This window comes from Schistocerca americana, chromosome 2 (assembly GCF_021461395.2).
Source record: "Schistocerca americana isolate TAMUIC-IGC-003095 chromosome 2, iqSchAmer2.1, whole genome shotgun sequence".
Classification (NCBI taxonomy): Eukaryota; Metazoa; Arthropoda; class Insecta; order Orthoptera; family Acrididae; genus Schistocerca; species Schistocerca americana.
In genome coordinates this window covers 425,154,069-425,226,157 of record NC_060120.1, presented here as the reverse complement: position 1 = coordinate 425,226,157, position 72,089 = coordinate 425,154,069, and positions in this window count along the sequence as shown.

The window sequence follows — 72,089 nt, the reverse complement described above, 5'->3', positions numbered from 1 at the left end:
TCCACCTGGCACTGCGTACCCACTGTCCCAGTCCATTTCCTCCAGGCTCGCTACTTTGAGGTAACTGCAGGACGTTGGACATCATTGTGCACCCGCAATGAAGGTGCTGGAGCTTTCTCCATCGAAACAAATCAATTATATAAATGTGTGGAGTCCATTCCTTACGACATGTCCGAATGAACAGACATCACGCGGAACGCTCAGTTGCCCTTTGATGGGCAATGAATGCTCCACCTTCACTTCGGATGCACAGTTACGTCCGACCTCATGGGGAATCTCAAATTAGCTAGCGTAGAGGACACGGACGGGGACTGCAGACAGGTAGCGATGGATGGAAATGTTGGTCGCCATGGAAGTGTACCGAGATAGTCCGTGCAGTTTTAATGAACACTGTGTTTGGGTGGCATGGTGGCGGTGAAGGTGACCTAGAGGAAATAGAAGCAGCAACAGTACACATACGTGTTGTGTTTGTAGAGGTTTTGCAGCGACATGACCAGTCCTTGATTAACATGGCTGTTAGTCATGTGATGTGTGTATTGTGAGACATCCATACCAATATCGATTTACGAACAAATCCATGAAGAAACAAGTCCCTCCTCTATGGATTTCATTTTTCTTCAATGTTAATCTTATCTAGTATGAGTCAAGAGTTACAAGTAGACCAAGGAAGGAGCAGAAGAGACACACATGACGGAAGTGACTTAACCCTCAAAACATTCCAGTAAACAAACAAGATTTCGGAAGTGATGAAAGAAATATCACTGGTATTCTGAATATCTCTTAATAATATTACTCTTACTATTACTTCTTTACTTTCTCAGACGTTAAGTCTGGTTAAAAATGGAAAGTGACGCGGACCTTGATCAAGCGTGACTTCCTTTTAACTGTACGGTATGTGTTATATTGCATTTAGGAACTTTCGGGTAATTTAACATGTATCAATAATTACAGATTTCTGTAGTTGTATATGTAAGTTTGGATGTAGCTGTATTGCATAGATGCACTGGTGGATATTGTGTGGTATGACTCCTGTAGTTGATAGTATAATTGGTATAATGTCAACCTTATCCTGATGCCACATGTCCTTGACTTCCTCAGCCAGTTGGATGTATTTTTCAATTTTTTCTCCTGTTTTCTTTTGTATATTTGTTGTATTGGGTATGGATATTTCGATTAGTTGTGTTAATTTCTTCTTTTTATTGGTGAGTATGATGTCAGGTTTGTTATGTCCGCCAGTTGGATGTATTTTTCAATTTTTTCTCCTGTTTTCTTTTGTATATTTGTTGTATTGGGTATAGATATTTCGATTAGTTGTGTTAATTTCTTCTTTTTATTGGTGAGTATGATGTCAGGTTTGTTATGTGGTGTTGTTTTATCTGTTATAATGGTTCTGTTCCAGTATAATTTGTATTCATCATTCTCCAGTACATTTTGTGGTGCATACTTGTATGTGGGAACGTGTTGTTTTATAAGTTTATGTTGTAAGGCAAGCTGTTGATGTATTATTTTTGCTACATTGTCATGTCTTCTGGGGTATTCTGTATTTGCTAGTATTGTACATCCACTTGTGATGTGATCTACTGTTTCTATTTGTTGTTCGCAAAGTCTGCATTTATCTGTTGTGGTATTGGGATCTTTAATAATATGCTTGCTGTAATATCTGGTGTTTATTGTTTGATCCTGTATTGCAATCACGAATCCTTCCGTCTCACTGTATATATTGCCTTTTCGTAGCCATGTGTTGGATGCATCTTGATCAATGTGTGGCTGTGTTAGATGATACGGGTGCTTGCCATGTACTTCCTTCCCCTTCCAATTTACTTTCTTCGTAACTGTTGATGTTATGTGATCTAAAGGGTTGTAGAAGTGGTTATGAAATTGCAGTGGTGTAGCCGATGTATTTATATGAGTGATTGCTTTGTGTATTTTGCTAGTTTATGCTCGTTCTAGAAAGAATTTTCTTAAATTGTCTACCTGTCCATAATGTAGGTTTTTTGTGTCGATGAATCCCCTTCCTCCTTCCTTTCTGCTTAATGTGAATCTTTCTATTGCTGAATGTATGTGATGTATTCTATATTTGTGGCATTGTGAACGTGTAAGTATATTTAGTGCTTCTAGGTCTGTGTTACTCTATTTCACTACTCCAAATGAGTAGGTCAATATTGGTATAGCATAAGTATTTATAGCTTTTGTCTTGTTTCTTGCTGTCAATTCTGTTTTCAGTATTTTTGTTAGTCTTTGTCTATATTTTTCTTTTAGTTCTTCTTCAGTATTTGTATTATCTATTCCTATTTTTTGTCTGTATCCTAGGTATTTATAGGCATCTGTATTTTCCATCACTTCTATGGAGTCACTGTGGTTATTCAATATGTAAACTTCTTGTTTAGTGTGTTTTCCCTTGACTATGCTATTTTTCTTACATTTGTCTGTTCCAAAAGCCATATTTATGTCATTCCTGAATACTTCTGTTATCTTTAGTAATTGGTTGAGTTGTTGATTGGTTGCTGCCAGTAGTTTTAGATCATCCATGTATAGCAAATGTGTGATTTTGTGTGGGCATGTTCCAGTAATATTATATCCATAATTTGTATTATTTAGCATGTTGGATAGTGGGTTCAGAGCAAGACAGAACCAGAAAGGACTTAATGAGTCTCCTTGGTATATTCCACACTTAATCTGTATTGGCTGTGATGTGATATTATCTGAATTTGTTTGGATATTAAGTGTGGTTTTCCAGTTTATCATTACTATGTTTAGAAACTGTATCAATTTAGGATCTACTTTGTATATTTCCAATATCTGTAGTAACCATGAGTGGGGTACACAATCAAAAGCTTTTTGGTAATCAATGTACGCGTAGTGTAGCGACCTTTGTTTAGTTTTAGCTTGATATGTCACCTCTGCATCTATTATCAGTTGCTCTTTACATCCTCGTGCTCCTTTGCAGCAGCCTTTTTGTTCTTCATTTATAATTTTGTTCTGTGTTGTATGTGTCTTTAATTTCTGTGTAATGACTGAAGTTAATATTTTGTAGATTGTTGGTAGGCATGTTATGGGGCGATATTTAGCTGGGTTTGCTGTGTCTGCTTGATCTTTAGGTTTCAGATAAGTTATTCCATGTGTAAGTGTATCAGGGAATACGTATGGGTCTGCAATGTAACTGTTAAATAATTTAGTTAGATGTGAATGTGTTGAGGTGAGCTTCTTTAGCCAGAAATTTGCTATTTTATCATTTCCAGGGGATTTCCAATTGCGCATAGAATTCATTGCTCGGGTGACTTCATGTTGCAAAATTGTCACTTCAGGCATTTGTGGTATCATCTTCTAAGAGTCTGTTTCTGCTCGTATCCACCGTGCATGCCTGTTATGTTGTACCAGGTTTGACCATATGTTGCTCCAGAAGTGTTCCACGTCTGTTATGTTTGGTGGATTGTCTATTTTTATGTGTGTGTTATCTATTGTTTGATAAAATATCTTTTCGTTTGTGTTGAATGTTTGGTTTTGTTTCCTTCTATTTTCACTTTTTTTGTATCTTCTAAGTCGTTTGGCCAATGCTTGTAATTTCTGTTTCCTCTTACTATTATTATTATTATTATACTGTACTTTTCATCACTTTCAGAAATATTTTAAATGTTATTCTAATTTACGTTGCTAACTGTAGCTATCCTCATAGTAGTATCCAAAACATATGCATAAATGGGTCACAATGAGACACAGAAATTGAAAGCTTGATAAATAAAGTTTGGTGACTGTTTTTAATATTCATAGTGTGACATATGATGTAAGATAAGTTCGAAAGGCTCTAATAAAATATGAATTGGAAAATAATGATAAAAAAATATGCAGTAGCCGCAAAAGCCTTTAAATCGGTTCAAACAGTAGTTTCAGCTGAGCTTGTAAATGTGTACTAAAATATAGCGGTAGACTGAAAGGTTGTAGGCAATGAATCATTTACTGACTAGTAGTTCATAATATGATAAACGCAAACTCGAATCTATAAAAAACTGTTTTTATTGATTACCAATGTTCATTAAGGGCTGGTATAATTTGAGAATCAGAGTCTGGGCATAAACTAACTTATGTAATCGAAGTGACTTTGCTGTTGTCACCGTTATAGCGTGCTTGTTGTGCATTGATTTGAAAAATGCTGTTGTTGTTGTTGTTGTCTTCAGTCCTGAGACTGGTTTCATGCAGCTCTCCATGCTAATCTATCCTGCGCAAGCTTCTTCATCTCCCAGTACTTCTGCAACCTACATCCTTCTGAATCTGCTTAGTGTATTCATCTCTCGGTCTCCCTCTACGATTTTTACCTTCCACGCTGCCCTCCAATACTAAATTGGTGATCCCTCGATGCCTCAGGACATATCCTACCAACCGATCCCTTCTTCGAGTCAAGTTGTGCCACAAACTTCTCTTCTCCCCAATCCTATTCAATACCTCCTCATTAGCTACGTGATCTATCCATCTATCTTCAACATTCTTCTGTAGCAAAACATTTCGAAAGCTTATATTCTCTACTAGTCCAAACTATTTATTGTCCGTGTTTCACTTGCATACATGGCTACACTCCATACAAATATTTTCAAAAACGACTTCCAGACACTTAAATCTATACTCGATGTTAATAAATTTCTCTTCTTCAGAAACACTTTTCTTGCCATTGCCAGTCTACATTTTATATCCTCTCTACTTCGACCATCGTCAGTTATTTTGCTCCCCAAATAGCAAAACTCCTTTACTACTTTAAGTGTCTCATCTCCTAATCGAATTGCCTCAGCATCACCCGACTTAATTCGACTACATTCCATTATCCTCGTTTTGCTTTTGTTGATGTTCATCTTATACCCTCCTTTCAAGACACTGTCCGTTCCGTTCAGCTACTCTTCCAATTCCTTTGCTGTCTATGACAGAATTACAATGTCATCGGCGAACCTCAAAGTTTTTATTTTTTCTCCCTGGGTTTTAATACCTACTCCTATTTTTTCTTTTGTTTCCTTTACTACTTGCTCAAGATACAGATTGAATAACATCTGGGACAGGCTACAACCCTGTCTCACTCCCTTCCCAACCACTGCTTCCCTTTCATGCCCCTCGACTCTTATAACGGCCACCTGGTTTCTGTACAAATTGTAAATACCCTCGCTCCCTGTATTTTACCCCTGCCACCTTCAGAATTTGAAAGAGAGTATTCCAGTCAACATTGTCAAAAACTTTCTCTAAGTTTACTAATGCTAGAAACGTAGGTTTGCCTTTCCTTAATCTATCTTCTAAGATAAGTCGTAGGGTCAGTGTTGCCTCACGTGTTCCAACATTTCTACGGAACCCAAACTGATCTTCCCTGAGGTCGGCTTCTATCAGTTTTTCCATTCGTCTGTAAAGAATTCGCATTGTAGTTTGCAGCCCCGACTTATTGAACTGATAGTTCGGTAATTTTCACATCTGTCAGTGCCTAATTTTGTTGGGATTGTAATTATTATTTTCTTCTTGAAGTTTTAGGGTATTTCGCCTGTCTCGCACATCTTGCTCACCAGATGGTAGAGTTTTGTCAGGACTGGCTCTCCCAAGGCCGTCAGTAGTTCTAATGGAATGTTGTCTACTCCCGGGGCCTTGTGTCGACTCAGGTCTCTCAGTGCTCTGTCAAACTCTTCACGCAGTATCGTATCTCCCATTTCATCTTCATCTACATCCTCTTCCATTTCCATAATATTGTCCTCAAGTACATCGCCCTTGTATAGACCCTGTATATACTCCTTCCATCTTTCTGCTTCCCCTTCTTTGCTTAGAACTGGGTTGCCATCTGAGCTCTTGATATTCATACAAGTGGTTCTCTTTTCTCCAAAGGTCTCTTTAATTTTCCAGTAGGCTGTATCTATCTTACCCCTAGTGAGACAAGCCTCTACATCCTTACTTTTATCCTCTAGCCATGCCTGCTTAGGCATTTTGCACTTCCTGTCGATCTCATTTTTGAGACGTTTGTATTCGTTTTTGCCTGCTTCATTTACTGCATTTTTATATTTTCTCATTTCATCAATTAAATTCTATATATCTTCTGTTACCCAAGGATTTCTAATAGCCCTCGTCTTTTTACCTACTTGATCCTCTGCTGCCTTCACTACTTCATCCCTCAGAGCTACCCATTCGTCTTCAACTGTATTTCTTTCCCCCATTCCTATCAATTGTTCCCTTACAATGTCCCTGAAACTCTGTACAACTTCTGGTTTAGTCAGTTTATCCAGGTCCCATCTCCTTAAATTCCCACTTTTTACAATTTATTCAGTTTTAATGTACAGTTCATAACCAATAGATTGTGGTCGGAGTCCACATCTGCCCCTGGAAATGTCCTACAATTTAAAACCTGGCTCCTAAATCACTGTATTACCATTATATAATCTATATGATACCTTTTAGTATCTCCAGGATTCTTCCATGTATACAACCTTCTTTTGTGATTCTTGGACCAAGTGTTAGCTATGATTAAGTTATGCTCTGTGCAAAATTCTAACAGACGGCTTCCTCTTTCATTTCTTGGCCCCAATCCATATTCACTGTTTCCTTCTCTCCCTTTTCCTACTGTCGAATTCCAGTCAGCCATTACTATTAAAATTTCATCTCCCTTTACTACCTGAATAATTTCATTTATCTCATCATACATTTGTTCAATTTCTTCGTCATCTGCAGAGCTAGTTGGCATATAAACTTGTACTACTATAGTAGGCATGGTCTTCGTGTCTATCGTGATCACAATAATACGTTCACTATGCTGTTTGTAGTAGCTTACCAGCACTCCTATTTTTTTATTCATTATTAAACCCACTCCTGCATTACCCATAATTGATTATTTATAACCCTGTATTCACCCGACCAGAAGTCTTGTTCCTCCTGCCACCGAACTTCACTAATTCCCACTATATCTTACTGTAACCTATCCATTTCCCTTTTTAAATTTTCTAACCTACCTGCCAGTTTAAGGGATCTGACATTCCACGCTCCGATCCGTAGAATGCCAGTTTTCTTTCTCCTGATAACGACGTCCTCTTGAGTGGTCCCCGCCCGGAGATCCGAATGGGGGACTATTTTACCTCCGGAATATTTTATCCAAGAGGACGCCATCATCATTTAACCATACAGGAAAGCTGCATGCCCTCGGGAAAATGCTGTATAGACCCCATATCTGGATCTTTCTTCGTGAACACATGCCCCATACAGTGTATTTTCTTCTGTTTGTTACCGACAAACAACAATGTTTCCAGAAAGAGAATAACACTAGTAATGCGTTCTGTGACTAAGCAGAAGTACATCAATTAATAAATATGTTTATATGAGAGTAATAAACACCTACACAGCCACTAGCTTATCTGTTTGGATTATATTATGAGCTGAAAGATGCAACGTTCTACATATTTCTCCATGAAACGCGTTTTCAGTGCTATTGTGTTTTCGCTTCTCTGTTGCATGTAGCTAGAATTTTTGCCAGAATATAACCTGGAGGCAATTTTTCACACATTTATTACTAGATGGCGCATTGTCTCTGTGTCAAGCTGTGTTTCCCTATGGAGTTCCAAATGACAGGAGTCGAGATGTACCCCATTCAGCACTGGATGGTTTGAAGAGAAAACATACAAGGTTTTGATGAGTGGGCACAGGTTTTTGAGTTGCAACTGAGAAACGAAGAAAGGTAAGTATGGCCTTTGTTTCAGAAGATTTACAATAGAATGTCAAGCCAGCTGACGCTATGAACTCGTTACATGTAATCCTAGTGCATACAACTGACTTCCATGATTTTAAAGATACTTCTGAAACATTATTGTCAATGTAGATGTGTAACATCTCTAAAAGCATTATGACCAAAGTGTCTCATAATTATTCATCTTGAAGAACTAGAAAATGATTCTTAAGCTGACACAGAAGAATGGAAAATTTTCAGTGTATTCAAAAGAGAAAAGACATATGCCATGCCGCAGTTCATCTGAAAGAACATCCACGTTTATCATTTACAAATACCAGCCATGTCTATCAGCTACAAAACAAAAATACATGTTGATATGTTTACGATATTTGATATTTCAATAGCAATGGAAGTGTTTAAATATAGTGTGCAACATCTGAGTCCAAGAACTGAGTTTTGTCGTATACAGAAGTCAATACTAAACCATCTGTTGTGTCAAATTTAACTTCTTGTTCTCTTGTTCATCTAGTTAAATTTTACTATGGTACTGTAATGGTATTATCACAAACAAGGTGTAGTACATCTGTGTTAGTGGCTCCTGATACAAAAACTTTCGATTGTCTCTTTAACCAATCGATTTCCTGTTATTGTATTTAGAACATTCTTAATAAATTATTTATTTTCTGATTTGTTTCATTACTTACAGGGACGAAATGGGCGTCGTGATTCTGTGGTATCAGAATATCTTTTCAATTATCATAATGCAAATAAGATTCACGCAGAAACAAGTATAATATTTTTCGAATCTCCTGAGCAATATAAGATTTGGCTGATACAACCTCTTTCATTTGTTTGAGAAACGCCAGAGACGAAGTTGTATCAATGTATCACAACCTATTTCGGTTACTGTGTAATGGATTAGTGCTTATTCTGAGTCAAAACAACTGTTGAGCTAAAGGCACACTATGATGATGAAGGTATAGTTCACATGGATTTTCCTGTCAATATGTGTAATAAAATGTGAGTAATGTTTCTCTTTTCTTTCATGCTATGATGATGGTATTTTACTGAAACCGGTTATGATGATAAAGAAAGATTAATACAGCTTTGTGGAGTGCCTTTTCTCTAATATATAACGGCTGTTGGAAGTCGCCTGGAGAAAATGTACTTTTTCATTTCCACTCTTCATACTATGAAATGAAAACGCAAACACATGCTGGATTAACAGAATAAAGCGCGTAACAGTAAGATCTATAGAACTGTAATACCGCCGGAAGCATAGAAGACTGAGGTAAAACCCAATTTCATTTTAAGAACCTTTGGCTAAGAGGTTCATGAAATAAGTAGATCTGACAATGTGATACAAAGCAGGGAAAGCACCATAAAGAGGATAGAAAAGAGAGAGATTCTGTAAAATTTAATTCCATTGGCGCTTTTAAGCATTAGAGTACACACAGCGCCTTCTATTGGCTTCGCATTACTGCCAGATGGCTGAGTTGTTGCGAACAGCGGCGCCCGAGTTTGCGCCAAATACAAGCCTGCACATATTAAGTTACAGCAGCAGGAGGAGGTGGGCCAAGTGTTGGCTGCCCTGAGAGGCGGGCGTTGCGTCTAATTGCTGCCGGTGCTAGCGTCGCGATATTGCAGCCCAGAGCCTGCCAACCACTTCTCAAAGTCGCCCCCTCCAACTTCTTGGCATCACGTTGTCGGCTTGTTACAAGGTGACCTACCCTGAGTTTGGCTAACTACGTTCCTGCAGATTCCTGAAGCACAGTCCATAAATTTCATTTGCCGGAGTCTTGCTTACAGTTAAACACGGTGTTAGTTTTCTGAGCTAACAGTTCTTTGATTTATCAGCGAGTTTATATTCCTTATTTGTATCTGCACGATTTCCTCTCTGTGCGAGTCACAAAACAGCACTTGCACTCAATGTCCTGAGTTGATGTTGGGATGTTTTCCTATCTCCGTCTTCCTCTATAGCTTTTTCTTTGTAATGCTCCACGTAGTATATATGGAAGCTATTCCCTAAAAATACTTTTTGAAGTACCTGCGCCAGCAGAATAGGAAAGCGGAAAACATAAGTCCGGAAACAATTTATTGGACTAACCAAAACGAAACAATAATAAAATCTCCAAAAGGACGACAGATTCGATCCCAACTTCGGATCGACACAAATGTAAAATAACAAATAATAATAGAAAAGATCCGACTCTTCACGTGGAACGATCACAATAAACAATTCTACAAGGTCAAAACGTTCGTAGACTACATCATCTGGAAAAGAGCGGGCAGCTGGAAGGGACGTCTAGCCGGGGTGGCAGCTCTGTATACTTCCAAGCGGTGCGTCGAACTACCCTTTGCCGGAAGTGCGCCACCCTACAAAGCCCATTTGGTGGATCTATGTGCTGGAACTATTTGTGATCACGTGCCTGGCGTATCAAAGTAGTTCCTGGGCTAGCTACGACCACTGGTAAAGCTATTCTGCAGGCTCCGCGAACAGGTAGCAGTCCCTGGCGGCCGTTGATAGAGACTTGGGGTTGCGTGATGTTGTGGCCGCCGTTAAATATTTGCATTGAGAACACAGACGACGTCGGTCTTCGTGATGAATATACTCCCTCTGATTCAAGCATCCCGTGTTGCTTGGGCGTGAAGTGGGTTGCCGAAGCAGTAGGCGCTACGATGTATTAGGTGGGCGGCACCAGCATTTGTGGTGTCCGTTCTTTCGGACATGAGACACCATTTCGATCTTGCAACCACCGTGAATCAAGACAGGAAGGAAGTAAAGACATTAAATTTTCGACTTTCCCTACTGATGTAAATCAATTCCCATTGGGGGCTAATGTATTATCTTTGTGTCTTGATTCATAGTGGCTGCAAAATTGTGTACGTTCTTTCAGACGTGTCCGAGACAACAGACACCATATACCGTATATAATTATGGTGATGAGAGTCAATGATTCCTTCAGTGCAGATGCAGACAAAGCAGGACTGTTATGGCAATCGGCGTGATGCTGCCAGTAATGAGGCTTACGAGTAGAGGGACTACATCAGCATTATGTGGTGTTAGTTAAGAATTTGGTCCTGACGGAAAGCGTGCAAGGTAGTCCGGATGGCCTAGTGGTCAGCGTATCTCCCTAGCGAACAAGAGACCTGGATTCGATCTTGTGTAGCACAAATTATCAACTAGCCCCATCGACATAAATCAATGCCCACTTGCAGTTAATGTCGCTAATTCCTTATTATCTTTATTCACTAAATACTTAAAATACGACTTATCATCCTGTCTTTTCTTGAATGGTAGGGAAGACGAGGGGTCTCGGGTCACATCTACCCAACGACTTTTGAAATCTTGTAGTAGGACACGTTGTTTTATATGAAATGTGTATGTAAATGTCAACCTGAAGACCATTTACTTCGTATTGCGGTGTTAACAATAGCACTACGCTACTCCATTAGTGACTTACATTTACTTTATTTGGAATGCACTTGTAAATCGCAACAAAAATTGTTCAAAGGAAAGAGATCTCTAGGACCAGTACCAGGTTAGGAACCATGCACTTTGACATAGGCGCATAGTGCTATCGCCTGCTGGTTCACCTAAATTATGAAGACGATCCTGTTACAAACTCGGCTGTACGATATTTCGTGCTTGAGCATTAGGTGACGGTACTGGGCGGAGCAGGTGAGGCCCGACGTGCGAAAAAGCTTAACGCTGTACATTCCAAAAGTCAGAATTGCGTACTCTCAGAATTACGTTACAAATATTTACGCAGGATCGATTACTGGGAATAATATTCTGCAAGTGTGTGGAGAATGCTCCTTCAAATACAAGGTCAATTTGCTGACGTGTTCTTGTTGGTACCGTACTCATGACGACACAAAAGAGTGTGGCCTACCTACAGGGGCAGGAGAGCGAGGTGCTTTCTCTGCGGCATCCTGACACAGCTTCATACAGATACGAAACGTGCCTACCAGCTACCTAGTTTCTGCTACTTCTCTAAGTCTCTCAGCTAAATTCTTTTGACTACATTTCACTATCACCATCCAGAAGTCATATATAGATCACTGTAACTGAGAGAGGTCTTTAGGATTTTTGGTAGGGTAGCGAATAAGAAAAGAAATAATACTGCACGAAATTTCAAAAATCTGTGTATGTCCAGTTACACAAGGAAAACAACCTTTCCTTTATTTTTGTTTGGTGTATTTTTAAATATTGCAGTCTAGGTAGTGTTATATAACTATAAATAAGAGTTGAACGTTCTACGAAGCATGTTGACACTAATAATGATAGTCCCAAATCGGTGGATACAGCTTTGAAAGGTAAATATGCTGATGTAACGGCCAATCATGACAAGCTAGCGTGACACAATATACAATTGTTGTAACATCACAACCGAACGTGCATTGAATGTTTAACTCTTTAACAGAAACCTGTTTCACTTCCATTGCTCTGGACATTAAGTATTTTCATGTAATCTAAAGTGCATATATGTTAGTTTATGAACCTACAGTTTCAGTTAGTTGGTTGGTTTAAAAGGGGAGGGGGGGGGGGGGGGGGGGGGAGAAAGGACCAAACTGCGACAGTTTTAGTAATAGCTTCATTATTCAACTTGTCTTTCGCTATTACAGTCTCAGCTTTACTTTCAAGCGGATTGTTTCATCTGTTATTAACAGGAAAACTTGAAGTGTCAAACCAGCTGACAACCTTGTAACATAGTTTTACATACTTTCTTGAAAAATTGTTTAGCATATATCCAAAATTAGTCAATAACATGGGTCTTTGAGATATCTAGAAGAGTCATTACTAGTGCTATTGGTTTATTGGGAACTACATTACGTCCTTTTAGTTCAGTGCCAAGTAAAATAACTACTCTTTTAAAATTACGTCTTGCAGCTGATGAATCTGCTGCGTATCTAGCTTCCCAGGATGCCGTAAGTTTTACGTTGACATCTTGCGTACATTTTGCATAGTTTTACCAATAACACCGTAAAATCCATGGTTTCCCTATCTCTCACTCTTAATATTGTGAACTTTTATCTTATTTTATTAGAAGCGGCTGGGCACACCTGTTAAGCTGTATGTGATCTTCAGTTGTTGCTGTTATGTCGAACGATGATTTCGCAAAAATTAGTGACAATTACACATTGATAAGTACTTCGACTTAAATTGCACTTATTATTGAAGGAAAATCACGCATCAATCTATTTGACCGTTGTTAAGACGCTCGTACTTTTCGCGGCGTATTTAATGATATTTCCCGGATATCATTCTCTCTAGAAACAACACTCATCATTGCACTTCATTCTTATCTTAGATATCCTTTTGTTAAGTCAAATTTTTTCACTAAAAAACAGTGTCTGTTCACACAAGTGGGCCACAAACAGCGAAAACAAATCTTGAATATTTTGCTGCTCATATCGATAAATACTGTTACGAAATGTTGATCTCGAGTCCTGAAGAGAAAAAATTTGAAAATAATATTTTAAATTCAACTTTAATTACTTAAAGAGACTATCTCTGAATGAAATCAACTTTAATTATTATTAACAGAACGAGACTGACAAGACATGTAGCGGAAGCAAATTTTAGGATTTTTTTTCAATTAAAATGACATTTCCTTTTACTTTCCAACAGGATATACATTTGGCCAGCGGCCTTGCCGCAGCGGTAAGTCCGGTTCCCGTCACGTCACCGAAGGTAACCATTGTCAGGCTCGGCTAACACTTGGACGGGTGACCATCCGATCTGTCGAGCGCTGTTGGCAAGCGGGGTGCACTCAGCCCTTGTGAGGCAAACTGAGGTGCTGCTTGATGGAGAAGTAGCAGCTGCGGTCTCGTAAACTGACAAACGACCGTGTGAGCCGTGTGCTGACCACGTGCCCCTCCATACCCGCATCCAGTGACGCCTGTGGGCTAACGGTGACACGACGGCTCGTCGGTGCCATTGGGCCTTTAGAGACCTCTTCGGACGGAGTTGACTATTTTTAGTTTAGTATATACTTTTGGCTTGAGAAATTAAGCAACTTAAATTAATGAAATATTATTCAAATACTACCCATAAAATCTGTAATTCAGCCAATTCTTAGAAAAATTACCACGCCAGTTACTGTGTTGACTGCAATCTGTTACTTACTTAACAATGGGTCATTTGATTGGATCCAAGCAAAAACCGTAAGAAGTTCATGTAAAATATTAACACAATTTCCAATAAATTACTAAAACATTGTTTAAATGTTCACAACATACGGAACTCGGCTGATTTTGTCAACGGACTGGGGGCTCTCCACTTAAGTATTTCGGATCTTCTAGTGAGTTTTGATGTAGTTTCCCTTTTCACAAAAGTACCTTTTGCGGGTTCCTTGACGCGAATTGGTCAAAACTTATAATCGGACATCACTGCTTTGTTTCAACATGCTCTTTCCTCGACCTGTTTTATGTTCAATCAGGAATATTTTAAACAGTCTGGCGGTGTCGCCATGGGCAGCCCTCTGTCTCCTCCGGTGGCTAACTTTTTATGGAGGACATTGAGGAAAGAGCAGTTGAATCAGTGGTATGTAAACCAACTGTTTTTAGGAGATACGTCGATGATACTTTCATAGTGTGGCCCCACGGAGAAGAAAATTTAATGGGATTTTTGTTAAGGTTCACCGATGACATTGTAATTCTGTCAGAGACAGAATAGGACTTGGAAGAGCAGTTGAACGGAATGGACAGTGTCTTGAAAGGATGATATAAGATGAACATCAACAAAAGCAAAACTAGGATAATGGAATGTAGTCGAATTAAGTCGGGTGATGCTGAGGCAGTTAGATTAGGAAATGAGACACTTAAAGTAGTAAAGGAGTTTTGCTATTTGGGGAGGAAAATAAGTGATGATGGTCGAAGTAGAGAGGATATAAAATGTAGACTGGCAATGGCAAGGAAAGCGTTTCTGAAGAAGAGAAACTTGTTAACATCAAGTATAGATTTAAGTGTCAGGAAGTCGTTTCTGAAAGTATTTGTATGGAGTGTAGCCATGTATGGAAGTGAAACATGGACGATAAATAGTTTGGACAAGAAGAGAATAGAAGCTTTCGAAATGTGGTGCTACATAAGAATGCTGAAGATTGGATGGATAGACCACATAACTAATTAGGAGGTACTGAACAGAATTGGGGAGAAGAGGAGTTTGTGGCACAACTTGACTAGAAGAAGGGATCGGTTGGTAGGACATGTTCTGAGGCATCAAGGGATCACCAATTTAGTATTGGAGGGCAGCGTGGAGGGTAAAAATCGTAGAGGGAGACCAAGAGATGAATACACTAAGCAGATTCAGAAGAATGTAGGCTGCAGTTCGTACTGGGAGATGAAGAAGCTTGCACAGGATAGAGCAGCATGGAGAGCTGCATCAAACCAGTCTCAGGACTAAAGACCACAACGACAACAACTCCATCCATGAGAATATTCGACTTTCTATGGAACTAGAGAAAGATGGTTGCCTTCCATTCATGGATGTTTTGGTTAAACGGAAGAGTGGCGGCTCAGTGGGACATTCTGTTTAACGTAAGGCCACTCTCAGTTATTTGTACTTGCATTCTTCAAGTTGCCATCACCCATACCAGATCATGAGTATGCTTAAAACCCTTGTGCACAGGGCATATACGGTGTCGGATGTATAGAATTTGCCTAAGGAACTTGCACACTTAAGGACGGTGTTCAGTGACAATTGATACTCGACCCAGCAAATTAACAGGGCTTTCTCAACTAAAGCCAGGAACGGGGAAGTAGATAAAGAGAACGCGCCAATAAAGCCCATAGCTTTTATTCCCTTCGTTGGAAATATCTGCTTCAAAAAAGCGAGCATTCTTAATAATTTTCATGTGAAAGTGGTTTTTGGTCCACCTTCCAAGATTTCGCATCTGCTGGGAACAGTGAAGGATGATTTGTTACTGCGGAAGGTGGGAATTTATAAAACACCGTGTCAATGTGGTATGGCCGATATAGGACAGACAAAGCGTACAGTCGAAGAGCGTTGTACAGGACATGAACGTTGCACTCTCCTTCGTCAATCTAGTAAGTCTGCAGTTGCGGAACATTGCATTTTCAACGGACATTCAATAGAGTGTGACAAAACTCCGATTTTAGCCACAGCAGCAACCTTTTGGGAATCCATTATCAAAGAATCCGTTGAAATACCTACTGCTGAAAATCCAGTGAATAGTGACAGTGGTTATCAACTGAATAACGCGTCGAATCTCGTCATTTCCGAAATTTGCTCGAGACGAAGACTTCGATAGCTGCAATACCAACGGAAGCTGAGTCTTGCAGTGCTGATTGTCTATTTTAATGGGTGCTAGATCTTTTATTTACCACCTGAACCATTTTCGCTTCGTAGTAACGTCTCGTAAAAATACTACGTTGTGAAGGATTATTTAATTTTCACAAATGCTGAAGATATGTTTATTTAAATTTTCCCACCCCTGGCGATTTTGTATCTTAAGTGCTATTATCGGCTGTTTCGTTTTTAATTGAAGTTAAAAAAATTCCCACCAGCAGCATCTTTCACTTCCTAAATTTACCAACTTCGACCATAGCGCATGTAAGTTCCATGCCACCGCTATCTTGATAACGTCATGTGTTCAGGTTAACTGATTACGCCACTGCATCTGTAATTTAGGAAATCCCCTGTTACTGCATGTAGGCAAACCGACAGGCAAATTGAGAGTGGTCCAGAACGCCCAGAAATTTTTGTGTGTGGAGTTCATTTCAGCGTAGCGGAACGCAGACATAATACGGAATATTTTCATCTCTTGTTTCTGGAAACCGCAAGTGAAATAAATGCGTATAGTACTAAGCCTCATTTAGCTTCTGTAGAACTACAGGCCACGACGTAATATGCAACTATGCATTATAAAATAGGTAGGAGCAACTGTCAGACTTTTCCTTGAAAATCCATCTTAAAAGATGAACGTTTTTCACATACTTAGCTTGATAACTCATTTAGTAACATTTCAGTAGGAAACCAATTGCGACTACGTCATCTACAAAGACTACCTAAAAGCTCTGAATTGTGAATTAGCTGCAGATTAATTTACCAGCTTGGAACAAAATACATATCATGCTTTCAATAGTAATAGACAAGCATTTGTGTCACTGCAGATACCACCTGCGTTGTAAGCTCGATGGATTGATCAGGTATCAGTATCAAATAGTTTGAGAGAATGTTTGTGGTTAGTTCCTCGTTTCAACAGTTTTGATACTAACGAGCGTTGCTAGCGAAATTAGGAGTAATAGAGAAACCAGTTAGCGCTTGATGCACGTACATTTATCTCGAAAATCACCATGGTTGGTTTGTGGGATGAAAGGGACCAGACTGCTACGGTCAGCGTTCAAAAACACCATGTATTTAATATTTATAAACTCTGAAAAAAATCTACACCGAAACAGATGCGAACGTGTCAGAGGGCTTCACTTTTAAAACAGCAGCTTAAGGGAATCGGCAACTGTCTTAGAAGTGTGACTTCTATAGCCCAAAGCATTAATAAATTAAGTCCTTAGAATGTCTAGTTTCGAACTCTGTATTCAGCCTTTGAAAGACAGAATTTCTTGAAATACTGATTTGTCATATGCGTCTAAGATGATGGAAGTGCAAATTTTGTTTTCGGCAGTCCTTCCACCTTGCATTATATGAATATCTTTTTTAAGTCCTTTGTAGCAGACAAAGTGTGGAAATTCGGCTCTTTATACAGTAACTGAATACATTTTGCAAGTGAAATAACTAAATAGGAATGGAATATTCATTCTGAATTCAGTTCTCAGATACGACTGTGAGTCTGTTGCCTCTTTAGCAATATCCAACGATCGCACTTTTGTATTACCGTCACCTGAGCGTGCAAGAAAGGAGAATCAGATAATTATATATTTTTATAACAGTGCTCTATGGAAGAAATCTGTCCAGACATGCAGAAACAATACACAGAATTGAAATTCATCTTGGTCACAAAATAATCGTGTAGTTTGTCTGAACTTCCACATATTTTATAATTTTTTGGTGTGTTAAGTATTTGAGAAGTTCCATCTTTTATTTTCATTGCTTCGCAAAAGACTGAATCCGACGATCTGTCCAACTAGCTTCTAGAACATATAGCGATACGAATGTTGACCGTTGTTGGTTACAAAAGCATCTTCAGGTATTCACACATTCTAAAACGAGCATCAATCAAACGTCAGGTATGACGGAAGGACATTTACGCTGATAACTGGAGGGTTGCCAGGATTCATCTCCGCGTTTTCATTAAGCGATTTAAAGAAATCAAGGAAAAACCGGAGTATGAATCGCTGAAAGTGCTCTAGAAATGCTTCCTTACGAAAGTGAATGCGGTGACGCGTCGTCTTAATTGGTGAACACAGTTATTATGTTTCGAGCAGTGTAGTTCTCTAGAAACTATCGTCAGCTATAGACAGATTAGTAGCATTCTTACTAGTCGCTACGTGTCTCGTATTTCGCAGTGCGGTCTAAAGCTGCAGTGTTGTATTTCCAGAGCAAATCGTAATATTGATACGATTAGTAGTAATAATAATAGTAATAATAATAATAATAATAATAATAATAGTAATAATAATTACTTTCTCAGGTTCGCCCTATGGTGAAAAGCCGATTGCGCAGTGTTTGTATGCTCTGCTCGGACGCAATCTCGCCGTCGACGGACAGGCGTGTTTTGCTTGGTGAAGTGCTGAGATTCAAATCTTCGTCTTACTATAGAACTAGCGTCCAGATTCAGTCTCGTAATTTGCTGTGTACAAATTTGTTGCCTGGGATTCACTCAAAACAAATTTACATAAATACTTGTTCTCTCACACAGCTGATGTGTTCAGATGAAACTCCAGTTCCTTGATAATAAATATTCTCAACAACGCCACTTCTCATGAATTATCAAGACTGTGTTGAAGCATAGGACAGAGTGTCAGGAAAAAATTATATCTAGTCCATTACATTAAGACAATACAATACTTGAAAGGGGATGAGGAATCAAAGTTTAGGGATATATTGCCATCACAGCTTCCTAGCCGGTCAGTATACTGGTAAAATATGCAAGTTTCATGGAAACGGTCTTGATACTTATATTTTCTGACTTAAAATTCTTCCCTATGAAATCCACTATATGTTATAAGAACAGTAAGGGAAATTCGAAATCAGAATATTGCAGCACTATAATGCAGTCAAGATAATTTCGCATAAAGCTCATTTAGCCTGAATGCTTTATAAGGTAGGAGTAAGATCTGGAAACGTAGATTACACGTCGTTCATATTAATAATGTGGCAATTAACGGTCCATACAGCAAAGCTGTGGCAACAAAACAGTAGTTCACCATCTATCATTGGTGATAAAAATTTAGGAAAAATGAATTCGACAAATACACTAAATCGTGTGTATGTATTTGTGTTTGTCGGTTAGAGGCGATCAACGACAGGTTATCAGAGACCGTACAAAATTATTAGAAACGAATGTGGCCAAGTTGTTAGTCAAGATAGGGTCATGAACCAAATAGTTTTATCTTGTGACTTAGATTTTGCATATCTTATGGAAAAGAATGACCATGAGAGCAGTTGTTTTTTATTTTTTGTGACCTTATATCAGCCTGTCTGCCTCATGTATCGTTATATGCAAATGGTTTATAAATGTTAATCTACGTTCAGATCCGATGATGGCACATTTGGTGTGTTGAAACCGGTTATCCAGTAAACAGTATTTAAGCGATCTTGGCATCTGAATTATTTCTACAATAGAGGGATCGCCCCACTACGCACTATGAGCCAGGCACCCTTATAACACATCGAAAACTTCGCCCATAAGTTTTAGGGAACGGGTCGGACAATTCACAAAATTTTAGATTGTGTACCGATTTCATTTGACTAATAAAACGGAGGGAAAATCTGTCGGTAAAGGATCTGTCATTCTCTGGTGCGAAAATAAAACACAGTCTAGTAAAATGTGGAGCACTGTGATGTGCCACGGAGGTGCGGTTTCTACAGAATTATATTCACCCTTTTATTCTTATGTCACAGAACTTTTGTTTCATGACAACATTAAGGTCAGGACGACCTCAGATGGTTTAGTTATTTTACTTTTTACAAAAGGTAATGGAACTTAAAGTGTTCCGAAACCGACCGTGTATGCAATAAGAGATATCATTCAGCAACTGCCACTGAACGGTTTCATTTTACGAAAAGCACCACGCATTGGATTGTCCTCTAGTCTAAGCAAGGAGCCTTGCGTAATACGGCTGCGGCCTATGCAAAGACGACTAAGGAGGGTGTCATCCCACGTGCTTGGCTGGAGGGAGATACGCCTCGTCCGCAATGTCAACTGTACTAGATACAGCTTATTATGTCACTTCCAGCCACACTTCTGCCAATCGACACTTGATCTTTCACATCAACTACGAGGCGATAGTGTGTAGTGGGATGGCGCACTGAAGTACCTCAAGGTCACGATATGCCTCCTTGCCTGCTACATCCTTCCTTTCGTTCCCCGTAATACCCATGTGCACTGATACGCAGCAGAAAGACACATCATTGTCCAACCTTGGTAGGTGTCCTAGATATTCTTGCCTACTTTATCTGTTGGGTACAAGCGTTGAAGTGAGTGTCGGGCATTCAGGAATTCGGAATTGACAAGGAATATAGAATTGGAAAGACGTCTCCTCTGGTCCAATGCCTGCGAAATCACTGGTAATTCTACGACATGAGATTTATAGGCAGTCGGATCGGAACAGAGCAGCCAAAGTAGTCTCACTGTTTAAGGACATCCGTAAATACAGCTACAGAATTGTGGTGCTCACTTAAAGCGTCATAAAATAAGGTAGTAAGAACATATGCAGGAGCGCTGTTGCTGTTGTAATGCACTAAATCTCGAATTACATTGGGCTTCTGCAGCAATCAGCGTGGCAGGTGGCTAGAACCGTGGATTTGAGGCTCTACTCACTCCACATCGAGTGACACGAACAGTTGCTGCATGTGGATCCCAAACTGCCACGTTGCCAGTGGATGATTGGACAAAGAACGATCCAGAGGCGGACGAGCAACAGTATGGTATGCAACCGAGTTAGGGGCAGCAAGGAACTCATATGCATCACCCATCCTGAGCAGCTGCCGCTAGATGATGAGTAGTGGCTCCCCAGCCTCAGCACAGAGACTGGTTATGAGGCAGGGCCTATAAGACCTGTGACCCGCCTAATTCCCTCTTGGTAGGTAACAATGATACTCAGATAAGAAGGCCCAGCTGATCCATACACACGGCACCCATAGTCTAGACGATATCGCACGAGTTCCATACAAAACTGGAGCAGACGAGCCCCGTCCGCTCCCTAAGACCTGTGGCTAGCACAGTAAGATATTCACTTCCTTCGGGGTTCTGGCTTTCGGTCTCTCAGGAGTGGGAACCAAAACAGTCAGAAGTTCAAAATGAAGGCTAGAAACCTCATTGAGTCTTTCCAATGTCGAAGGGTGCCCCTGATACGCAATGCCAGGTAAATGAAATAAGGTGTGAACGCTTGAAAAGCAAGCACACACTCAAGCTCGCACACGCACACACACACACACACACACACACACACATATATATATATATATATATATATATATATATATATATATATATATATATATATATATACGCACTAAGGCGCACCTTTGTCACCTACCCCTCCATCATCTACGCTGTTAGATGCAACAGATATGTCACTGTTGCAACACTGCAGGAGAAATAGAAAGCTCCAAAATAGTCCACAAATGAACAGCAATTTACAAGAGTCCTTACCGTTGACGTATTATTGTTTAAGGCAATGACAAACAGGGTAACCCTTAAAACATTGCCCCGAGGATCCGACAGTACGACACGAAATATGGATCTAACTAGTGCTTAGATAGGACGGACCGTATTGAATTGGGGAGGTAGCCATCTGAGCCCCACAGGTGAAGCTGTCCTAGAATATTGTGTCTCCAAGTAGTGTTGTGCGCCTTACCGATAACAGAGAAGATAACGATACAGCGATGGTTATGTATTAGAGCCTACTGAGTATCCGCCTCTAGCAGGATTGCGTTGTCGGCAGTGGGTGAATCTACACTGAGAGTTGCCAGAGCTCTAACATCCAGACTAGGCGACGGTTAACCATTCGCTACTGGGTCTTGCCTAGACAACTAGTTAAGGCGACTCTCTGGTAACTACTGGACACGTTCGGTCGTTCTTCATTTTAGGAAAGGTATGAAAATTGCCTCCTACAATGTCTGCCACATTGAAACTTCGAGGTGGGTTCTCTTTGCCGCTGCTTACAAATGTCGATGCATGATGTACTGTTCTTGACTGGGTTCAGAATCACAACACGCAGACAGTGCCAAATCCAGCCTCGACATGGAGAAAGGGATTGTTGGATCCAAAATTCTGCTGTCCCTCTCTAAATTCGCACTGTAGCTTGGAATGCCGGATCCTGGCTGGCATTGACAGTTGCCATTACAAAGCGCTCTGTCATAGTATGGGCGATGTCACTGGACGTTGTTTGGAGACCCTCAAGTTTCAGCACTTTTGCCATTGGTAAATGACTGCATACTTATGTAGAAGAAGTGGAACGGTAGATAGTGTCCAGAAATCCTTGCCGTTAAATTTCCTTGCTCTCCTTAATGACGCGTTGATCTTAGGCTCTCGCAGCTCGGAGGCTATTGGGCAGAATTTAAACCACTGTGGTTTAAGACTAGCGTCATTCATAAACAAAAAAACGTGCTTCTTTCCGGGTTCAAACATCACGACGCTTAAACTTTAACCAACATCATCAGGAGTGGTAGCCTAAGACTTTTGGCCTAGGAAATCACTCTCTCTCAGCCAACAGTCTTATCAAAGAGGGCGTAGGAGCGGATAGAGGTTCAGGGCGTTCTCCTGCCCTTCGGGTGGAAAGTTATTTCTAAAGGCGGAAAAATCAGAAATGATCAACGGCAAGAGGATGCAGAAGGCAATGGAAACCAGATCGTTAACGACAAATAATGTGTATCAAAAAATGGCTCTGAGCACTATGAGACTCAACATCTTTGGTCATCAGTCCCCTAGAACTTAGAGCTTCTTAAACCTAACTAACCTAAGAACATCACACACAACCATGCCCGAGGCAGGATTCGAATCTGCGACCGTAGCAGCAGCGCAGTTCCAGCCTGAAGCGCCTAGATCCGCTCGGCCACTCCGGCCGGCAATGTGTATCCATAGGATATGTGGCCTGTAATGGAAAAAGCAGCGTTGTGGTATCTCCATTGGCAAAACATTCAGGACTTCCGGACTAGTCCCTCATTCCGATCTCCGAGAGCGTACTGCCTATGAAAATGTGAACGTGAGACAAAGACTGAATAACCGACGATTGGATAACGTTTTACGAGACGTGACGTGGAATATCAGAAGTTTTAACGTGGGAGAAAAGCTATAAAATTTGAAACCAGAAATTCTAAGGCTCTGCCTAGATATAGTGGGCATCAGCGAAGTGAAATGGAAAGAAGGCAAGGATTTCTTATCATATGATTGTAGGATAATATCAACAGCAGCATAAAATATTACAACGGGAGTAGATATCGTTATAAACCGGATGGTACGTTAGAGAGTGATTTTCTGTGAACAGTATAGTGATAGGGTAGTTCCCATCAGAACCGACAGCAAACCAACAAACACAACGATAGTTCAGGTATACATCCTATTTCGGAAGCAGAAGATGAAGATACAGAGAAAGTATATTAGAATGTTGACTGGGTAATTCAGTACATAAAGCGAGATGAAAATCTTGTAGTCATGGGGGACTGGCTTGTTGACGAGAAAAGAGTAGAAAATAGGGTTACGAGAGAATATGGGCTTCGTACAATGAAAGAGAGAGAAGAAAGATGGGTTATGTAATAAATTTGAGCTAGTAATTGGGAATATTCTGTTCAAGAATCACAAGAGAAGGAGGTAAACCAGGCGAAGGCCGGAAAATGTTGGAAGATTCCACTTAAATTACATCATTACCGAGCCAAAATTCCAAAATCAGACTCTGGATTGAAAGCCATACCCAGGATCAGACATATACATAGATGACAATTTAGTAGTGATGAAGAGTGGCAGAAGTTTAAGAGATTAGCCAGGAAAAATCAGTGCACAAAGAAGGAGATAGCGAAGTACTAACAAATGGACAGTCGCGCTGGAAGTTCTTTGAGGCTGTAGATACTGCGATAAGGAATAGCTCAGTACGCAGTTTAGTTGAAGGAGAATGGACATATCCAAAAAGAACAAATTCAGGAACCGAAATGAAAAACATAGGTAAAACGAAGGTAACCGCTAAGAAACCATGGGTAGTGGAAGAAATATTTCAGTTGATCGATGAAAGAAGAAAGCACGCCAATGTTCAGAAATTTCAGGAATACAGAAATGCAGGTCATTTGGGAATGAAATAAATATGAAGGTAAGGAACGGTAAGACAAAATGGCTGTATGGAAAATGAGAAGAAATCGAAGAAGATCTAACGGTCAGAAGGACAGACTCAGCATACAAAAAAGTCAAAACAATCTTCTGAAAATAAAAACAAGGGTGTTTAAAGTGCAATGGGAATTCCACTGTTAAATGCAGAGGAGAGAACGGATAGGTAGGAAGAGCACGTTGAAGGTCTCTACGAGGGGGAAAGCTTATGAGATGAAGTGATAGAAGAAGAAGCAGGCGTCGACAAGGATGAAAATGGGGAACTAGTACTAGAACCAGGATTTAACAAATCATTGTAAGACCTGAAATAAGGCAGAATTGATGGGATGAATAACATTCTACTAGAATATCTGAAGTCACTGTGGGAAGTGGCAGCAAACCGACTATTGACGATGGTATGTGGAATATATGAGTCTGTCGATATACCACAATTTAGAGAAACGTCATCCACACATTTCCGAAGACTGCAAGAACCAAGAAGTGGGAGAAGTATTGCACCATGAGATTAACAGCTCATGTACCCTCGCTGCTGACAAGAAGAATGCACAGATGAATAGAAAGAAAATTTATGATGTGTTCGGTGACGACCACTTTGGCTTTAGGAAAGGTAAAGGCACCAGAGAGGCGGTTCAGACTGTGCAGTTTATAATGGCAGCAAGACTAAAGAAAAATCAAGTCATATTCACAGGATTTGTCAACCTGGAAAAATCTTTCAGCAATGTCAAAAGGTTCAAGATGTTCGAAATTGTGAGACTAATGGAGATAATATATAGAGAAAGACAGGTAATATCCAATACGTAGAAGAGCTAATAGGGAACAATAAGAATGGAGGACCAAGAACGAGGTGCTCTGATTAAGAAGTATGTAAGACAGGAACATACATATCTTCCGCCCCAACTGCTCAACCTATACACCGATATAGCAATGACGTAAATAAAAGAAAAATTCAAGATTGGAGTTAAAATAGAAGACAAAAGGGCATCAAAGATAAGATCTGCTGACGTTGCTATCATTATTGAAAGTTAAGACTAATTACAGGCTTTGCTGAATGGAATAATCTCGGTAAAGAATACAGATTGTGGAGTGAGAGAAAATCGAAGAAAGACGAAAGCAATGAGGACGACATAAGAAGCTGACTAGCATTGGCAAAAAAGGCATTCCTGGACAAGACAGAGTCCTTGATTTGAGGAAGAAATGTCTGAGAATGCACCCTTCGAATTTCGTAAATTTTTGGTAAGGTCTTACGGGACCAAACTGCTCAGGTCATCGGTCCCTAAGCTTACACACTACGTAATCTAACTTAAACTAACTTACGCTATGGACAACACTCACACCCGTGCCCGAGGGAGGACTCGAACCTCCGACGGGGGGAGCCGCGCTGACCGTGACAAGACGCTCTAGAACGCGCGGCTACCCCGCGCGGCCGCACAGTTGGAGTACAGCATAATATGGTAGTGAAACATGGACTTTGGGAAAGCCGGAACAGAATCGAATGATTTGAGATGTGGTGCTACAGACGAATGTTTAAAATTAAGAGGACTGGTACGGTAACGAATGAGGAAGTTCTCCGCAGAATCAGGGAGGAAAGATTCATGCGGAAAACATGTATGGGATTGATGGCGGGTCGCATCAAACCAGTCGAAAGACTGATGCCTGTATATATAAAGACCACTCGCCTGACCCGAATTGGTGAGCGCCACTCTTCGGTGATCTTGGAGTGGATAAGTCAGCAGCATGTTGATCAAGCGTGTGGTGTGGTCCACACATTCCTGGACGTGGTCTCGGTGTTCGAACGAGGCCAGCTGGCTTAACACATTTCAGTTAACTCTACTGAAAATAAGTTTCGGCGACTTCCTTTCTATAATGCTTCATCTGTTAGGTGGATCGATAGTAGGGGTCGCTGTATGAAGGGTGTCAGCTTCTGATACACCGTGAGTCTATAAAACTTGACCCCCAGGGCAAGGAGATTTCGAGCACCATAGCTTATTATGGACATTGGATCTACTAGTAGGGAAAATGGGCGAGGAGCCGTTCTATAATGCCTGTGACAACTTGAACCCCTATCGTATCACGTGAAGGTGAATACTGGAGTTTCTGATTCATGTGAACCTCAACTTCTACTGCCTGCAGATCAGTGACCAAGGGCAGAGCAGAGGAGTGGAGAGCATAGCTGACAAACAAGCATGGCTCATTCCCTAGTCGGAACTTCTACAAATAAATCGATACTCCGCAATCCATCGTACGGCGCGTGGTGGAGGGTACCTTGTGCCACTAAAGTCATTTCCTTCCCTCTTCCACTCGCAGATAGAACTAGGGAATAATGACCGTCTATATGCCTACGTACGAGGCCTAATTTCTCGCATCTTATCTTTGTTGTCCTTACGCGCAATATATGTTGTGTTGGAGGCACGAGAACCATTCTGCAGTCAGCTTCGAGTGTATATTCTCTAAATTTTCTCAGCAGTGTTCCTCGAAACGAATGTTGCCGTCCCTCCAGGGATTCCTGTTTGAGTTCCCGGAGAATCTCCATAACACTTGCCTGTTGTTCGAACCTACCAGTAACAAATCTAGCAGCGTGTCTCTGAATTGCTTCGATGTCTTCCTTGAATCCTGGTAAGGATCCCAAACACAGAAGTAATATTTGAGAACAGAGATCACATACGTATTAACTTGTATTTTTCTTCATTTAAAGATAGCTGCCATTCATTACACTAACTAGAAATTGTGTCAAATTCGTCTTGTATCCTTCTAGAGTCACTCAACTTCCACACTTAACCGTAGACCACAGCATCCACAACAAATAACCGATGATGGCTGCCCACCCTCTCCGCCGAATCATTGAAGTATATAACACGTTCCTATCGCACTTCCCAGACGATGACCCTCGTTGCTGATGAATAATCGCCATCGAGGATAACATACTGGGTCTTATTACTTGAGAACTCACCGAGCCCCTCATATATCTGTGAACCTATTCCGTACGCTTGTATCCTCTTTAACAGCCTGCGATGGGGGACCATCAAATGCCTTCCGGAAACGTAGAATGGAATCCTGCCTGTTCATCCATATTTCGCCGTATATCATGTGAGATGATGGCAAGCTGAGTTTCGCAGGAGCGATACATTCTGAAACTATGCTGGTTCGTGGATGTAAGATTCTAGGTCTCACGAAAATTCAAAATGATAGTCTGCAGTAAACCGTTGATGAGGATGTTGGTCTGTAATTTTCAGAGTCCTTTTCACTTCACATACACAGGAGCCACCTATGATTTTCTCTATTCACTTGGTACTTTGAAGTGCGCGAGAGATTTGCGATAAATGGTAGCTACATAATGGGTCAGTGCGTGGAGCACTCTGAAAAACCGAAGTGGGATTCCATCCTGACCCGCTGACATATTTGTTTCCAAATCCTACAGTAGTTTCTCTAGGCCAGGAATATTTATTACTATTTCTTCAGATACAGGAGTCCGTTCGTTGGTCTAACGACAATATGTTTGTACAATACTCCTGTGTCAACGTTTTATTGAAGGTGAAATTTAAAACTTCGGTTTTTGTTTTGTTATCTTCAACTGTCACACCAAACTGGTCAACTACATGTAATCATCAGAACCCACTGACGGTTTTACATAGGATCAGAAATTTCTCGGTTTCTCTGTCAGATCTTTTGCTAATGTATGACGGTGATAGTAGTAGTATGCTTACCGCATAGATCTTTTCACAGACACACGAATCTCTGTTGAGCTTTGCTTGTCATCATTTGCACATTATCTTTTGAACCGATAGTTCGACAGACTCAGCTTCCTCATCATATTCCAAAACTAGTTATTAAACCATGGTGGTCTTTTACCTCGTGAATCCACTCACTAGGCACATACACTCCTGGAAATTGAAATAAGAACACCGTGAATTCATTGTCCCAGGAAGGGGAAACTTTATTGACACATTCCTGGGGTCAGATACATCACATGATCACACTGACAGAACCACAGGCACATAGACACAGGCAACAGAGCATGCACAATGTCGGCACTAGTACAGTGTATATCCACCTTTCGCAGCAATGCAGGCTGCTATTCTCCCATGGAGACGATCGTAGAGATGCTGGATGTAGTCCTGTGGAACGGCTTGCCATGCCATTTCCACCTGGCGCCTCAGTTGGACCAGCGTTCGTGCTGGACGTGCAGACCGCGTGAGACGACGCTTCATCCAGTCCCAAACATGCTCAATGGGGGACAGATCCGGAGATTTTGCTGCCCAGGGTAGTTGACTTACACCTTCTAGAGCACGTTGGGTGGCACGGGATACATGTAGACGTGCATTGTCCTGTTGGAACAGCAAGTTCCCTTGCCGGTCTAGGAATGGTAGAACGATGGGTTCGATGACGGTTTGGATGTACCGTGCACTATTCAGTGTCCCCTCGACGATCACCAGTGGTGTACGGCCAGTGTAGGAGATCGCTCACCACACCATGATGCCGGGTGTTGGCCCTGTGTGCCTCGGTCGTATGCAGTCCTGATTGTGGCGCTCACCTGCACGGCGTCAAACACGCATACGACCATCATTGGCACCAAGGCAGAAGCGACTCTCATCGCTGAAGACGACACGTCTCCATTCGTCCCTCCATTCACGCCTGTCGCGACACCACTGGAGGCGGGCTGCACGATGTTGGGGCGTGAGCGGAAGACGGCCTAACGTTGTGCGGGACCGTAGCCCAGCTTCATGGAGACGGTTGCGAATGGTCCTCGCCGATACCCCAGGAGCAACAGTGTCCCTAATTTGCTGGGAAGTGGCGGTGCGGTCCCCTACGGCACTGCGTAGGATCCTACGGTCTTGGCGTGCATCCGTGCGTCGCTGCGGTCCGGTCCCAGGTCGACGGGCACGTGCACCTTCCGCCGACCACTGGCGACAACATCGATGTACTGTGGAGACCTCACGCCCCACGTGTTGAGCAATTCGGCGGTACGTCCACCCGGCCTCCCGCATGCCCACTATACGCCCTCGCTCAAAGTCCGTCAACTGCACATACGGTTCACGTCCACGCTGTCGCGGCATGCTACCAGTGTTAAAGACTGCGATGGAGCTCCGTATGCCACGGCAAACTGGCTGACGCTGACGGCGGCGGTGCACAAATGCTGCGCAGCTAGCGCCATTCGACGGCCAACACCGCGGTTCCTGGTGTGTCCGCTGTGCCGTGCGTGTGATCATTGCTTGTACAGCCCTCTCGCAGTGTCCGGAGCAAGTATGGTGGGTCTGACACACCGGTGTCAATGTGTTCTTTTTTCCATTTCCAGGAGTGTATTTCTCCAGACCACGATTTACAAACTGCTTAAACTTTGCATATAATTCCTCTACCTCCATCTTACTGAAACTAAGCGATGTCAGTTCACTGTCTAAATGAGTTTCTAAGAACGGCTTATCTGCTCTTTCTAGCAGAAACACTCTCCTAACCTTCTTAACTGATTTATTAACTTTCGTAATTGTGATTGCAATAATGACTTCATGATCGCTAATCCCCGTTTCTATACTGACGTTGTCGACAATTTCCGGCTTATTTGTAGCTACAAGGCCCATTTCGTGTGGGCTGCCGAACCAGCCGCTAAAGACAATTTCCGGAAAACGTGTTCAAAAGAACTTCGCACGACTGTCTGTTGTATCCCATGTAGTGAGTCCATAGACGTCCCAGTCTATACTCGATAGATTAGAGTCGCTTCCAACTAGGAAAGCATGATCTGGGTATTTACGAGCTACAGACCATGGGAATTCTTTGAATGATTCTAGAACTGTCACAGTAGAACCGGGTGGCCAGAAAAACATCCCACAATCAACTTGGTTTCGCCAGGTAACTTCATTGTGACACTCACCTTCGACCTCAGTAGAGACAATATTTTTATCGACTGCAATGAAGACTCCCCCTCCTATGACTTATAATGTACACTACTGGCCATTAAAATTGCTACTCCACGAATATGACGTGCTATAGACGCGAAATTTAACTGACAGGAAGAATATGCTATGTTATGCAAATGATTAGCTTTTCAGAGCATTCACACAAGGTTGGTGCCGGTGGCGACACCTACAACGTGCTGACATGAAAGGCATCTTATCCGCATGGCTGTAACGGATCGTGCAGCGACGTCTCGATCCCTGAGTCACAGCTGGGGACGTTTGCAAGACAACAACCATCTGCACGAACAGTTCGACGACGTTTGCAGCAGCATGGACTATCAGCTCGGAGACCGTTGCTGCGGTTACACTTGACGCTGCATCACACACAGGAGCGCCTGCGATGGTGTACTCAACGACTAACCTGGGTGCACGAATGGCAAAATGATTTTTTTTTTCGGATGAATCCAGGTTCTGCTTACAGCACCATGATGGTTGCATCCGTGTTTGGCCGGTGAACGCACATTGGAAACATGTATTGGTCATTGCCATACTGAGGTATCACCCGGCGTGATGGTATCGGGTGCCATTCCTTACACGTCTCGGTCACCTCTTGTTCGCATTGATGCCACTTTGAACAGTGGACGTTACAGTGGACGTTACATTTCAGCAGGATAATGCACGACCACATGTTGCAGGTCCTGTACGGACCTTTCTGGATACAGAAAATGTTCGACTGCTGCCCTGGCCAGCGCATTCTCCAGATCTCTCACCAATCGGAAACTTCTGGTCAAAGGTGGCCGAACAACTGGCTCGTCACAATACGCCAGTCACTACTCCTGATGAACTGTGGTATCGTGTTGAAGCTGCATGGGCAGCTGTATCTGTACACGCCATCCAAGGTCTGTTTGATTCAATGCCCAGGTGTATCAAGGCCGTTAATTCGGCCAGAGGTGGTTGTTCTGGGTACTGATTTCTCACGATCTATGCACCGAAATTGCGTGAAAATGTAATCACATGTCAGTTCTAGAGTAATACCTTTGTCCAATGAATACCCGTTTATCATCTGCATTTCTTCTTGGTGTAGCAATTTTAATGGCCAGTACTATATGTTTCCCATAGACGTTCCATGTCTCACAAAATATCTCAGAGCTTTCCACTTAAAGTTTCAGATAGCCCTCAGTTCCCAAGATAATTACAGCGCGAGAATATTCTCGGAACTTTGTTACGAATCCTTCGACAACTGACTGATAAAATTCTGACAATCGAAGCCATTATTGCTGCACATCGACTGATGAGTGTTCGTCACAGTACCTCAAACTACCGGTTGGCCTAAAAAATCCTCATGTACACTCCACAACTACTCTGCTACACGTGTAGCTGCTTCCTATTTTGTGTATTGCATTCTTGCAGTTGAGGGTATAGTCCCACAGCACATGGGTATTAGCATCTCGTGTCTCTCCACTGGGATTGGTAGAGGGAAGTATCTCGAAGTTCAGTCTTGGGGCGATATGGTGATCATGGACAGACTTCGCATTCCATTATCAGTGAAGCAGAAGCAGTAGAACCATCAGACTGAATGACGTCGATGTGATCCGGCGGTTTACTATTTGTTTTGGCCTGCTAGGGAATCTTCCTGTTTGCTTTCCTTGCCCTTGTAGAAACCACCATAACAGGACAACTCCGTAATGGTGGCCATTGTGTTTTTTTCTGACATTCCCGAGTGGAAGGTGGATTATTGGCTCTGAACTAACGGCAGCTTTACATGTGCTCTGACAAAAGCCTGTAGTAGTGCTAACACTAGCAACATCCGTTTTTGTAGGGGCATCGGCTGTCGGAAGAGGCTTTCTAACAGCAAACGTTAAAGAAGTAGCGAATGTGGGAGGCTGCAGGCACTTATAGATTTCTTTCGCCTCGACATGGACGATGCGTTTTGTTGCTTTAATCGGCTGAATCTTTATTTCCTCAAGGAAGACGCCGCAGTGTCTATTCCAGACAGGGTGGTGCCCCAGAGAAATTTACATGCTTTAAAGGAGATGAACAAATGACTCTTTCACGCGTGGCCTTACCATATTTGCTACAAGTTACTTCTCTACTACATCCTAAAGTGGTATCAAGGCGCTGGCCTGGCATTTAAAGTAGCGCATTGGGATGGCAAACCAGGGCCGTACACGTCAGTGAAAGAAACCTGCCCTGTATGATATGGTAGCTTCTTGCTCTTGGAAGATAAGGATAAAGGAGTCGGATTTCACCGGAACCCCATTCACCTTTCCATGATATTTTGCACGTCAAAGATACCTTCTGGAGACGACTTATCTTTCAACTCTTCTTTGGTAATATCTAAAAGATATCACAGGGCGTAACAAATTTGCCGTAGTTAAGGGTGTTGTGCAGCTGTATCTCAGTGGCATATTTCCAAAGACAGTGAACGTTATGGACGTTCGTCATTTATTGTGAACCACAGCTTTCAACCAACAGTTTTCCATTATACAATTTATTGACAGATTTTAAGGAGCCAGCAGTGCCTTCTGAACCCTTTTGAATATTGAAAAGCGAATCCGTCTCAACGTCACCGTCTTTCCTTTTAATTATTAAGAACATATTATGACTAGCAACATGCTATTTCTAACTAGAAACAAAAGTCTTTGAATTAAGTTTAGAGTCAGGAGGACTGGCTACAAGAGCCCTCCTGTCTGTTTGGGTATTCATAACTGCCAGCAATACAACCATTGCTCTGGGAATTGTGGAACGTATGGCCGAGAGCTCCATCGGGTGTCCACAAGCAGCTGGGGAAATAAGGCTCCATACAGACACAGCCCCGGTTGCCTGGGTAAGCCTTAAGAACCGAGCTGTGGCATGTTCCCCAGATGTTGCCCGCTAACGACCATTCCACCTCAACAGCCTTGCGTCTCATCGTTCCGCACAAAACCTTGATATTGGTGTTTTTTATTTGTTTCATATATAAAAATCTGTCCCCAGGAAATGGCTGCTGATCTCTCTGAGGTGCTGCCCATTCACAAGGGGACCCTATGTAGTTTCCTTCACAGGGTATGCACATCATGGCTAGGAATTCAACATGTGTAAAAAGGAACGCGCAACTCTCAATAGTTTCGACAGAATCGGGTTTGACAGGTTTCAGTCGTGCATATACAGTAATGGGTGGGAGCTAGCAATCTGAGAGTCCGTAGCTGATCTAGTAAGCATTTGGCTTCATAAGATGGAAGGCTCTGGATCTACATCTATATCTACATGGTTACTCAGCAATTCACACTTAAGTGCCTGGCATACTACTTCTCTACCAGTCCACTCTCGAACGGCGCGTGAGAAGAAGGAACACCTAAATGTTTCCGTTCGAGCTCTGATTTCTCTTATTTTATTATGATGATCATTGCTCTCTACGTAGGTGGGTGTCAACAAAATATTTTCGCATTCGGAAGAGAAAAATGGTGATTGAGATTTCGTAAATATATCTCGCCGCAAAGAAAACCGCCTGTTTTTCAGTGACTGCCACCTCAACTCGCGTATCATATCAGTGACACCATAATCTCTATTGTACAATTACACGGGACGAGCTGCCCTTCTTTGCACTTTTTCGAGGTCCTTCGTCAATAGTACCTAGTAAGGTTCCCACACTTAGCAGCAGTATTCCAGCAGAGGATGGACAAGTGTAATGTAGGCTGTCTCTTTAGAGGGATTGTCGCATCTTCTAAGTTTTCTGCCAACAAAGCGCAGTCTTTGTTTCGCCTTCCACACAATATTATCTATGTAGTCTTTCCAATATAAGTTGCTCGTAAATTGTAATTCCTAGCTATTGAGTCGAATTTACAGACCATAGATTTGTGCGATTCATCGTATACCCAAAATGTATCGGATTTCTGTTAGTACTCTTGTTGACGACCTCGCACGTTTCTCTGTTTGGTGCCAATTGCCACTTTTCGCACCATACAGAAATTCTCTGTAGATCATTTTGTAACTGGAATTGATAGTCTGATAATTTTACTAGACGGTAAATCACAGCGTCATCTGCAAACAAGGTAAAGGGGCTGCTCAGATTATCACCTAAATCATTTAAGTTAATCAGGAACAGCAGAGGGCCTATCACACTACCCTGCAGAACGCCAGACACCTCTTCTGTTCTACTCGTTGATTTCCGTCTGTCACTACGAACCAATCTAATCATTCTCCCGTCACTTCATTTTTCTCCTTCGTAATTCTAATAAATGGTTTGATATCGGTTTTACCTCAGTGTATCATAAAACGCCCAAAGGACTAAGTGGGACAGGAACTTAGGGCAGGTGATCATTCACCTTTTATTGTTCACAATATTTATTGAAAGCCAATCAACAGAAATAACAATTATTACAAACTTCAAGTGAGAGAACATTTGTACATGCAGCCCATCAGTTACCCATAAATACCAAAGAAAGTATAACAACTTTTCAGATGAGAAAGATAATACCTTTTATTACAAACGGAATACACTGAACGCCTAAAGGGCTACGGTAAGTTCACTTACAGACAGTTTTGAAACTTTTCCAGATATATTCGTTTAACAGAAACAGTAACCTTACGTACAGCCACCTAACTAGACAGGCAATAATATACATCATATACTTCTCTTAAAAATAGTTCGCAGCTCACGGCATTGGCCAAGTGCGGACATGAACGTCCTGCGGAGCAGCCAAGACGGGCCACACCTGGTTGTGCCGCTTGGGCCAGATTTATCGGACCGACCGAAGACGCAAAGTACAGTAGGTGCGTCGGACTTCACTTCCCGGGTGCCCCTCCCCCCAAACAGCAAACTCAGAAGGCTGCCATTGGGTGCACCTGGGCCTTAATGGAAAGTTCAATTCCGTCAGATGCAATAACAAGTGGGCACCCGAAGGTGTAGCCCAGGCCGGCCACCTAGGCACAAATCGGCAATAATTATGGTCCAAGAAATTGCGTTTGCGGACGCAACAACAACACGCTACAATCAAATGTCTCAAACAGTGCTACATTGTTAAAACCAAAATCAGTCACTTGAAACAACTTTAAATAAAAAGGCATAGTAGCAGTATAGCAAGAGTTAAGACAAATTGCAACTGCTAAATTTGGTTTACGGGTAATAGTTAAACAAGACTGAGGGTTTAGTTATTTTAAGTAACCGATGGAACTCACTTCCACAAGTGATGATCCCCAAAAAACACGAAATGATATTTTATCCTTACCATAATCGAGCCCTTGGTGGATGCCGACATTCAAACGTCCGCAGAAGTGTCTCACAGAGTTAGAATACTTTGGTACATAATACAGTTCAAGATCCACAATATTGGCTGGAACAAACCAAACATTCACTTTTAAAATATTATACCCAACAACTTACAAATACGTATACAAACGTCTCAAAAATGAGATCGACAGGAAGTGCAAAATGACTAAGCAGGGATGGCTAGAGGACAAATGGAAGGATGTAGAGGCCTATCTCACCAGGGGTAAGATAGATACTGCCTACAGGAAAATTCAAGAGACCTTTGGAGATAAGAGAACGACTTGTATGAATATCAAGAGCTCAGATGGAAACCCAGTTCTAAGCAAAGAAGGGAAAGCAGAAGGGTGGAAGGAGTATATAGAGGGTCTATACAAGGGCGATGTACTTGAGGACAATTTTATGGAAATGGAAGAGGATGTAGATGAAGATGAAATGGGAGATATGATACTGCGTGAAGAGTTTGACAGAGCACTGAAAGCCCTGAGTCGAAACAAGGCCCCCGGAGTCGACAATATTCCATTGGAACTACTGACGGCCGTGGGAGAGCCAGTCCTGACAAAACTCTACCATCTGGTGAGCAAGATGTATGAAACAGGCGAAATACCGTCAGACTTCAAGAAGAATATAATAATTCCAATCCCAAAAAAAGCAGGTGTTGACAGATGTGAAAATTACCGAACTATCAGTTTAATAAGTCACAGCTGCAAAATACTAACACGAATTTTTTACAGACGAATGGAAAAACTAGTAGAAGCCAACCACGGGGAAGATCAGTTTGGATTCCGTAGAAGCACTGGAACACGTGAGGCAATACTGACCTTACGACTTATCTTAGAAGAAAGATTAAGGAAAGGCAAACCTACGTTTCTAGCATCTGTAGACTTAGAGAAAGCTTTTGACAATGTTGACTGGAATACTCTCTTTCAAATTCTAAAGGTGGCAGGGGTAAAATACAGCGAGCGAAAGGCTATTTACAATTTGTACAGAAACCAGATGGCAGTTATAAGAGTCAAGGGACATGAAACGGAAGCAGTGGTTGGGAAGGGAGTAAGACAGGGTTGTAGCCTCTCCCCGATGTTGTTCAATCTGTATATTGAGCAAGCAGTAAAGGAAACAAAAGAAAAATTCGGAGTAGGTATTAAAATTCATGGAGAAGAAATAAAAACTTTGAGGTTCGCCGATGACATTGTAATTCTGTCAGAGACAGCAAAGGACTTGGAAGAGCAGTTGAATGGAATGGACAGTGTCTTGAAAGGAGGATATAAGATGAACATCAACAAAAGCAAAACAAGGATAATGGAAAGTAGTCTAATTAAGTCGGGTGATGCTGAGGGAATTAGATTACGAAATGAGGCACTTAAAGTAGTAAAGGAGTTTTGCTATTTGGGGAGCAAAATAACAAGGAAAGCGTTTCTGAAGAAGAGAAATTTGTTAACATCCAGTATTGATCTAAGTGTCAGGAAGTCATTTCTGAAAGTATTCGTATGGAGTGTAGCCATGTATGGAAGTGAAACATGGACGATAAATAGTTTGGACAAGAAGAGAATAGAAGCTTTCGAAATGTGGTGCTACAGAAGAATGCTGAAGATTAGATGGGTAGATCACATAACTAATGAGGATGTATTGAATAGGATTGGGGAGAAGAGAAGTTTGTGGCACAACTTGACCAGAAGAAAGGATCGGTTGGTAGGACACGTTCTGAGGCATCAAGGGATCACCAATTTAGTATTGGAGGGCAGCGTGGAGGGTAAAAATCGTAGAGGGAGACCAAGAGATGAATACACTAAGCAGATTCAGAAGGATGTAGGTTGCAATAGGTACTGGGAGATGAAAAAGCTTGCACAGGATAGAGTAGCATGGAGAGCTACATCAAACCAGTCTCAGGACTGAAGAGCACAACAACAAACCCAACAAGACCCATGGCTTGGATGGTAAGGCAGAAGGCCGACGCTACTAGACACCAAGCAACAATGATTCGATCAGAATGGTGCAACAAATTGCATAGAGTCCGACCTCAACATGGATTAATAACAGATTTACATAACTGAGCACTCGCTAATACACTGCTGGCCATTAAAATTGCTAAACCAAGAAGAAATGCAGTTGATAAACGGGTATTCATTGGACAAATATATTATTCTGGAACTAACATGTGATTACATTTTCACGCAATTTGGATGCATAGATCCTGAGAAATAAGTACCCAGAACAATCACCTCTGGCCGTAATAACGGCCTTGATACGCCTGGGCATTGAATCAAACACAGCTTGGATGGCGTGTACACGTACAGCTGCCCATGCAGCTTCAACATGATACCACAGTTCATCAAGAGTAGTGACTGGCGTATTGCGACGAGCAAATTGCTCGCCCACCATTGACCAGACGTTTTCAGTTGGTGAGAGATCTGGAGAATGTGCTGGCCAGGGCAGCAGTCCAACATTTTCTGTATCTAGAGAGGCCCGTACAGGACCTGCAACATGCGGTCGTCCATTATCCTGCTGAAATGTAGGGTTTCGGAGGGATCGAATGAAGGGTAGAGGCACGGGTCCTAACCCATCTGAAATGTAACGTCCACTGTTCAAAGTGCCGTCAGTGCGAACAAGAGGTGACCGAGACGTGTAACCAGTGGCACCCCATACCATCACACTGGGTGATGCGCCATTATGGGGATGACGAATACGCGCTTTCAATGTGCGTTCACCGCGATGTCGCCAAACACGGATGCGACCATCATGATGCTGTAAACAGAATCTGGATTCATCCGAAAAAATGACGTTTTGCCATTCGTGCACCCAGGTTCGTCGTTGAGTACACCATCGCAGGCGCTCCTGTCTGTGATTCAGCGTCAAGTGTAACCGCAGCCATGGTCTCCGAGCTGACAGTCCATGCTGCTGCAAACGTCGTCGAACAGTTCGTGCAGATTGTTGTTGTCTTGCAGACGTCCCCATCTGTTGACTCCGGGATCGAGACGTGGCTGCACGATCCGTTACAGCCATGCGGATAAGATGCCTGCCATCACGACTGCTAGTGATACGACGCCGTTGGGATCCAGCACGGCGTTCCGTATTACCCTCCTGAACCCACAGATTCCATACTCTGCCAACAGTCATTAGATCTCGACCATCGCGAGCAGCAATGTCACGATACGATAAAGCGCAATCGCGATAGGCTACAATTCGACCTTTATCAAAGTTGGAAAAGTGATGTTATGCATTTCTCTTCCTTACACGAGGCATCACAACAACGACGACTGCTGTTTGTGTGTGAGAAATCGCTTGGAAACTTTCCTCCTGTCAGCACGTTGTAGGTGTCGCCGCCGACGCCTACGTTGTGTGAATGCTTTGAAAAGCTAATCATTTGCATATCACAGCATCTTCTTCCTGTCGGTTAAATTTCGCGTCTGTAGCATGTCATCTTCGTGGTGTAGCAATTTTAATGGCCAGTAATGTATTTTGCCTCAGGTGAGATACACTTGCAATACGGAAGGCAGAAAGTGCGTGGCCAGTAAAAGACATAAATAGAATGATGTCACCTGTTCAGGTCAGCGAGACAATCGTTCCAATAGCATTAGAGTAGGAGGTCACCAGTACAATCTCCCAATGAAGTGTAATCGGTTAACAGCCACCCGCTGCTTGCCTGCACAGACCATCTCAAGACACAGCCGTCACAACTGTCGCCTGTAAAATGTCTTTTCGTAACGTCTCTTCGCCGACCGAGTTACCTCCCCTCCTCGGGCAATCCCACCGACTTCTTCCTACCTCCAAAAAATCTCTCGCGTTCGCCCGTCGATCTGCTCACCGCCTCGCCACCTCGCGACCGACTCACAAGCGCCGAAGTGTTAGCATATCTGAACGAATATCGATAGCCTAAAAAGCCGGAATGGCTCAAAGTTTATCATGACTGTGCAGTATCTAAGGAATCACGTATTGTTAACTTAATATTCACCCTGAATCTTCGGGTCTTTCTCTCACATTTTGTATGTGGTTTACCATTGTAACCGTATTCCCGCATGTACGTTTCAACCCAGTACGAGCCCATTTTCTCGGCACAGGTGCAGGTACGGTACGACTCACCCTGTGAACCCATTTTCCTGGTCATCTTGCAGTTAGTTTTGACCCACCAGAAACAGGTGCATGAGCACAAACAACTTTCGGTTGGTGGAGCGAGAAAGGGAACGGCGTTTACAAGCACGAATAATATGTCATTTTATGTAGGTCCTCGAGGTAATTACTAATCAACGCTTATTTTACGAGTGAACCTATTGATGTGCCGGGTACTTCGACAGCAAGAGAACGTGAACGTGATTGTGAAGCAGAATCGCTGTACACTGAAGTTTCAGATGTACGATGAGAAACATCACTAGTGTACAGCGAAAAGCTCCTTCTCCAAAACAATCTCATGCCTTCGAAACCTACAATAATAACATAAGAACGCATGGAAATTTGACAAGAAATATTTCGCAGAATTTTTAAATGCCAGACCAGAAACAACTCATTGCCCACAAATACGTCGATTAAGGGGGTTTGTTTAAAGAAACTGAAGAAGTCGCTACGTTTACATCAGACGATTAGGAGGCTTAAGAGAAACAGTCGAAATTGTGAACGAATAGGTCCAGTGTCTATGAGTAACAATTAAGCGTAATTAACTTCTCATCAACAATGAGTTCTAAAACTCCTTTATTTGTAGAAAGATGAAACAATGTCTTTCTTAGCATCGATATTTTTAGTAATATCTTTAAAAAACAAACAAGAAACATGATGCATGTAGACTATCGGTTCTAAGCTCCAGCTAGTACAGAACTGCCTCCTGTTTTACGTTCTTCTGCGAGGTGTAAAGCATATTTCAGCAAATTCCACGAAAAATTCCATTTTCTCTTCTCTGCATTTCCTCCTGAGGAGTAATGTGACTACAATAATATTCAGAAGAAAACTGCCAAATGGTAGCTTTTCTAATTGATGCACACTGTCAGCTCTGAATACTTCCTATTTCTGCCGGATATTGACGTCAGTTAATCAAAATTTTCAAGATAAATACGGCATAGAAACGTGTGAGTGTGCATAGTGTAAGGAATTCAATCTGAATGCAAATTCTCTGCTGTAATGTTTATTTTCCATCAAGGGAAGCAAAATTTTACACAGGAATTAATTTTGTCATCACGCAAAGGAAAATGTCAACCAAACTTCTGTCTTCTCATGAATTTGAATACGACTCAGTTATCAAGGGACGGAATGAAGTATTCCGAAACACGTACAATGCATGCCGCTAAAAAGATAAATACGAAATAAAAACAAAAGAATAATGAAATTACTATTTATCCTGTCACGCCACAACAGTTCACAAAACGTTCATATGTTGATTTCACTATCTAATTAAAAGTATCTAGACACATACCTAAAGCGCAGAGTTGTCCACTAGATGTGACTCGAGTTGAACTCACCCGTATAAAAAAGAGAGTGAGACTATTGAGTTGTCGGTAGAGGAGCCATAACAGCAGACTGGATTGCTCAGGAGAACGCAGTGACTTGGAAAGTTGTCTTTTGACGTCAGCTGAGTACTTAATCCAACAGGGACATTTCAGCCCTTCTAAAGCTGCCCAAGTCGGCTGTCAGTGATGTAACCGTGAAGTGTAAACGCGAAGGAACGACTACAACCGAACCAAGAGCGGAGTCATCCCATGTACTGATGGACTGGGATCATCGAACACTGAGGAGGGTGGTTGTAAAACATCGAGCTACATCAGCGAAATCAATCGCTAGTGGGTACACCAAGAATCAGTTAGCACAATATTTCTGCGAGAAGAGAAGAGTGTGGCGCTTTAGTTGAGTTGCTGCTCGTAAAGAATACATTTCAGGAGTCAACGATGAGCGACGCTTGAGGTGCTGCAAAGAGCGTCGTCAGTGGACAGTGGATCACTGAAAACAAGTGATCAGAGGTGCTGAATCACTCTGTGCCCTGTGGCAATCCGATGGGAGTATTTGGGTTTGGCGTATCTTAACGTGCAATTTGTTAAGTACGGAGGAGGTGGTGTTGCGGTATGGGGTGCTTTTCGTGCTTAAGGTCTGGTCTCCTTATTGCTCTTAAGAAGAGACTAAATGCTGAAGGAAATGAGTACATGTTACAGCAGTGTATACTACATAAAGTAGAACAGCATTTCGGAGACGATGATAGTTTGTTTCAGAAAGACAAGGCTAAAAAGCAATTCTGAGGGAAGGGGTTGTAGACGGTAACATAATCGAAATGGAATGGCCAGCTCAGAGTCCCAGGCTGAACCCAATGATATACCTATGAGATGCTTTAGAACGGCCACATAGCCCCAGATCCCACGTCCTAAACAGCTTCTTTCTCTGATTTCGGCTCTTGGGAAGAATTGGCTGCCTTTCTTCCACTGACATTGAGAAACGTCACTGAAAGTGTCCCCAGCAGAGCTGTATTTTTTATATGGGGGGAATCCCTTGATGACGAATACGAGGGGACAATTAAAGAGGAAGCCGCTGCGGAAGTAAAACCGGTAGTTTCCGGGAATTTAACTGATTTATTGAATGTTTTGCTTAACGAAATCAAGATCAATCGGCAGAAATTAAAGCTCTGTCTGCCAAGCAAGAAGATCAGGCTGCCAAGCAAGAAGCTCAGGCTGCCAAGCAAGAAGCTCAGGCTGCCAAGCAAGTAGCTCAGGCTGCCAAGCAAGAAGCTCAGGCTGCCAAGCAAGAAGCTCAGGCTGCCGAGCAAGTAGCTCAGTCTGAAAAAATTGAACGAATGCTAGACAATCAGAACAAAGCTATTAATGTTGTTAACAACAATGTTGAAGTTGTTAACACAAAAGTTGATAAAATCATAGACGATATTGTCGTGATTAATACCGAAATCGGTAATCTTAAACAGGAAATGATAGGCGTTCAGGCGGAAATTGCGAGCATAAATACTCGTTTTGATTCCGAAATTAGCAGAATCGAGAAAAGTGTAGGAGACACAGTTAGTGAGAAAAGAGGATCAACAGAAGGTGGAAACTTTAAAGGCTTTAGTATCCGAAGTAGATGCCAAAGTGACGAAGCAGGCTAATACCTGTGAAGAGAAAAAGAGGGAAGTGGAAACGCTTGCGACAACCACTTGCCAAGTGATTACGAGGGTGTCGGAATTAGAAAGGAAACTTGACGAAAAAGAGAGCTATGTGCCGATCTGTGCACATAGTTCGGAGTTGTTGACGAAAGAGGAGCGGTTCGACCCCTTGAAAAAAGGCGGTATACACACGACGGATTTCATTAAAAATTGTGAAAGAGTTTTACCCAGATCATGGATTAATGAGAGAAAAATTAATGCGGTTATTGATGTGTTGGCTGGTGATGCCAAGTGTTGGGGCTTAACCTCAACATTACGAACCTGACTTTTGACGAGTTTAAAAATTTGTTTCTGGCTGAATACTGGTCAGAGCAGAAACAGCAAGGTGTCTGGCGCGAATTTGTCGTATCGAGGCATTTCGATGCGAATTCGCGCGTTTCGATGAAGGAGTTTTGTGAGGGCTGGATCCGCAAGTTGGAATATTTGCGTGATCGCCGCACGGAATCCGAAATAGTCTGGGAACTCTACAAGAAGCTTCCAGGTGATACAAAACGCTACATAGGAAGCAATTACAGGACAATCAATGATTTCCTGGAAAGAGTTGAGGACGAGGACAATTGACGCAATAATCGCGACAGTGGTAGAGGCCGTGGTAACAACAATGGGTACCACAACTACGATAACCATGGGAATAATGCATACCGCAACCATGGCAGCAATAACAATAATGGTTCGCACCGTAATAACAATCGGTACAATGCAAATAATAACAGGAATAACGGAAACCAGTATCATACTAGCGTGATACGGGCTTCGCGCAATTGTAATAACGTCAGAGGGTGTGATAAGCCGCCTCAGCTGCATCCGGGGAGCGTATCTGCTGGAACGAGACAGGGAAACCATTAGCCGTGCCGGTGAGGGGCCGACCGGGCGTGGAGAAGTTTTGGCGGCCCAATAACAGCAGAAAACCGAGGTGTTGTCGTTATGAAAATTCCGTATGGAATAATCAACGGCGGGAGAGTGTGCCAGTGTTAGGAGAAAGGAGTGCGCCCACAAGTAGTAGATCAGCTGTATACACGGCAGTAGAAAATACATTCACTGTCAGTGAGAGCAATGTAAGTAGTGTTCTGGAAATAGATTATAAAGTGGCAGCTGTAACACCCACAGCAGAACTGGAGATTGAGTTTAAGAATGATTCGCAATTGTTGAGAGAAGATCAGATGTCGGATAACACGTCCGTCATTGAGCGAGGGGATGCAGAGAGGGATGACGTCTGGTTAAAGCAGTTCGGTCGCTTATACGACGAACTAAGAGATTATAGTGGCCTGTACGGGATATGTTGGTTATGGAGAGCGCGGGCAGGATTTCCCGCGTCTCGTCCCACAGGAAGATAGTATTTGTGAATTGATAGAAAGTTCTGGCCCTAACCGGCAGACTTTACTAGAAACAGTTGATGTTAATGGGGAGCACGAGCTAGACTCGTCGTGTTTCGTCCCGCAGGAGTTGGATGTTGAAGTAGTAACGGAAAGTTCTGGCCCTAACCGGCAGACTTTACCGAAAGTTATAGTGGTAGAAGTAGCCGACCCATCCGACGCCAGCCTCCAGTATAAACATTGCGAAAGTATTGAGGAGAAAGATTACGAGAATTTTAGTGATAGCCGGACACGATTGGTAGAAAAGCATGTGGATTACAGCGTGTATGAGGTCAGAGCTGACATTATGCGGTCAGACGGTAGCAGTGTGGGTTGTGCAGATCCAGAGGAAGTAATCTCAGATGCTACTGGGCACATTCCTCCAGGTAGATTGGCAGATGAGATCAATCTGGCCAAAGACGAATCAACAAAGGTGACAATTAGTGAATTGATAGCAAAGCAACACTCACTAGTTGACGAGTTACAGGAAAAGGTTTAGGTATTGGAGGCGAAGTTACAGACTAAGCCTCAGGACAAACGAGTTGAAATGAAAACTGTATGTGAACAGAGGCTGAAAAAGCCGCCAGATAAGCCGAATTTAGGATCAAAGCCGGATGGTTTTTTCTGGAATGACCTGGATATAGACGAGGATTTACTGTGAGAAAATAATGAAACAGTCGAGGACAAGTGTAGACAGATAGTAGTGTCTGTTAATATGCGCGACCTACAACTAAACGTATTGATTGACACCGGTGCAGAATTGAGTGCTGTATCTGGGAGAATATTTGAGTTACTGAAAGACAGACCCGGCATCGTAGTTATGCCAGTAACAGGAGTGAAAATTATCGGTGCTACTGGGAAGGCCAGTAAACCGGTCACAAAACAGATTTTTGTCAACTTCGAGATATGTGGGGCACGATTTGAACAAGAGTTTGTCGTCGTGCCAGACTTAACTGCGGAAGTGATTATCGGGTTAGATTGGCTATTAAAGTACCGTGCAGTGATTAATTGCGAAAGCAAAACTTTGACATGTACGTCCCAAGATAAAACAATAGTAGTTAGTTTTGACGAGGCAGGAAACGGTGTGCGTAGGCAATACCAGCCTATACACATTGTTAACTGGCCGGATGACATTGACGCAGGAATGAATTTGAACTGCTGTAACGTGAGGAATCTCGGCATTGACAAAAGTTTAGAAAGTGAATTGGAAGAGATAATCAAATTCCCTCCACGGATTAAGATTAGTATTGGTGTGAAAAAAGATCGTTTGCGAGAAGTAATGAAGCTAAAAGTCGATGCTGGCATACGTCGTATTGACGCTAAAGCGCGTTTTGCTAAGTTTGCAATCGGAGATTTAGTACTTGTAAAAGCTCATGAGAAATCGAGCGAGATAGACCATGAAATCTCTAAATTTAAGTTTGTTTATAATGGACCATATAAAGTCATTGGTATACCTCACACAAATGCTTATTGCTTAGAGTATCCAAGCTCTGGAAAACTATTAGGTATACGGAACATTGTTGACTTGAAATTGTACCAACCTAGGATCGATTAATACCACACAATGGGTAATTTGTACAGTATGTAATATAGAATGTAAGATTTAAGGATGTGCCATGTTGCGATGCTTTTGCCTGACCTAGAGGTCATTAAAGAACTTGTAATTAACAAGTAATTAATTTTTGATTAGTAGTTTTAAACAACTGAAAAATACAAGCTGCTAGTTTAAGTTTTCAGCTGAGTCACAGTAGATTAAGGAATGTAAATATGCTTTTGTAACTAGCTGTCAGGTTTCATGAATGTGTGTTTTATTAGTCATTGCCGATGTACTTAGACGCTGTTTTAAGTTTCAGGCTAGTACATGCGTGTGATGATGGACAGTGTTGAGTTATCCACTGTGATAGTATTAAGGGACTCCTTGAGATTACTCGGGAGTGAGTTTTTCCTAAAGAATTCAGTGAAACGGACGTTCTGGAAATGCCGTTACGCAGGCGAGTGAGATCAAGCGTGCCGCACAGGCGGGTGCAACAATACTGGCGAGGCGGAGCCGCTGTCGGCTCTTGTGCCGCTGTCGGTTCTTGTGCCGCTGTCGGCATTCTTTGTACTTGCGGGTACGAAAGGCGGAATAGTTTTTCTTCCCGGACAGCTGATGTGAAAGAATTCTGCTGTCAATATTTATGTTTTTTTCGGTCTACTGAATATTGTTTTCTTGTTTAGCGTTAAGTGGAATCTCATGACGAGATAATAATTATGAAAAGGTTATATAAAATGTGTATTATATGTAATTAATAATTAATTTGCGTATTTTGATCTACCTGTTTTTGTGACCATGTACTCTGATTGATTTTGTAAATAGTATTCCATTTCTTGATAGTGTTACGAATTTTAATGATTTTGAAGTAGCTAAACCATTTTCTATGCTTTCTATGAATTTCAATATGTTGTCAACCTGTTTTATTTTGTGCAAGATGACAGAGTGGAATAAGATTAGGACCGTCTCCACTCAATTTTTATGGTCTAAAAATTGATTTATGCTTAATTAGAAGAATGCTAAATTTTGATGATGTTTTGAGCATATGCATTTCCGCTGTTTCTTTTTTGGGACATTTTCTGAGTCTGTTTAGGTTACACGAACATCCTCAGACAATGTGGGGCACGTGTAACGCCGGAAATGCATATCCTCCTATTTCCATCTATTGTACTGTAAGTTTTTTCCTTATTTTGTTACCTGAATATATGACATTTCTGTGCCTTTATATATTGTAATTGTTTTACTATTTGTATATATATATATATTTGTGCATTTATGTCGATGTATAATTGGTTTGTTTCGTAAATATTATTTGTATTTTTACGCTGGGTCTTGCCTAGGGAAAACTGCTATCGAACGATTACATCGATAGGTCGTGTGAAGAATCAAAGTGTGTAGGATCTTTGGTAGTGTTAACTCTGCCGCGTCGAGCGCGGGCTGAGCATGGGGGAGTCTGACGGGAGTAGTGCAGTGGAGCAGGTGTGTTGTGTGACGCTCCCGCGAGTTGCCGCGCTTTCGGGGTTTGGCAGCATGCAATTGCGCTCGACTTGCGATGATAGTTTCTGACATGGTGTCGCGGACGGGAAGCATTAGCTGGCGCACATCAAGAGCCCGTTTCGTCTGGTGACCGTGTCGAGAAGAAGGCGCGCCAACATCCAGCTTCTGCAACAGCGACGGCCGACAATGAGTGACTGTCGCCACCTCCTCGATCGACGACTTCAAACCTTCAATCAACCAACGAGGAAGACTAAAAGCACGTAAAGTTTCAGAACTGTATGGCAGACCTCAGCTTTTCAAACTGTTCCATTTGCCTCGCAAAATTACAGCAACTTAGCATGAACCTTTGTTGCTCATTGTCCCAATTGCATTACCAAGCAGGGTCCCTTCCTTTTCCGAAATGAACCCGAGTGTCGTTGAAATTCAAACGCCAGCATAATTCCATTTCACTGCTTTAATATCAAAGTTCACTTTAAGTATTCATAGCTGGCTACAATATTTAGATTACACAAGCACCAATTAAGAGTGCGAGTTTTGTTATCGTATTTTAGCTTACCTGTGACTGCAGCTCAGCTTGGTACGTACTAAATCTTACTATTGTTAATTGTTCAGAATCATTTAACTCAAGTTCAAAGCTAAATCTCTTATTTCTAAATTGCGTAGATTCAAGTAGCTTTTGAAATGATTGTTGAGGTAGTCCAAGACTAACCGTATTTTACTGAATTCGATGTGCTAAGAAAGAAAGCTTCTTATTAATTTCAGTCACTAAATTAACTTTCAGTTTTCCGGTTTTGTTAATTCTTTTGCTAAATTAAGTCAGAGTGCAGCGAAAGTTATTACTTCTGACAAACTTTCAGTTTTCACACTACACGTGTCAACCTTCAGTTGCCACGCTTCTAGTGCAAATTATATGTGTAATTACCTTTCTTTTTCAGTTACTATAGTAATTGTCCTTAGGACTGGCGACCGTAATTTCCCCCAAATCTCAAATATCTAATTACCGCTAGTTAATTGTTAACGTAACGGCCGCACATTTACTTTCTTCATTAACTTTACCCCTTTTCAAAATTAATTTCCACCAGTTTCATTTGCATTTTTCCTTTCATTTAGATGTAACCCTTTCCTCCCTCTTTACCGACAGATTAACTTCGGTGACGATTGCTTTTCCCAAATTTCCATTAGGTACACGCGGTTTAATTTTTCACTGTCATTAAGGTCGATAAGTGAGGGGGAGGTTACAAGTTGAAATCGGCGTTGCTTTCAAATACTTGCCTTACGCCATTCGATCCCCAGAAACCCCTTTTGTTGATGGTAGATGCATCGGATTTCGGGATCGGTGCTATGCTTGCGCACAGAGATGGATCGCATGATCGCCCTATTGCCTTTGCGTCAAAATTGCTCTCGTCTGCGCAAAGAAATTATTCACAGATCGAGAAAGAAGCTTTGGCTCTCGTGTTTGGTGTTACTAAGTTCCATGATTTCTTGTATGGTCGCCACTTTACCATCATCACAGACCACAAACCTTTGACGTCGCTTTTTCATCCGAACAAGCCTGTACCTCCGCTACAGCGCAGAAATTCATTCACTGGTCTATTTTCCTCTCGCAGTACCGCTACGATATCTTGTATCGGTCCACGGCTAAGCACGGAAACGCCGATGCGTTGTCCCGTTTGCCTGTTGGTGAGGATACAGCATTCGATTCTTCCGAACTTGCTTGCATGTTCATTGATGCGGAAACCGATAACGTGGTCGACTCGTTTCCGATTGATTTTCGTCGTGTAGCTACAGCCACAGCTGCTGACCCTGTCCTTGCTACCGTTTTGCGTTTTGTTGCTACGCAATGGCCTTTGTCAAAGTCTCGGATCGAGGATCCGTTGGTTCGCCGATTTTTTGCTCACAAGGAGAGACTTTTTGTTCGACGTGGTGTTTTGTTGTTGCGTTCTGATAATGATCAGTCTAGAGTCGTGGTCCCACGTTCGTTACAATCCTCTGTTTTACGGCTTCTTCATCAAGGACATTGGGGTATAGTGCGAACGAAACAACTTGCTCGTCAGCACTGTACTTTGTTCGGAATCGATGCTGCGATTACGAATATGTGCTCTTCTTGCATGGCGTGTGCCGAAGAACAATCCGCACCGCCGCGGAAATTCTTTGCATGGCCAAAAGCCACTTCCACTTGGCAACGCTTGCACATCGATTTTGCTGGTCCATTTTGGAATGCTCGATGGTTGGTTGTTGTCGATTCCTTCAGTAATTTTCCTCTTGTTGTCCGGATGTCTTCCACGACGTCATCTGCCACCATCCAAGCGTTGTCTGCTATCTTTTGCATTGAAGGTCTTCCGCAGACTATTGTTTCCGACAATGGCCCACAATTCATGTCTGCAGAATTTCAGTCTTTCTGCAAGGCCAATGGAATTCAACATCTGACATCAGCGCCGTTTTCGCCTCAGTCAAACGGTGCCGCTGAACGATTGGTCCGGACTTTCAAGTCACAGATGTTGAAGTTAAAAGAGTCGCATTCTCTGGAGGACGCGTTGTTGCTCTTTTTGTCTTCGTATCGCTCTCAGCCGTGAGATGGTCGCTCGCCGGCTGAGTTGCCCCAGGGTCGTCCTCATCGAACCTTGATGTCTTTGCTGCATCCGCCGCATCAGGTTCCTGTGCAGCGGCAGACTCCTGCTTTTGCTCCAGGCGACGTTGTATTCTATCGCAACTATCGAGGTTCGGCGTTGTCTCGCAGGGCGCATTCCTCGCTGCCTCGGCCGCGCGATGTATTTGGTTTTGGGGGCCTCTGGTGAGGTGCGTCGGCATCTCAATCAGCTGCGCCTCTGTCGTCGCACGGGTCCTGCCGCTCCCCGTCTGCTTTCAGCGACGGTGCCGTCCGGTCAGCGCCCTGGGGACCCATCTACTGGCTTGCCTCATCCCCAGGTGTTACCGACGCTGCCTTCCATTTTGCCCCATGGCGATGCGCCGCCGCCGCCGCCTGTTCTCCCGCCGGCGCTGCCCGCAGTGGACGCGTCGCTGCAACCGCCTGGCGCCTCCCTGGGTCACGCGCCGCCGATCGCTTCCTGTGACCAGCTGTCCTCCGCCATGGAACTCTTGCCCGCTCCGGACCACATGGCGTCTTCGCGCGTCGGGTACCCCGACGCAATGGAGGTCTACCCTTCGGCCCCTCCTGTCTCTTTACGGGCGCATACACCGCATGTTGACGTGCACCCTGGACTAGGTTTTCAGGCGTTTCCTAGCTCCCCTCGGACCGAATGGCCGGGTGCGGGCGGCACAGCCTCGCCTGTTGTTAGGCTCCCCATCTCCTCGCATACGTCAACATGGGGTCCTCCCCACGGCGGGCGGAAGCCTTATAACACGACCGTTCGCCGATTTGCGGGGCAGGAATGTGGTGTCACCGCCAGACACCACACTTGCTAGGTGGTAGCTTTAAATCGGCCGCGGTCCATTAGTACATGTCGGACCCGCGTGTCGCCACTGTCAGTGATCGCAGACCGAGCGCCACCACAAGGCAGGTCTCGAGATACGGACTAGCACTCGCCGCAGTTGTACGGACGACTTTGCTAGCGACTACACGGACGAAGCATCGCTCATTAGCCGAGCAGCTAGTCAGCATAGCCTTCAGCTAAGTCAATGGCTACGACCTATCAAGGCGCCATTAGCATTACATTGCATTTATCTAGAGAGAGTCTCACTTGTATCATCAAGAACGCTGTATACAAATGATGGATTAAAGTTAAGTATTCCAGCAGCTACGTACTTTTCTTTATAGCATTCATTACGTATCCAGTTTCAGACCTCACGCCACCCTGCGTGATTTAGCGCGTGCATCTTGGCCGCCTCTTTCTATTAGTGTACGTAGTGTTGGCAAGTCTGCCGACACTACAGCCCACCCTTAGCCTTGATGACAGCTGCCACTCTCGCTGGCAGACATTCAGTCAGGTGCTGGAAGGTGTCTTGGGGAATCGCAGCCCATTCTTCACGGAGTGCTGTACTGAGGAGAGATAGAGATGTCGCTCGGTGAGGCCTAGCACAAAGACGGCGTTTCAAAACATCCCAGAGGTGTTCTATAGGATTCAGGTTAGGATTCTGTGCAGGCCAGTCCATGAGAGGGATTTTATTGTCGTGTAACCACTCCGCCGCAGGCCGTGCATTATGAGCAGCAAGTGCTCGATCCTGTTGAAAGATACAATCGCTATCCCCTAATTGCTCTTCACCAGTGGGAAGCAAGAAGGTGCTTAAAACATCAATTCAGGCCTGTGATGTGATAGCGCCACGCAAAAGAACAAGGGGTGCAAGCCCTATCCATGAAAAACGCAACCACACCATAACACCACCGCCTCCAACTTTTACTGCTGGCACTATACAAGCTGGCAGATGATGTTCAGCGGACATTCGCCATACCCACACCATGCCATCGGATCGCCACATTGTGTACCGTGATTCGTCACTCCACGCAACGTCTTTCCAATGTTTACGGTCCTTACACCGAGCGAGGTGTCGTTTGTCATTTACCGGCGTGTTGTGTGCCACATGAGCAGCCACTCGACCATGAAATCCGTTTTCTCAAGTCCCTCCTGACTATCATTGTACTTGCAGTGGATCCTGAAGCAGTTTGAAATTCCTGTGTGATGATTTGGATAGATGTGTACCTATTACACATTACGACCGTTTTCAACTGTCGGCGGTCTCAGTTAGTCAACAGACGAAGTCGGTCTGTACGCTTTCGTGCTATACGTGTCCCTTCACGTTTCCACCTCACTATCACATTGGAAACAGTTGACCTAGGGATGTTACGGAGTGTGGAAATCTCGCGTACATGTGTATGACACAAGTGACACCCAATCACCTGACCACGTTCGAAGTCCGTGAGTTCCGCGGTGCGCCCCATTCTGCTCTCTCACTATGTTCAATGAATACTCAGATCGCTGATATGGAGTACCTGGCAGTAGGTAGCAGCACAGTGTACCTAATATGAAATACGTATGTTTTTGAGGGTGTCCTCATACTTTTGAGCACATAATGCGTGTGGTGCGTGGGGCATGATCAAGGGCGGCGACCGGAACGGCGGTCGCGTAAGGGTAGGCGTCGTTGACGGTTGTGCTTATATTGCGAACTTTCCGGAGTAAATTAGTTAAGACTTAGAGTCTACGATTTAATGCCATGACACTGCTTAGGGAGCTTACTTGTACTTAAATTTAATACTTTTATCACTTTTAGATGTATTCTGTTTTTATTTATTTATTTATTTTTTTACTTAGCGATCCCCAGACTCAACGACGCTTGGATCGGAATATTATTTCTTATACTAAACTTAAAGAGACAATACATATCTTTTTCATTTTTTACAATTTTTTGTATTTCGGTTATTTTAAATCTTAAATTTAAGTTTTATTTTATGATTTTTAAAATTTCTATTTTACTAGTAGACTCAGTATGATAAACACGCTATCCCCTCACTTACTGTATGCTTTCCGGGACGAAACAAGAAATTTCACCCGAGATCTTTTCCATTAATGCGATTTACGTGTTTCTTTTATTTAATTCACACATATATTCATTAACAGTGTTTTCGTACATATTTAGCTAATGTGGGTAACATTAGTAATAACCAAGTGGGTTTCCTTTGCGCTCTCTTGCAGTAGGCTGCCTAAACTACTAAGGCAAAATCATTTGATTTAGCAATTAGCTGTGGACCTCAAAAGAGCTACAAGAAAGCCTGCGAGATCATATATTCATCTGTTTCAATTGAGTCACGGTCATACTTTTTCCGCTTTGTAGGTGCTGAAACGAGCGACTTCAAAAGACATAACTCATCATTGTTGGTCAACTGTAAAAGATAAACATGTATTCTCCAGGACTTTTATTTAGATCTTTTACAGCTCTACAATCTATTACTACATAACTTGCTGTGGCTACGTGTTACGTAGCATATATCGAGAGAGCACATTGGCGGAAACCATGTTTACTTCATTGAGCTGATTAAATTTAAGCAGCTGAGAAGACATTCATGAAATACAGCAAGGAACCATCCCATTTAAACCACCTTTAAAATATATGTGTATAAAAAAACTGCATTAAAATGGGGTCTTCCATTTGGGAGCTACGATGCTACACATAGATACACTGATTCCACGTTAAACTTATAACACCCCTCTGTTTGTGTCGTTCAAACTTAGTGAAGTGTTAATTATGGTGCCTTCGTCGCATTCCTGCCTAAAATTGACACACAACTTCCAATCTCAAAGGTAACTAACACTCTCGACTGTTACAGCGTGTAATTAAAGCAAACCTGATGTGCATCCTCATAGTGGCGCTACTAGTTGCACCCCTATGAGTCGGGCACGAAATCTGAATCATCTTTCAGATGTAGAGACATGCGTACCAACTTTCGTTCATGTCGCACAATTGATTCTTGGCACTGCGATTTTTTTCCGGTTAGTGTAGTTCGCACCGTATGGGGCGCGATTGTCGCATCTCCAAACTGACCACTTTCAACTAATTTAAAATGTAAAAAAATGTACACAATTTTTCATTATATCTGGATGCAAGGGTAATGCAATCCCCTATCAAAATGAAGCCGTAAATGACTTAAAAGATGTCATTATTTCACAAGAATGACAGACACTACTAGCAGTGAGGTTCGAAGAAGAAGAATGAAGACTGAAAATTAGTTCTATTATATTTTTATAAAAAAATGGAAAAAGTCATAGGAAATTAAGACACCGACATAAAGTTTCTAGTCGGAGGCATATTCTTATCACTAATATCGTTGAAAGACAGTGATTTGTTACAAGATACATCTGTGTCTAGAAGGAGCAGCGATAGAGAACCAAGGTGTACGCTATCATTTCAGCTCCTGCTCTGTCTCAGCATCACTGTTTTAAGTTTATAGAAGTCACATCGCGCTGGCGTTACTTGATCGCGTATTTCGTGAAATTAAACAACACAGACGAGCATGAGTATTTTGCTCTCAACATCTGACTTTAAGTTCTGAATAAAGAGGTTTCTAAAAACTTGCGCTATGCGAATAGAAACAATAACGTATCGACAAATAGTTTATGCCACAAATGAGCACTCAGACAGTAACCACCGTTATATAGACACTGGCATTACAGAACAAACTATACGTAGGATCAGAGACATAATCAACATTTCTTTGACAGTACAACAGCTTATTTATGCACAATGATTTCCACTTCCTGAAAAGTAGAAGTTGGTAGATATAAGAAACCGTATGGGAGCAGGGTATTTTCGCCCCCATGTCGATGTGTGGTCCTGCAGCTGAGGTCAGACTGGTGAGAGGTGCCCCTACAGTGGAGGCGTCAGAAGCCGTGGCCCAGAAGCGGTGCCCTGCGCCCACTCCGGCGGCCAGGCCCGCGTTGCCAGACCGCACATCCGTCAGCGCCGGCCCGGCTGCCAGTGGCTCTGACAGCAGTCGGCCGATGCACTGCGGGGGCGGCAGCTCTTCCCTCCTCGAAATTAACGCCGCGCCTGCGGTGCGTCTGATGGATGCCAACAGTTCGCAAGGCGATCGAGAGCCAGCCAACAAAGGCCACCACGTGACAGACGACCAATAGCTCCTTCATCCTACAAATATACGGATAAGGAACTTACGTTGCTGTCAGAAGCAAGACAGAGCGCAGTTCAGATCGAAAACCGTTCAAGTGACGCCGGCACTGTAGCTCAGCGTGTTCGGTCAGAGAGCCGGTTGGCCTCTGTAATAAAAAACCGAGTCGAAGGATCAACCATCGAACTTGAACAGGATGTCTTGCGACGTCCGCAACGACCAAACACAACGATCAATAACGAACAAAACACAGAGCCGGTTGGCCTCTGTAATAAAAAACTGAGTGGAAGGATCAGCCACCTAACTTGAACAGGATGTCTTGCACATCCGCAACGATTAAAAAAAAAAAAAAAGTGAAAGGCAGAAGTGCATCTTCGCAGAGTGCCGTGTTCGGGACTATATTATGTTGGCTACACTCTCTATCGATGCTGAGATAACATCTCTGACTGAAATGATGCTTTATGTGTGCCAGCGGAGCGAAAAAAAGAGGGGAGTGACTCGGTTCACTGATGGCGGGTATGCAACAAGTGTGCGTCTCGAAGTACGCACGGTCGGCGCAGACAACTGGTTTATTTGGCTCTAGACGCAAGGCGCCGTGCACTGCCATTGTGTATACTGTTTTCGAACGTACAGAGCCTGTGTAGAGCAAAGGCAGTGTGCTGTTTCATCAGTGAACAATTTAACCTGTCATTTAATATCTTTTGGTGGTTGAGTTAGTTAGTTAGTTAGTTAGTTACGTGTTCCATTGATGAATAGCACGGAAAAATCTTTATGATGTGGAACATGTCAAATGCACAAGAAATGCTCACAGGAAACAAGGTTTATTGTTTTTACATTATAATGTTATATCTAAATATTTCTATTATCTGTCCCATTCCCTTAAATGGCACAAAATGCATATATTATATCTCCAGATTTATTTACTCATATTCAATAATTCATCTATGGTATAGAAGGAGTTGTGAAGAAGGTACGATTTCAATTTGTATTTGAAACTATTACTGCTGTCTGTCAGACATTTTATTTCATCTGGTAATTTATCAGAACGTTGTATAGCAGCATATTTTACCCCTTTCTGTGCCAAAGATAGATTAAGTAAAGGATTGAGTACGGCCTTTTTTCTGGTATTGTAATCATGAATGCCGCTGTTGATTTTAAACTGGCCCATGTCGTTGAGAACAAATTTCATTACTGAGTAAAAGTATTGTGAAGAAGTTGTAAGAATTTCTAACCTTTTAAACAGATGCCTACAAGATGGGCGACTATGAACCCCACACATTATTCTAACTACTTTCTTTTGAGCAGTGAATACGTTTTGCCTAAGTGTTGAGTTGCCCAAGAATATTATTCTGTATGACACCAGAGAGTGGAAGCATGCAAAGTATGTTACCATACTAATTTCTACATCCTCAAAATTGGCAATTATTCTGATTGCAAAAGTTGCTGAACCTAGTCGCCTCAGGAGATTCAAAATATGACTTTTCCAATTAAGATTCTCATCTATATGTACACCCAAAAACTTAGTATGCTCTACCCTGGCTACTGACTTCTTTTGATATGTTATGTTTATTGAAGGAATTATACTTTTTGCAGCTGAAAATGGGATGTACTGCGTTTTTTCAAAGTTCAGAGCAAGCCCATTCGCTGAAAACCAATTAATAACTTTTCCAAAGACCTTATTTGCATCATTTTCTATCGGACTTTCTTTTACTGCATTAATAATTATGCTTGTATCATCAGCAAACAGTGTCAGTTTAGCATCGTGTTTCACATAAGAAGGGAGGTCATTCACATACCTTGCACTATCATTCACATATATTGCACTGACCCTGCGGACATGTTATGTGCACTTGTTAAATCTTACAGCTGGCTGGCTGGTGTTTGGGGGTAAGCGCTACCTTTCCACCTATGGGTACCTGGGGCTGTGAAATCCTGCGTAGCGGGAGGTGACTCCAGGTCGAAGTTCGAGAAGTGTGTCTTGTACGAACTGCTGGCTTCCGCTTTCCGCGTTGGCTTCTCCAAGTTAAGTTTTCGTTCTGCCTTCGAGCGACCTGGCGTCACTTCTTGGTACTTAATTCCGGTGCTAATTATATTTATTAACTTTACCCATTAACGAAGGGGGCGTTGAACCAATTAGTGTCAGATATTTTGAGGTGTGTTGGCTGAATCAAAGATTTGAGAGTGCATGTTATTTCTCGGAGGTTATCGGCATGTATGAGAAATGAACTGGAATGTTCGTTTTATTGGCGAGTAGAAATCTTGGACCAATATGTAGATAGAATCCGAACTGCTGTGTTGTCTTTGAACTTGTCGGCTTCTGAAGCAGATACAGTAACGAATATTTAGGAGTCATGCGCCCCGATGATCGTTCTCGGATCATATTTTCCAATTGGCCAACTAGTTTTGCGGAGTTAGACACTTTGCTTCAGTCCGTTCAAGCTCTTGTGTTCGCCGATTCCCGGCGTGGGATTGATCGGAATTCGGTTACGGCGCCTGCAGTTGCGCAGAATAGTAAGGAACGTGTTGAATCTACATTTGCATCCGGAAGGCATTGCTTTAGGTGTGGTGACGCAGGACATGTAGTGCGTGACTGTCCTGTTCCGAAACCATCTAGATCAGGTAGCTGACGCCAAGCTAGTAGCAGAAGCAGGAAGTGTAAGCCCTGGCTTCGAAGTTATCATACACGAGCTCTCACCAGGCCCCCGCTATCCTATATTTGTACCCGTAAAGGAAGGGAACCTTTGTGCGGCCTAATTGATTCAGGCAGTTCGGTGTCATTAATTGATTTTCACTGGTACCTCGAGTTCCTGCGCTTGAATAAGTTGTATGTTGTTAAACCGACAGCTCAGAGTTGTTATGCCATCAATTGGCATGTTTTATCAGTGTTGGGTCAGGTCCAGGGAGGTATTTCTGGTTCTAATTTCAAATGGCTCTGAGCACTATGGGACTTAACATCTATGGTCATCAGTCCCCTAGAACTTAGAACTACTTAAACCTAACTAACCTAAGGACAGCACACAACACCCAGTCATCACGAGGCAGAGAAAATCCCTGACCCCGCCGGGAATCGAACCCGGGAACCCGGGCGTGGGAAGCGAGAACGCGACCGCACGACCACGAGCTGCAGACAAGGTTCTAATATCCCTTGGCCTATTACTCTCTTGGTCGTTACGGATTTGACGATGTTTCTGTTACTGGGCTGTGACTTTATTCACCGTACTGCACTGATACCTGACTATGCCAGCAAAACTTTGAGATCTAGCTTTAGACCTCAGCAAAAGATTGCTCTTTGTGCGTGTCGTCAGTTTGCATCGGTGAATGTGATTGAAAAGGGGGATAGCAAATTTGAGTTTAGCCACCTCGCACGTGAACAGGTACTCAGCTTCTTGGGTTGTTAGCTTTTCCCGACGTTCTTTCTGATAAACTTGGAGTCACCAGTCTCATTGCGTTTCAAATTCGGTTATCCGATAATATTCCGGTTGGGCAGTCTCCGTATCGTCTTTCATCCCCCAAGATGAAAATATTAAGGCATAAGTTAGAGAGCACATTATAAAACGGCGTGTTTAGACTATCAACCTCTGCTTATGCTTCCCCCAAGTTCCTTGTCACAGAGGGTAATGGCAAGGATTTTCGACCAGTGGTAGACTACTGTGCGTTAAATATAAAGGTTATTCTGGAATCTGTGCCTCTACCAGATATTCACAATTGTTTTACCTACTTCTCGGGCACCATGTGGATTACTATTCTAGATCTGAAGCAGGGTTATTTTCAAATTCCTCTGAGTGCAGAGTCTAAGCGCATCACTGCGTTCTGTAGTGACTGGAATCTCTATGAGTTTAATACAGTTCCTTTTGGTTTGGGCACTGGTGCCGCGGTGTTGTTGCGCTTGTTAGACCACGGTTTCGGAGACCTGAAGTTTAACTTCGTATACAATTAGTGGACGACATGGTCCTGTATAGTCGAACCTTTGAAGAACACCTCCTCCATCTTAGGCAGGTGCTCGATAGGTTTCGTGCTGCTGGATGAACTGTCAAACCAACTAAGATTACTCTGGTTAAACAGCAAGTCTAATTCTTGGAGCATCTTATTACTGGGGACGGAGTCAGAATCGACCAAGAGCGCACAAGTGGCCTCAGGAAGTACCCTCCGCCGAGAACCAAACAGGAGGTAGCACGTTATATCGTCATGGCCAATTATTTCCGAAGATTCGTGCCAAATTTCGCGCAGTTAGCCTGTTCTTTGAATGATCTACGTAAGAAGGGACGGGACTTTAATTGGGGAGACATTGAGCAGGCTGCATTTGAAGCGATTAAGACTGCTATCTCGAATCCCCCAATGTTGGGAGTTCCGGATTTCGAGAAGCGATTAATTGTTCATACGGACGTGTCTAATGCAGGAATTGCAGCTGTACTACTTCTCAGGGCGTTAAACTGCCGTTGGCGTATGCTTCAAGGAAACTGAGTAGAACAGAGCTAAATTATTCCGTCTATGAATGTGAAGCACTTGCCGTACTCTTTGCGTTAGAAAAATTTGGTTTCTACTTAGAGAATAGAGAGTTTGACCTGGAGGCCGATAATCAGGCCTTAAGTTGGGTTCTGGCTTGTCCTCTCAAAATGGGGAGGATAGCTAGGTGGGCAGTCTGCATTTCTGCCTTTCCATTCAAGGTGCGTCACATCAAAGGAACGGAGAATCAGGTGGCGGACTCAAGTAGTCGCATTTTTGGTAAGGATTGGGACTCTCAATCGAGTGAACAATCTGAGTCGCAGTGTCCTTTGGTTAACAGTGTTCTTACTGATACTCTTGAGCTCTTCGCCCACCTTCGCACTAAGCAAGATCACGATCCGCATTGAGGTCCCCTTAATGAAAGACTTAAGACCGGAGAAGAGTTGCCGGGTTATTCTTTGAGAAAAGATATTTTGTGTAAGGAGGTTGGGAAGCCCGGCAAGTTTAGGATTTGCTTTCCCCTAGATTTTATTGGTCCGGTTTTCAGATATTTCCCTCATTCTGTGTTAGGAGAGCACCTCGTACTTTACAAGACCTGGGCCAAGGTGTGGTTACATGCTGTCTGGTCGTCGTTATACCGCGATGTGCGTCCTCTGATTCGTGAATGTGAAGAATGCAAGAAGGGTAAGGGTGATTTGAACATCTCCTTGGGATTAATGCAGTCTCGCCGGGAGCAGCGACCGATGGACAAGATGTTTGTAGATTCTGAGGGTCCCTTACCACGAACAAAAGGAAGGCACCGTTACGTGTCTGTGGCGGTCGATGACTTTACACCTTTCGTCTGGTTTCTTCCGAGTAGCGGAATTTCGGCGGGGATAGCCATCCGCCACCTCACGGGTATATTGTCATGGTTTGGTCTACCCAAACAGTTGGTTAGTGACAATGCTCCTGCCTTTGTGTCTCGGGAATTTAAACATTTTGCTTTCGTAATGACATTCACCATTTGACCACCACGCCTTATTATTAGCAAGCTTCACTTGCGGAATCTGTTAATCGTAATCTGAAGGCGGCTTTAATTATTTATCATGCTAATTCACCTTGTCGCTGGGATACGACCCTCCCTTGGTTGAACTCCTCCTTTAATATGGCCCAGCACGAAGCCTCACAAGCAGTTCCCACCCAGTTAATGTTAGCCTACCTGATTAATTCGCGCCTTTCCAACCTGCGGGGGATTGATGACCTATTACCCGTCTTTATTACACCGGATACTCTTCGTGAGAACTGGCGGCAGGCCCGTAATAACATGCAACTAGCCCACCAGCGACAATCTCGACGTTATAACCTTGGCAGGCAGCCTTTTAAGGCTAAGGTAGGCTACAGGCTGTTTGCTAAAAACTTTGGAGGTCGGAACCCTGGTCAGGTTGCCTCCGATAAATTGGTATACCGCTATCTGGGATCATATGTTGCCACCAAGGTGTTGGGCCCCGTAAATCTGTTAGTTAAGGAGGTGGCTACCGGGAAGGTTTCTCGAGACCGTGTAAGTCAGGTGAAGCCGGCCAAGTGACCTTCTCCCTTCGGCTCTTCCCTATCCCGTTGGTCAGGCTTTAGCGGGGGAGGTTGAGCCGTGGCGTTTTGCTGGCGCACCATCGTATTTGCAAGTACCTCGCCTTCGCGCTCTTATCTTTGCTTGTGACGCGCACTGAGGCTTGGCTGACTTATCCTTGCTGGTGGAGTTAACTGGAGGCTCTCGCGAAGAACGAACACAGTTGGCGTTCGATGTTACCTGAGGCCGGAGTGCGCTTCTAGTGGAGCGGGAGCCGACCACATGTATGGGACAGCTTAGTGAAAAGCCTTTCCTGTCGCCTGTGAGGAGGCTTGTTATTGACTTGGGTTGCGTGCTGCTAGTTCCGGACACGGCTGTCTACGGTATTCCGCTGCCTTATTGCTGTTAACGAATGTTTGTGGAGGTGTTGAGGACTGCTACCTCACTTCGGGCAACTATAAGCGCATGAGTGTTACCGTGGAACCGAAGCTGTGCCTATGAAGAGTTCATGGTGTTTAAGGCAAGTGTTAAATATTAATATAACGGACGAGCGTGCTTTCTCCAGCTCGTGGGAAATTTTTGTTTGATTACGATCAGCTGCAAGGTCGTAACCGTAATCTGTTTACCAAATATACTGCATTCGAGTGTTTGGTAACCTTAGCGTACTGAGCTCCACTAAAACGTATAATGAAATTATCAGAATGGTGCTCGTTACGGTTTTCACTGAACGGTGGGGCACAAGAGTTCACGAAGTTTATTTGTGACTAAGACTGGAGTGCCCGCTGGCCTTTCTAGTAATTGTAAGTTTCTTTTTTTTATTATCTTAATAGCTGGCAATTTTCCTTAATTACTTTTGAATGCATTACGGGAACAGCAGTGATCAATGTCTTATAAATAATTCCTATTAAAGTAGTGATTCTCCAACAGAAAGAGGTTCCTACTCAATGGTCTGAAGATGACCACAGTAGTGGTCGAAAGCGGTCGCCTTGTTAAATAAATCGTGATCAAGACTGTTTTTAATAGGAATAATTTTCCTTAAGGTTATTGATAAGATTTGCGCTGTTGGCTGTACCTTGTCTGTGTAATTCAATCGTAGAAGGTCAAAGGCAGTGAATAATTTAACCTGTTATTTAATATCTTTTGGTGGTTGATTGCACTGTCCCTGCGGACCTGTTCTGTGCGCTTGTTTAATGTTACAGCTTGCTGGGTGGTCTTTTGGGGTAAGCGCTACCTCTCCACCTATGGGTACCAGGGGCTGTGAAATCCTGGGTAGCGGGAGGTGACTCCGGGTCGAAGCTCGAGAAGTGGGTCTTGTACGAACTGCCGCCTTCTGCCTTCCGCCTTGGCTTCTCCAAGTTATCTTTCCGTTCTGCCTTGGTGCGACCTGGCGTCAATCCTCGCTAACTAATTCTAATGCTAATTATGTGTCCTCGGAACCTTTCGCGACGGCATACATGAATAAAATGTTCTCGGTTTTTAAGCCGCGTCAATTCGAATAAAATCCTCGACCTTTCGATGGCCATCTCCGCCATCGTCATCAGGAGTTCACTGACTCCCGGAGTTGCTTTTTTTTCTTTATTGTTATTTTTAAACCTGTTTACAGACAGGCCAGCAGCAGCATACTACTCCGCTCTTTGGCCATAGAGAAACACAAAAGAGACAAATGAAGACAATAAGAAAAAAACATGGTGGACATAAACGGAGACAAACACTTTCTAAAATACATGGAGCCGTTCATGGGCGTAGAGTCCAAGATAAAATTTGTTCAGACACTTGGACACATATATAGACGAAAATTGTCAAACGCGAACATAGGTGCACAAAACGAATAACACTGAACCAATGAAGCATAAAAGACGGCACACACAGAAACACGAGGCCTCGATCTCCGGCGCGCGCATGTTCAATAAACATGTGTGAGTCCGGGGACCTGCCAAGAGAGGAGGAGGTGGGGGGATGGGAGAGGGAGCGGGGAGAGCAGAGATGCCACGGGCAGGGGAGATAGGGGGGTGGGAGGAAGGGGGAGGGAAAGCCCAGGGGAAGGGTGGTGGAGGAAGGGGGAGGGGGGAAAAGGAGAGAGAAGGGAGGGAGGGTGCCCAAAGGAAAAGGCACAGGATGTGGGAGGGGAGGATCAAAGCTGGTAGGAGGGATAGATGGAAGGGAGTAGGAAATCATCAGGGAGGGGGAGCTGGCAGAAGCCACCTTGGGAGAGGGTAAGGAGGGTGGAGAGATGGAGACCAGGTGGGACGTGGGAATACAGGCACAGCAGCGGGTGGGGGTGGGAGAGGATGGGCGAGACAAGTGGGTGAGGAGGATCGAGTTTATAGGAGGTGTACAGGATCCGTATCCTTTCAAGGAAAAGGAGGAGGTGGGGGAATGGAATGAGATCGTACAGGATCCGCGTGGGGGAGGGGAGACGGATGCAATAGGCGAGGCAGAGAGCGTGGCGTTCAAGGATTTGAAGGGATTTATAAAAGGTAGGGCGGGAGGAGATCCAGGCTGGATGGGTGTAACAAAGGATATGGCAGATGAGGGATTTATAGGTGTGGAGTATGGTCGAGGGGTCCAAACCCCACGTACGGCCAGAAAGGAGCTTGAGGAGATGGGGTCGGGAATGTGCCTTGGCTTGGATTGTCTGGAGAGGGGGGATCCAGGAGAGGCAACGGTCGGGGGTGACGCCAAGGTATTTAAGGGTGGGGGTGAGGGCGATAGGACGGCCATAGATGGTGAGACAGAAATCAAGGAGGCGGAAGGAAGGGGTGGTATCGCCTACAATGATCGTCAGGGTTTTGGAGGGATTGACCTTGAGCAACCACTGGTTGCACCAAGCAGTGAACTGGAAGAAGGTGTTGGTAGTGCTGCAGGGTCGGGGCAAGGGCAAGGAAGGCGGTGTCATCGGCAAACTGGAGAAGGTGGATGGGGGGTAATGGCGGCGGCATGTCCGCCGTACGTAAAAGGTACAGAAGGGGGGAGAGGATGGAGACTTGGGGCACATAGGCGGAGGGAAAAAAGATGTAGGAATCCGTGTTATGGATGGTAACGTAGGAAGGACGGTGGGAGAGACAGGAGCCGATCAGACGGACGTAGTTAATGGGAAAGGCGAAGGTTTGGAGCTTGAAAACGAGACCAGAATGCCATATGCGGTCATAAGCACGTTCGAGGTCCAGGGAGAGGAAGATTGCGGAGTGACGGGAAGTAAGCTGTTCGGAAAGGAGATGAGTGAGGTGAAGGAGAAGGTCGTCGGAAGAGAAGGACGGCCGAAAGCCACACTGGGTAACGGTAAGGAGGCGGTGCTGGCAGAGATGCTGGTCGATGCGGCGAGTGAGGATAGATTCTAGGACCTTGCTGAAGACCGAGGTAAGGCTAATGGGACAGTAGGAGGAGACGGCAGACAGCGGTTTACCAGGTTTAAGGAACACCAGGATATGGGAGGATTTCCACAGGTCGGGGTAGTAACAGTTGGACAGGACTACATTGTACAGCCCGTCCAGGGTGGAGAGGAAAGAGACAGGAGCTTCACAAAGGTGACAGTAGGTGACACGATCGTGACCAGTAGCGGTGTTGCGTTTTGTGCAGAGTGTAACAATGAGATCTTGTGTAGTGATAGGGGCATTGAGTTTCGTGTGTGCAATGTTGTCCAAGTACTGGAAACCAGGGGCGAGGGGAGGGGCAGAGGTGTCAGTTCGATCGCGGACATCCGGGAAGAGGGAGTAATCGAACTGGGGATCATCAGGGATGGAAAACACATCGGAGAGGTAAGAGGCAAAGTGATTGGCCTTATTAAGGGTGTCAGGGAAGGGGTGATCATCATGGAGAAGTGGATAGTAGGGGGAGGGTTTAGATCCGGTAAGGCGACGGAAGGCTGACCAGAACTTGGACGAGTTTATAGGTAGGGTAGCATTTAATTAGATGCATGTCTGTCTCCAGTCCCGGCGTTTCTTAGCCGCGAGCAAATTTCGAATGTGTCGCTGGAGTTGCCGGTGGCGTTGGAGTGTGTCCGGGTCACGCGCGTGGAGGAAGGCACGGTAGAGATGGCGGGATTCATGGAGGAGGAGGACGGCCTGTGGGGGTAAGGCAGGACGGTGGGGGTGGATGGCGACAGTAGGGACATGGGCCTCCACGGCCTCAGACAAGGTCTACTGGAGAAAGGAGGCGGCATGGGTTACATCGTCAGGGTGGTGGTAGGCACGGGAATAGTCATGGACGTACTTTGGGGGAGGGTAATTATGAGGGTCGGTGCGGGGGCGACGACTGTCTGATACGGTGAAGAGGACAGGAACGGTCGCTACCAATAGGCTCCAGGACATCCACCGTTATGTGGCCAACGAGGTTAGGGGAGGAAAGGATTACATCGGGAGTGGAGTTGGATTCGGGACGGGTGTGCTGGGGGATGGGGATGAGGTCGCCTTGAAAGGAGGAGAGGAACCGATGCCACAGCCGTAACTGGGCGGCCCGGAATTGCTACGGTTTCTCGCTTGTATAGACATGATGACGTAATCGGCAGCCAATCAGATCGATCCAATGTGGCGCGCGCGCTTAAGTCGACCCGGGCAGCTAGCAGAGCTATTGCCCGTGGCAGCACCGGTGAAGTCAGGTGGCGCCAGGGGCCGGCGCCACGTTTGAAACTGCCTTTCCCACGTTGCGCATCTGTCTCTGCTTTCTTTCGATGTCCAACGCCCGTCCCCATGCCCTCCTGAGTGTATCCCTGGTCTCTGTTGAAATTGTTGTTGTCTAAACGAATCGTGGAGGCTTCCTTTATAACGGAGTCCCAATACGTAGACGCATGAGACAACACTTTTACGAGGGTGCCAATGCAAGACACTCTGGAACTTTCGGCCCAACGTTTTACATCTGGAATCATGAAGTTGTTCCGTCACGTCCTAACGACAATGTACTTTTTGTACTGCGATGAATATTGTGAGATGCACAGCCATGGGATCACCACTGTCTCCAGCAGTCGCAAATTTCTTCATGGAGCACTTTGAGGAGCAGGCTCTGCAAACTGCGACGTTACGGCCGTCTTGCTTTCTACGATACTTTGATGGCACCTTCCTGATACGGCCCCATGGTGAAGATACACTACAGCACTTCGTCGATCATTTGAATGGTGTCCATCCCAACATTAAATTTACTGTTGAGATTGAGAAGCACGGCCAGTTACCATTCTTGGATGTTTTGGTTGAGCGGAAGGCAGGAGGCCAGCTTGGTCATTAAGTGTACCGGAAACCAACACAAACTCATCGGTACTTAAACGCCAATAGTTTCCACCACCCTGTACACAAGGAAGCTGTCCTGAACACGTTGGTTGATAGAGCCAAGATTATCTCTGACGACGACCACCTACAGTCTGAATTGCAGAACTTAAAACGAGTTTTCGGTGAAAATGGATACAGCAAAAGAGACATCGCAAACGCTTTCCAGGGCCGCCGACGAAAGACACCTGGTGAATCAGTAGAAGAGGCCAAACGGACTGTATTCATACCATACTGTGGAGCAACTAGCAGTAAGTTAGGACGTCTGCTGTAGAAACATGGGCTAAGACCAGTGTTCCGGCCCGCCCCCAAGATTCGAGATATGTTGCGCCCTGTTAAAGACGACATTACTCTTCGAGTGTCCGATGTGTATGGTGTACCATGTGAATGTGGCAGCATGTATATTGTACAAACAATTCGCGCGGGTTGCGCAGCGTTGCACTGAGCACAAGCGCCACATAAAGCAAAGGTAGCTTGATAAGTCGACCACAGCGGAGCATTGCCTAGAAAACGGACATAAAATACAGTTCGAAAATACAAAAGTGTTGACTCAAGCGTCCACTTATTGGGACTCCGTTATAAAGGAAGCAGCCGAGATTCGCTTAAACAACAACAATTTCAACAGAGACCAGGGATACACACTCAGCAGGGCATGGTGATGGGCATTGAACATGGAAAGAAAGCAGAGACAGATGTGCGACGCGGGAGCGGCAGTTTCACGCGTGGCGCCTGCCCCTGGCGCCACCTGACGTCACCGGTGCTGCCACGGGCAATAGCTCCGGTAGCTGCCCGGATCGACTTACGCGCGCGCCACATTGGATCGATTTGATTGGCTGCTGCTGATGTTATCATGCCTTTATAAGCGAGAAACCGTAGCAGCCCCGGCAGTCAGTGAACTCCTGACGACGATAGCGGAGATGGCCATCGACAGCTCGAGGATTTTATTCGAATTGACGCGGCTGGAAAACCTAGAACATTTTGTGCATGGTGCTAATTATGTTTACTCGGGTATTTATTACATTTATTAATTATTGTCTTAATAACAACATACAATTTTGAATTAATTTAAGCCGTCAGGCGCATAATTGCTAGTGGTTTTACAATTTTCTTATATATGAGATAGACTTTATTTCATAAAAAACATTGGTAGCAGATTAAGATTATGTTGTTTTAAAGGAATTTGTTTATTGATTGTTAAATAAAACGAGTGATAACAAAAGGGATCAAGTCCTTCCTATTTGTTTCCCTATACTCTAGTAGAAAAAGGTTCCACAGTCCTTCCCATAAGCACGCAGATGAGATGTAGCATTTTCGTACCTCGCCATCTCTTGTAGAATCTTCGGATACGACGCAGCAGCTCTCTTGTTCTGGCATTCTTCTAGGAAATGGCTGAATACTATAGCACCCTGTCAGGGCTTCGAAAATTTAACGATTGTATTTTACCCGTTTTTCGCATTAAAGATCACGATTGGTTTTGAAAAACCCTTCAGTTGGTTGGAGGTAACGGCTTTCGGTGAGGCGTGTGTGGCCGTTTTGTTTATACGGTTGCGAATATGGTCAATCTTCAGATGTGTAATGGAGTGACTATAATGAGAATTTGTTCCGAACAGGGACTCGATCCCGAATTTTCCGCTTTTCGCGAGCGTTTGCTTTATCATTGGCGGCTATATGCGCACGCCACAGCTAGACCCAAACTCCATATGTCGTCAAAAGATATGTCTACAACCTTCAATCGTACATTCATTACGTATTTCCCCGTACAAGGGAAACATTTTAACTGAAAGTCGTTTTTCGGGTGTCGACGAATTAATAGAATACGTGTGTTCTTGTGTTTTTCCGAAGTACGATGCAGTATTCCTTCAAACATGCCTGCACACATGTGGTTGACGACATATGGAAGTTTCGCTCTGGCCTTGAGACGTGTTCTCACAGTTTAATGGTAAGACGACCGTTCTCAATAAGCGAGACGTTCGAGTGCGAAGCTTCTTTCGGCACAAATTTTCATGTTGGTCCGAAGGAAAATTGCATCGCATTTCTGAACAACAGAGGCACAGAAAAACAACAGACATTACACAAGCAAAGAACCAAGCTGACTCTTGAAGTGGATTTAACTCATTGCACAAGATATTATGGATTTTACTTAACGAAAGTATAGCTAACAAATTACGAACTGACCACATTAATAAGTAAACAGTCGTTACAACTATAAATACTTCTAAAGAATGGATGTCACTGTCCCAGTAATATAATTTTATACCTCGAGAAACGAACACTCACGTCTTGATGTACATTTGTTTAGTGTCCGCACTGATGCACTGGTTTTTAATTCTTCTCTATCTGGGAACGAACTGTAACTGTAAGCCTACTATTCCAAATATTTTGGTCACACGGTAGTTTTCTTCCAAAAACGTACAAAAATTGTTACGTAAACGTTACTTTTTTTTCCTCCGTATACTGGCTATAGTCATGGTTCCATGGGAATACCGTTGGCAGTTGCATATATCAAAGAAATATCGTCACGAAGCGCATCCGTGTGTTGGCAGAGACGCTGCTCCAGTCGTCGTAACTGTCGTAGCTCACCTAACTTCTTGAGACACACTAAATTTTCAATTCAGCTCACAGCAGAGCGATTCTCCCAACTATCTACAAAAGTTAAATTAACTGAGATGGTTATCGTCCTGCAGATGGGAACGCAGTACCGCTCGGCTGCATAAAGTACGAGTGTGGTAGTAGTTTAGCGTGACAGACTCACTGAGCATCAAGCACAAATTTACAACTCGAGAAAGCGAGTGGGTTACGATAGGAGAAAATGTTACATGGAGCACGATAATTTGATGCAAAATTAATAATCTAGAAACATGTGAATATTTATATGAAAGAGAGAGATTTCGTTTGATGGTTCCACACTATGGCTCTTTCGATGATATTTACTGTATCTTTCGTAATTTTCGAAACCTACATTTCGATATCTTACTGTAGAGCGAGTCATAGACTTTATAATCCATTCGTCAATACGAAATTCGGAGAGTTGTTAAAACGAGGCTAGTTGTGCTTTCCATAATAACCAGTTATGTAAATGATACACTATGAATATAGGATGAATAAAAAGTTGTTGAACGTGGGTTTGTTGTTTTGGTATTCAGCCCGAAGACTGCTTTGATGCAACCCAGCACGCTAATGTATCGTGTGCAGATCTCTCTTTAACTATTGCAGCCCGTTTACTCTTTACTGGGGCTTCTTCTGCGGTTTTCAACTCCCATACCTCTCTTCATTACAGAATTGGCGGTTAGTTGATATCTCAGGAGGCTCTATTAATCATCCCTTCATATAGTCAGGTAATACCCCAAATTCCTTTTTTCCCGATTCGACTCGCTCTACTCGCCTAGATCTCAGCTTCATCCATAACTTTTCGTAACTGTCTGTTCAGTTCTTACTGAACTGTATGTTGTTCACAGGTTACCCTCTACAAAAACACCTTTAACTTATATTCGATTTTTTTTAAATCCTCTTTTCCAGAAACCCTGTGCTTTCTCCTGGAAATTGCATTTTATATCCACCTCAGCCGTCGTCACTTACTTTTCTGCCCAGACCAACTATTTTTAGCGTCTCATTTCCTAATCTAACTTCGTCGGCACCACCTAAATAGTGGGGAAATGCCACTAAGACAAGTACCCAGAGTTTCTTATAGGTCCGCCAATTGTCCTGCATATAATGAGATAATCGATGATGACATAGGAAGAGGGGGACATGGAGGGAGTAGGCCATTTAACCTACGTACAAAATGGAGGGTTGCATGCTCACTTGTGCTGTTACCACAACCACTTGTATAGTACAAGAATGTTCATGTCTTTATTTAAACAAAATGAGGGGGAGAGAGCTCCCATCCCAATTCAAAATGTCCACGCTGAAAGTCCGTCCCATCCACTCCCATATTATGCTAAATCTACCTGCCTCACTCGGAACGCGTCCATCGGTGTATTGTGCTGGAGAGTGCTGATCTATTAGGCACCTCCTTGTTGAGCATTAGTCTTGACTACCTAACTCATATAGGTAAGAGACAGGGTATGAAGTGCCTTCACTTCGCTAGCCTCTTGACAGTTCTATCGCAGAAAGAATCACCCCAACGCAACAGTAAAGTGATTGGAAGGTTCTTGATAGTGCTAACTGTTATATGAAATGGTGAGAATCTATCTCTTAGACCTTTGTTTTGATGACCGCACATATACTATGTTGGTTTTGGGTTTTAGCAATATTCCTAAATATTTGTTCTATAACTTTACACTTGCCGATTAATTACTTTTAGTTGGCTGCTGGTACGGCATTCTGTGCAGCGATTGTGCGAGCTGCCGTGGACACCTTTTTAAAACACCCTGACAACAAAGTGGGATAACATCTGCCTCATTCCACCTTCCTCAGCACCTTTAACGTTTTCGCAAAAATTGTGGCACGTCAACGTTGAGCCGTGGTGGAGTTATCGCAATGTATCGATATCTCAATTCTTATGATTTTTGACTAACATGTTGCCGTTGGAGCACAGCGCCCTCTGGTGTAGCGGCTCCGTGCGAGGTGGGCGATTTGGTGGGCAGTATGAGCTGCCAAAAGAAGTCTTGATCAGTGGAAGGTGCGATGTGACAAATGTGGTGAAAGAATGCCAATAATCGGCCAGCTTAACAGCGCTGGAAGTTGTCACTGAAGATGCCTCACAAGTAAAAGAAGCGAAACGCGTATGGCAATAAACAAACTGCCTTTCATTAGTTTTGTAGATGGAACATAGCTCCACGAAAGTCGGCTAGTCACAAACAAGGGCGTTGATATGGGAAAGAAAATTCTGAGAACGTACGTTTGGAGCACAGCATTGTATGGATTTGAGAGATGGACTGTTGGAAAACCAGAACAGAATCGAATCGAAGCATGTGGGATGTGGTGCTGCAGATGGATGTTGGAAATTAGTTGGACTAATAAGGTGAGGATTGAGAAGGGTCTGCGCAGAAACGGAGAGGAATATGTGGAAAACAGTGACAAAGAGAACAGACAGGATGACAGGACATCTGTTTAAACATCAGGGAATAATTTCCACGGTACGAGTGTGAGCTTCAGAGGGCGAAAACTGTGGGGGAAGACAGAGAATGGAATACATCCAGCATGTAGTTGAGGACATAGGTTGCAAGTGCTACTCTGAAGTGAAGAGGTTGGAAAAATTTCACATTAACTTTAACCAAAGAATTCTTTAATGGGAGAAATGCCCTTTATAAGACTGAGAATGAAACAATGGCAAAGTCATAATAAAGGAAAACTTGAATCTAAACAACTCTGCCAGCAGAGATCAGAAGGGCCTTAATTGCCAAATGGTGAGAATGAAACATGATTTACACTTGAATGATAAGGAAAAACTAAATCCACACTTAAACAGTATCTAGGCAACATAGTTTGGCACCCAGAAACAGACATCAATTGAAGATTTAACACATTTTCCAATGACACAAGATTAATTAATTTACAACGGATTAAGTTATTTATTGGGATCCCAACCCACATGAAAATTTCCTTAAGGTGAAGGCCACAAGCTAACGGATACAAATTATGAATTATTCCAAATACAGACTTAGCTTGAACGCGAACATTAAGTAGTGCGGGTGTGGTTGGAGGAAACACGGCAAATGACAGACAGCGGCCACAGCTGCCGAGTGTATGCTCTTTAATGATGCAAACACACAGCTAAGCAGGCCGATTGGCTGTGTGTAAGTGGGGCCCGATCCTGCGTAACACGTACCAACGATGGAGTGCAAAATATTATTGGCGACAGTTTCCTGCAGCACACATAATTTTAATTGGTTTTCCAACACGCAGCCGTACATCACATAAATAACTTTATACAAATAATATACTGTAGATAACATAACAGAAAGAATTAATTAATCCGAGCTCGTAACTGAAACCATGAAACCAAACGATTCAGGAAACGAGCTACAATTATTTTACATAACATAATTTCAGCAATAAAATAGTAATATCAAAAACTCATTTCCTTTTTTTTCAAACTATTAAAGCACCCTCAAGGACACTAGCATGACATTTAACACACATCTGTACACAAGTTAGTCCATAGCCGTTCCGAGAAAACAAATGCGTCTTGGAGCAGACTATAATTCATCTGAGACAATTAAATAGTAGATATACATTACATAATTTCTTAGAGACCATTAGCTTCAAGGAAACCAACACACACTAAATCAAATTGTAAATTGGCCAGTAAAATAGCAAAACAGACACACTCTTGAAACCTACAATTATCGATGAAGGGACCTAAGTCGAAAGGTTAGGGCCTATGTACCACCATGTGTCATTTCCTGTTACTACCTCATTGACAAACATACGTATGAAACAGTTTAGCCTTTGGCAACCGCAATTGCCTTTAATTATAAAACAGATTGAGTAAGATAGCAGATGTCAATAATAGGGCAATAAAACCAGGAAAGACTTGATTAACAAGAGTCTCAGCTTCCCCAAATTATGTAAGAGCTCTTT